Here is a 72,089-nt window from a genome sequence, read left to right on the forward strand (position 1 = left end):
GCACTCCACCCTTTTCCGGGCGAGAACCATGGACTCGGACTTGGAGGTGCTGATTCTCATCCCAGTCGCTTCACACTCGGCTGCGAACCGATCCAGCGAGAGCTGAAGATCCTGGCCAGATGAAGCCATCAGGACCACATCATCTGCAAAAAGCAGAGACCTAATCCTGCAGCCACCAAACCAGATCCCCTCAACGCCTTGACTGCGCCTAGAAATTCTGTCCATAAAAGTTATGAACAGAATTGGTGACAAAGGGCAGCCTTGGCGGAGTCCAACCCTCACTGGAAACGTGTCCGACTTACTACCGGCCATGCGGACCAAGCTCTGGCACTGAGCATACAGGGAGCGGACTGCCACAATCAGACAGTCCGATACCCCATACTCCCTGAGCACTCCCCACAGGACTTCCCGAGGGACACGTTCGAATGCCTTCTCCAAGTCCACAAAACACATGTAGACTGGTTGGGCAAACTCCCATGCACCCTCAAGGACCCTGCCGAGAGTATAGAGCTGGTCCACAGTTCCACGACCAGGACGAAAACCACACTGTTCCTCCTGAATCCGAGGTTCGACTATCCGGCGTAGCCTCCTCTCCAGTACACCTGAATAGACCTTACCGGGAAGGCTGAGGAGTGTGATCCCACGATAGTTAGAACACACCCTCCGGTTCCCCTTCTTAAAGAGAGGAACCACCACCCCGGTCTGCCAATCCAGTGGTACCGCCCCCGATGTCCACGCGATACTGCAGAGTCTTGTCAACCAAGACAGCCCCACAGCATCCAGAGCCTTAAGGAACTCCGGGCGGATCTCATCCACCCCCGGGGCCTTGCCACCGAGGAGCTTTTTAACTACCTCAGCAACCTCAGCCCCAGAAATAGGAGAGCCCACCACAGACTCCCCAGGCACTGCTTCCTCATAGGAAGACGTGTTGGTGGGATTGAGGAGGTCTTCGAAGTATTCCCTCCACCGATCCACAACTTCCGCAGTCGAGGTCAGCAGAACACCATCCTCGCCATACACGGTGTTGATAGTGCACTGCTTCCCCTTCCTGAGGCGGCGGATGGTGGTCCAGAACTGCTTCGAAGCCGTCCGGAAGTCGTTTTCCATGGCCTCACCGAACTCCTCCCATGTCCGAGTTTTTGCCTCTGCGACCGCTGAAGCCGCACACCGCTTGGCCTGTCGGTTCCTGTCCACTGCTTCAGGAGTCCTATGAGCCAAAAGAACCCGATAGGACTCCTTCTTCAGCTTGACGGCATCCCTCACCGCCGGTGTCCACCAACGGGTTCTAGGATTACCGCCACGACAAGCACCAACTACCTTGCGGCCACAGCTCCAATCAGCCGCCTCGACAATAGAGGCGCGGAACATGGTTCATTCGGCCTCAATGTCCAGCACCTCCCTCGTGACATGTTCAAAGTTCTTCCGGAGGTGGGAATTGAAACTCTCTCTGACAGGAGACTCTGCTAGACGTTCCCAGCAAACCCTCACAATGTGTTTGGGCCTGCCAGGTCTGTCCGGCATCCTCCCCCACCATCGCAGCCAACTCACCACCAGGTGGTGATCGGTAGAAAGCTCCGCCCCTCTCTTCACCCGAGTGTCCAAAACATGAGGCCGCAAATCCGATGACACAACTACAAAGTCGATCATGAAACTGCGGCCTAGGGTGTCCTGGTGCCAAGTGCACATATGGACACCCTTATGTTTGAACATGGTGTTCGTTATGGACAATCTGTGACGGGCACAAAAGTCCAATAACAAAACACCGCTCGGGTTCAGATCCGGGCAGCCATTCTTCCCAATCACGCCTCTCCAGGTTTCACTGTCGCTGCCAACATGAGCATTGAAGTCCCCCAGTAGAACGAGGGAATCACCCGGGGGAGCACTCTCAAGTACTCCCTCGAGTGAATCCAAAAAGGGTGGGTACTCTGAGCTGCGGTTTGGCGCGTAAGCGCAAACCATAGTCAGGACCCGTCCCCCACCCGAAGGCGGAGGGAAGCTACCCTCTCGTCCACCGGGTTGAACTCCAACGTACAGGCTCTGAGCCAGGGGGAAACAAGAATTGCCACCCCAGCCCGTCGCCTGTCACTGCCGGCAACGCCAGAGTGGAAGAGAGTCCAGCCTCTCTCGAGAGAACTGGTTCCAGAGCCCTTGCTGTGCGTCGAAGTGAGTCCGACTATATCTAGCCGGAACTTCTCCACCTCGCGCACTAGCTCAGGCTCCTTCCCCCCCAGCGAGGTGACGTTCCACGTCCCAAGAGCTAGCTTCTGTAGCCGAGGATCGGACCGCCAAGTGCCCTAGCCTTCGGCTACCGCCCAGCTCACATCGCACCCGACCTCTATGACCCCTGCTATGGGTGGTGAGCCCATTGGAGGGGGGACCCACGTTGCCTCTTCGGGCTGTGCCCGGCCGGGCCCCATGGGGACAGGCCCGGCCACCAGGCGCTCGCCATCGTGCCCCACCTCCGGGCCTGGCTCCAGAGGGGGGCCCCGGTGACCCGCGTCCGGGCGAGAGAAATCTGGGTTCCTTGTCAGTGTTATTCATAGAGATCTTCGAGCTGCTCTTTGTCTGATCCCTCACCTAGGACCAGTTTGCCTTGGGAGACCCTACCAGGGGGCATAGAAGCCCCCGGACAACATAGCTCCTAGTATCATTGGGATCATTGGGACACGCAAACTCCTCTACCACGTTAAGGTGGCAGCTCAGAGAGGAGTCCAATCACTCTATCACAAAAAAATAAAGAACTGTAGAAATAATTGGAAACTCAACACAGCCATGACATTATATTCTTTACAAGTGTATGTAAACTTTTGACCGCGACTGTAGAGGCGGCACGCGGTCCACTGAGAAACCCTGACTCAAATTGTCAGTTTTGAATATTATCTGTCCCGACCAGCACAGAGACGGTTGAGAACAAGGCACAGAACGTGACAAAGACCCCCGCACCCCGACATGCCATGCTGTAAACACACTTTGCAGTGAAATCAAAGGTCCCGCGTGCCTCCGAGACACACTGCAGCCCGCAAAACAAAGACGAGTAATGAGTTAACTGCAGCATGCAATCATTGCAATGAGCAGCCTTGCCGTGCCTCGGGCCTTGGGAGGTCACTTGTTCAGATATCATGATTGACTCCACGCTTTGTGTATCACACATTAAACCCCCTTTATTTTGTCAGCGTTGATGTATAATGAAAAAAGGAGGAGTTATAACCTTCTTATCCAAGGAGGCTTGAAATGAATTACTGTTGTTTCCACAAAAAATTATAGTATATCTGGGAAGTACCGTATTTTCCGCACCATTAGCCGCACCTAAAAACCACAAATTTACTCAAAAGCTGACAGTGCGGCTTTTAACCCGGTGCGCTTTATATATGGATTAATATTAAGATTCATTTTCATAAAGTTTCGATCTCGCAACTTAGGTAAACAGCCGCCATCTTTTTTCCCGGTAGAACAGGAAGCGCTTCTTCTTCTACGCAAGCAACCGCCAAGGTAAGCACCCGCCCCCATAGAACAGGAAGCGCTTCTTCTTCTACTGTAAGCAACCACCCGCCCCCGGAAGAAGAAGAAAAAACGCGCGGATATCACCGTACGTTTCATTTCCTGTTTACATCTGTAAAGACCACAAAATGGCTCCTACTAAGCGACAAGGATCCGGTTCATGAAAAGACGCAATCTCTCCATCCGCACACGGATTACTACCGTATTTCACAGCAACTGATATTCCTGTGAACCGCACTGTGGAACGGGAGCACGTACGGTGAATATTCGCACCACAGGGAATGAGAAGTCATCCTTCACTGTGGTTCTAGCTTGCCATGCTAACTTCCACCCATGGTGATATTCAAAAGGAAGACCTTGCCAAAAGAGACCTTTCCAGCCGGCGTCATCATAAAAGCTAACTCGAAGGGATGGATGAAGAAAAGATGAGCGAGTGGTTAAGGTAAGTTTAAGTTTACGCGAAGAGGCCGGGTGGCTTTTTTCACGCAGCTCTGTCCATGTTGATATACGTATGTTTGTGATTGCACATTTGCGTACATTTTGGGAGTGAACAGAGTTGTTAGAACGCTGGTTTTTAATATATTATTAAAGTTTGACTGACCTATCTGACTGTTTTTTTGACATTCCTTTAGCGCAGTTAGATGCGGCTTACAACACGGGGCGGCTTATTGGTGGACAAAGTTTTGAAATATGCCGTTCATTGAAGGCGCGGCTTTTAACCCAGGGCGCCTTATGGTGCGGAAAATACGGTACTCATCAAGACCTTTTTAAAGGGCTAATTTTATGCAAAATCAGCTTTTGTTACCTGTTAGTACATGCTTTTGTGTATTTGGGAGTGGAAGAAGTGTCAAAAGATGGAGCTAACTGTTTTAATGACATTTAGACTTTACTTCAATCAATAACGGAGCAGCATCTCCTCATCTGGAAACAACAACACCGGAAATGTGTCCCGTGAAAAACCGTCCGAACGGAACTCTCTAATAACTAAAGTTCCTTGGGTGAATAATGTAAACTCACTACACCGGTATGTTTTAGCGCTTTCATGGCGAGTTAACCGACTCACTACTTTATATTAGAAATGGCAACAGCGGAGGATGAATGTCCCATAACAGGAAGATTGAGAAAAAGAAGAAGCTTAACGACTACGGCGTCGGTATGGACTAAAAAAGCGGACGAGCGCATTTTTTCAGGATTTATACAGATCCCATATACAGATCAGCAGGTACCAGAAAGTAAGAAAAGTTGCTTTTGCATAATATTGCGAAACAAAACGCCGGATAATGTCTTACCTTATACACACACCATAATAATACTCGTATGTTTAATGGCGTGGAGGAGGACTTTGGCATGTTAATAAGACCGCCCACAAAACGGCGATAGGATGGTCCGTAAAACATAATCTATGCAACATTTTAACCAATAAGAACCATCATTACATATTATGTAGACCACAAGGAAGTGTTTTACATGTACCGTATTTTCCGGACCATAGGGTGCACCGGATTATAAGGCGCACTGCCGATGAATAGTCTATTTTCGATTTTTTTTCATATATAAGGCACATTAAAGGAGTCATATTATGATTATTTTTTTCTAAATGTAAAACTTTCTTGTGGTCTACATAACATGTAATGGTGGTTCTTTGGTCAAAATGTTGCATAGATTATGTTTTACAGATCATCTTCAAGCCGCTTTCTGACTGTCTCTTCAGGATGCGCCGTTTTGTGGGCGGTCTTATTTACGTGGCTCACCTTCGGCAGCTTCTTCTCCCCGTCATCTTTGTAGTAGCGGTGCAGCGTGCAAGGACAGGAGTGGAAGAAGTGTCAAAAGATGGAGCTAACTGTTTTAATGACATTCAGACTTTACTTCAATCAATAACGGAGCAGCATCTCCTCATCCGGAAACAACAACACCGGAAATGTGTCCCGTGAAAAACCGTCCGAACGGAACTCTCTAATAACTAAAGTTCCTTGGGTGAATAATACAACTCATTACACCGGTATGTTTTAGCGCTTCATGTCGAGTTTACCGACTCACTACTTTGTATTAGAAATGGCAACAGCGGAGGATGAATGTCACATAAGAAGATAGAGAAAAAGAAGAAGCTTAACGACTACAGTGTCGACACGGACTACAAAGGCGGTTGAGCGCAATTTTTCAGGATTTATGCAGATCCCAAATACAGATCAGCCGGTACCAGAAGGTAAGAAAAGTTGCTTTTGCATAATATTGCGAAACAAAACGCCAGATAATGTCTTACCTTATACGCACACCATAATAATACTCGTATGTTTAATGGCGTGGAGGAGGACTTTGGCATGTTAATAAGACCGCCCACAAAACGGCGATAGGATGGTCCGTAAAACATAATCTATGCAACATTTTAACCACTAAGAACCATCATTACATATTATGTAGACCACAAGGAAGTGTTTTACATGTACCGTATTTTCCGGACCATAGGAAGCACCGGGATTATAAGGCGCACTGCCGATGAATGGTCTATTTTCTATCTTTTTTCATATATAAGGCGCACCGGATTATAGGGCGCATTAAAGGAGTCATATTTTGATTATTTTTTTCTAAATGTAAAACACTTCCTTGTGGTCTACATAACATGTAATGGTGATTCTTTGGTCAAAATGTTGCATAGATGATGTTTTAGAGATCATCTTCAAGCCGCTTTCTGACAGTCGCTTCAGGATGTGCCGTTTTGTGGGCGGTCTTATTTACGTGGCTCACCTTCGGCAGCGTCTTTTCCCCGTCATCTTTGTTGTAGTGGTGTAGCGTGCAAGGACGGGAGTGGAAGAAGTGTCAAAAGATGGAGCTAACTGTTTTAATGACATTCAGACTTTACTTCAATCAATAACTGAGCAGCATCTCCTCATCCGGAAACAACAACACCGGAAATGTGTCCCGTGAAAAACCGTCCGAACGGAACTCTCTAATAACTAAAGTTCCTTGGGTGAATAATGTAAACTCACTACACCGGTATGTTTTAGCGCTTTCATGGCGAGTTTACCGACTCACTACTTTATATTAGAAATGGCAACAGTGGAGGATGAATGTCACATAAGAAGATAGAGAAAAAGAAGAAGCTTAACGATTACAGTATCGACACGGACTACAAAGGCGGTCGAGCGCAATTTTTCAGGATTTATGCAGATCCCAAATACAGATCAGCAGGTACCAGAAGGTAAGAAAAGTTGCTTTTGCATAATATTGCGAAACAAAATGCCAGATAATGTCTTACCTTATACGCACACCATAATAATACTCGTATGTTTAATGGCGTGGAGGAGGACTTTGGCATGTTAATAAGACCGCCCACAAAACGGCAATCCTGAAAGCGGCATTAAGATGGCCCGTAAAACATCATCTATGCAACATTTTAACCAATAAGAACCATCATTACATGTTATGTAGACCACAAGGAAGTGTTTTACATGTACCGTATTTTCCGGACCATAGGGTACACCGGGATTATAAGGCGCACTGCCGATGAATGGTCTATTTTCGATCTTTTTTCATATATAAGGCGCACCGGATTATAGGGCGCATTAAAGGAGTCATATTATGATTATTTTTTTCTAAATGTAAAACTTTCTTGTGGTCTACATAACATGTAATGGTGGTTCTTTGGTCAAAATGTTGCATAGATTATGTTTTACAGATCATCTTCAAGCCGCTTTCTGACAGTCGCTTTAGGATGCGCCGTTTTGTGGGCGGTCTTATTTACGTGGCTCACCTTCGGCAGCGTCTTTTCCCCGTCATCTTTGTTGTAGTGGTGTAGCGTGCAAGGACGGGGGTGGAAGAAGTGTCAAAAGATGGAGCTAACTGTTTTAATGACATTCAGACTTTACTTCAATCAATAACGAAGCAGCATCTCCTCATCCGGAAACAACAACACCGGAAATGTGTCCCGTGAAAAACCGTCCATACGGAACTCTCTAATAACTAAAGTTCCTTGGGTGAATAATGTAAACTCACTACACCAGTATGTTTTAGCGCTTTCATGGCGAGTTTACCGACTCATGACTTTATATTAGAAATGGCAACAGCGGAGGATGAATGTCACATAACAAGAAGATTGAGAAAAAGAAGAAGCTTAACGACTACGGCGTCGGTATGGACTAAAAAAGCGGACGAGCACAACTTTTCAGGATTTATACAGATCCCATATACAGATCAGCAGGTACCAGAAAGTAAGAAAAGTTGCTTTTGCATAATATTGCGAAACAAAACGCCAGATAATGTCTTACCTTATACACACACCGTAATAATACTTGTATGTTTAATGGCGTGGAGGAGGACTTTGGCATGTCAATAAGACCGACCACAAAACGGCGATAGGATGGTCCGTAAAACATAATCTATGCAACATTTTAACCAATTAGAACCATCATTACATGTTATGTAGACTACAAGGAAGTGTTTTACCGTATTTTCTGGACAATAAGGTGCACCGGATTATAAGGCGCACTGCCGATGAATAGTCTATTTTCGATCTTTTTTCATATATAAGGCGCATTAAAGGAGTCATATTATGATTATTTTTTTCTAAATGTAAAACTTTCTCGTGGTCTACATAACATGTAATGGTGGTTCTTTGGTCAAAATGTTGCATAGAATATGCCATTTTGTGGGCGGTCTTATTTACGTGGCTCACATTCGACAGCGTCTTCTCCCCGTCATCTTTGTTGTAGTGGTGTAGCGTGCAAGGACAGGGGTGGAAGAAGTGTCAAAAGATGGAGCTAACTGTTTTAATGACATTCAGACTTTACTTCAATCAATAACGGAGCAGCATCTCCTCATCCGGGAACAACAACACCGGAAATGTGTCCCGTGAAAAACCGTCCGAACGGAACTCTCTAATAACTAAAGTTCCTTGGGTGAATAATACAACTCATTACACCGGTATGTTTTAGCGCTTCATGTCGAGTTTGCCGACTCACTACTTTGTATTAGAAATGGCAACAGCGGAGGATGAATGTCACATAAGAAGATAAAGAAAAAGAAGAAGCTTATCGACTACGGTGTCTGTACGGACTACAATGGCGGATGCGCACACATTTTCAGGACTTATGCAGATCCCAAATACAGATCAGCAGGCACGAGAAGGTAAGAAAAGTTGCTTTTGCATAATATTGCGAAACAAAACGCCAGATAATGTCTTACCTTATACACACACCATAATAATACCTGTATGTTTAATGGCGTGGAGGAGGACTTTGGCATGTTAATAAGACCGCCCACAAAACGGCGATAAGATGGTCCGTAAAACATAATCTATGCAACATTTTAACCAATAAAAACCATCATTACATGTTATGTAGATCACAAGGAAGTGTTTTACATGTACCGTATTTTCCGGACCATAGGGTGCACCGGATTATAAGGCGCACTGCCGATGAATGGTCTATTTTCGATCTTTTTTCATATATAAGGCGCATTAAAGGAGTCATATTATGATTATTTTTTTGTAAATGTAAAACTTTCTTGTGGTCTACATAACATGTAATGGTGGTTCTTTGGTCAAAATGTTGCATAGAATATACCGTTTTGTGGGCGGTCTTATTTACGTGGCTCACCATCAGCAGCGTCTTCTCCCCGTCATCTTTGTTGTAGCGGTGTAGTGTGCAAGGACGGGAGTGGAAGAAGTGTCAAAAGATGGAGCTAACTGTTTTAATGACATTCAGACTTTATTTAAATCAATAACGGAGCAGCATCTCCTCATCCGGAAACAACAACAAATGTGTCCCGTGAAAAACCGTCCGACCGTAACTCTCTAATACTGGAGTGGGCAATTAATTTTTTTACCGGGGACCGCATTAGCAACCCGAGCACTGCTGGAGGGCCGCATCGACAATATTTCAATTAAATTTTGCTCAATATTATTTTTGATATACTGTAAGATAAATAATAATAATAATAATAATGATGATAATAATAATTAATAGTAATAATAATAATTTCATTTAACCTAACCTAACTTTATACAAAAGCAGATTGCTTCTGATGGTTTTATTTTTAACACTGTCTTACACTACACTTCCTGATGTATAACACAATGCAAAAATGTCAATTTCTGCACAGGGTTAATTTAAAGTTTATCCTGCATCCTCTTTAAAAGTCCAACATTTTTCCCCGTCAGATTTGGACAACCATCTGTTGTCACACCTGCCAGCTTGTCCCATTTCAGTCCTAACATGTCCAAACACACATTTACCTATGTGAACAAGTCATTTCCTGTGGTTGTCTCTTTAATTGACTGCTTGAAAGTCTGCAGTTATCCCACGTAAGAAGATGAGCAGCTGGACGGTGTCACGTACATCACAGCTCTTAACCAAAGCTAGCGAAAAAAAACAGTCAAAGTCGGCCGTTCTGTTCTTCAGCTGAAGCTCCAAGTTTCGGGGCATATCAGCGCAACAGAGTCCAATAAGCACTCCTTAATAAACTCTCCGTCCATTTTCTACCGCTTGTTACTCTCGGTGTGTACTAGCCACTCAGGCAAATCATATTGTCTAAGAACCCATCGATAACGTGACATAATCGCGCTCTGAATATATATATATATATATATATATATATATATATATATATATATATATATTGCCAAAAGTATTTGGCCAGTATTGTTGGAAGAGGAAGGGGCCCGCTCCAAACTGTTCCCACAAGGTTGGGAGCATGGAATTGTCCAAAATGTTTTGGTATCCTGGAGCATTCAAAGTTCATTTCACTGGAACTAGGGGGCCAAGCCCCACACCATAATTCCTCCTCCACCAAATTTCACACTTGGCACAATGCAGTGCGAAATGTACCGTTCTCCTGGCAACCTCCAAACCCAGACTCGTCCATCAGATTGCCAGATGGAAAAGTGTGATTCATCACTCCAGAGAACGCAGGCGACGTGCTTTACACCACTGCATCCAACGCTTTGTATTGGACTTGGTGATGTATGGTTTTGATACAGCTGCTCGGCCATGGAAACCCATTCCATGAAGCTTTCCGCATACTGTATGTGGGCTAATTGGAAGGTCACATGAAGTTTGGAGCTCTGTAGCAACTGACTGTGCAGAATGTCTTTGCACTATGCGCTTCAGCATCCGCTGACACCTCTCTGTCAGTTTACATGGCCTACCACTTGGTGGCTGAGTTGCTGTTGTTCCCGAACTCTTCTATTTTCTTGTAACAAGTCGACTTTGGATTATTTAGGAGCGAGGAAATTTCACGAGTGGATTTGTTGCACAGGTGGCATCCTATGACAGTTCCACGCTGGAAATCACTGAGAGCGGCCCATTCTTTCACAAATGTTTGTACATACAGTCTCCATGCCTAAGTGCTTGATTTTGTACACCTGTGGCCGGGCCAAGTGATTAGGACACCTGATCCACATCATTTGGATGGGTGGCAAAATACTTTTGGCAATATAGTGTATATATATATATATATATATATATATATATATATATATATATATATATATATATATATATATATATATATATATACAGACCGGCCCCCGAGTCAAAAAGTTTGGGGACCCTTGGTCTAATGATTATAAAATGGTATTACGTGCACAGTATGTGTAACGGATGCCAGCTAGTTGGACTGTGCGACAGTACGTCGTGTTGACCACACGTTCCAACACCTTAAGAGTTGTGCTGGACAATGCGTTTTACCGCGTGACTTTGAGCCCACTGGCTAGCACCGCTGTTGTAGGCTCGTGTTCGAAGCCCTGGCAGAATGTTACGTATTTCAGCATCGGTCTGTATCCTTAAGTTCTCCAGACGGATGTGACCGTAACGAGGATAGCTTCAGTGCATTTGAGTTGTGTTGTGCAACAGAAGGCTGCAGCATTATGATGCAGACCGGCGCTGCATAAAAGCATCATGGATCATCAGTTCCTAACGTCTTGTGCTGTTTCTCTTAGCGCCACTCAGGGCATTCACTAACTTTATGAAAGGGGCCATGGATTAATTCCTCCGAGTCGGCCAGCCACACCGCCACCATCCCCCCAGGTGCCCGCTGCTCTATGAAAATGCTCAAGACTGAATTGTATCAAGCGCTTTTCTTCTCAAGATACTCGACGCTGCCAGCTCTTCTTGCTTCATGTGCCTCAGCTCGCAGAAAGCCTGCAGAGAAGCTCACAAAGTGTGACACAGTGACACACAGAGAGCATCCAACATGAGCTCGTGCACGCACATGATCACTTACTGCATCGTTGTCAAAGATCCTCTATACGACAGGACTGCTCTGCCGCTTGTAATGCTGTGAAAAACGCTAGTCAAAGATCCCTGATAAGACAGGACCACTCTGCTATTTATAGACTTAGACTTCCTTTTATTGTCATTCAAATTTGAACTTTACAGTACAGATAAGAATGAAATTTTGTTGCATTAGCTCGTTGTAGTGCAGGATAAAAGAGCAATAAGGTGCATATATAAATAAATAAATAGATTACTGTACAGATAAATATATTGCACTTTGGCATATGCATCCACGTTTATGGATTAGATTAGATTAGATTAGATTTATTGGTCCCCTTGGGGAAATTCATTGTCACTGCCGTACATTTAAACACTAGACATTACACATCACACAAAAAAAAAATAATAATAATAATAATAAAAAATAAATAAATAAATAAATAAAAAAATAACAAAAAGACATCATACATGACTAACACACATTTACAGGCTTGTCAGACAGGTCGGCCGGGCCTGCTGTTAAGGGCGGCTATAGCTGCAGGGATCAGGCTTTTCCTGAGGCGGGCCCTCCGGAATTTGATTGTTCTGTACCTGCGCCCTGATGGTAGTGGGATGATGTATTGGTGTAGTGGGTGAGTGATATCCTGAACTATTGTTTTTGCCAGTCGGGTGATGGACCTGTGGTTTATGTCTGAAATGTGAGTGTGAATGTTGTCTGTCTATCTGTGTTGGCCCTGCGATGAGGTGGCGACTTGTCCAGGGTGTACCCCGCCTTCCGCCCGATTGTAGCTGAGATAGGCTCCAGCGCCCCCCGCGACCCCAAAGGGAATAAGCGGTAGAAAATGGATGGATGGATGTTGGGTGTGGGTAGGCCGATGATTTTAGCTGCTATGTTTGTAATGCGTGTGAGTTTGGTCCGGTTGGTTACAGAAAGCATGGTGAAAAAACATGTGGAACAGTACAGAAGGATGGGTTGAACAATGCTTTGGTAAAGTAATAACAGGAGATGAGGTGCAACGTATAGTCCTTTAAGTTTCCGGATGGCTGACAGTCTTTGTTGACTTCTTTTTTGAATGTCCGTGGTGTGTTGATCAAAGGTGAGTTTATTGTCCAAGGTTATGCCCAGGTATTTAAAAGTGTCAACTGGATGTATGTTATATTGTCTTTATATTCCAGCCAGTTAATCCGTTTTTGGGGGGGAATTGAGGGGATTATTATGATGCGTTCAGGAGTCTTATGGCCTAAGGGAAGAAGCTGTTACAGAACCTAGAGGTTCTGCTACGGAGGCTGTGGAACTTATTTCCAGAGTCCAGCAGTGAAAACAGTCCTTGGTGGGGGTGGGTGGAGTCTCTGCAAATTTTCTGAGCCCTGGTCAGGCAGCGGCTTTTTGCGATTTCCCAAATAGGAGGAAGAGGAGTCCTGATGATCTTTTCCGCCGTCCTCACCACTCTCTGCAGAGACTTCCAGTCTGAGGCACTGCAGGCTCCAGTCCAGACAGAGATGCTGTTGGTCAGCAGGCTCTCTGTAGTGCCTCTGTAGAATGTGCTGAGAATGGAGGGAAGGAGCTGTGCTCTTTTCATCCGAAAAGTGAATGCGCTGCTGAGCGGTGTGTAGGGACCGGGTCATATTGTCAGTTATGTGCACCCCCAGGAACTTGGTGCATGTTATATTGTCTTTATATTCCAGCCAGTTAATTCGTTTTTTGGGGGGAATTGAGGGCATTATTATGATGCGTTCAAGAGTCTTATGGCCTAGGGGAAGAAGCTGTTACAGAACCTAGAGGTTCTGCTACGGAGGCTGTGGAACCTCTTTCCAGAGTCCAGCAGTGAAAACAGTCCTTGGTGGGGGTGGGAGGAGTCTCTGCAAATTTTCTGAGCCCTGGTCAGGCAGCGGCTTTTTGCGATTTCCCAGATAGGAGGAAAAGGAGTCCTGATGATCTTTTCCGCCGTTCTCACCACTCTCTGCAGAGACTTTCAGTCTGAGGCACTGCAGGCTCCAGTCCAGACAGAGATGCTGTTGGTCAGCAGGCTCTCTATAGTGCCTCTGTAGAATGTGCTGAGAATAGGGGGACGCAAAAAGTGCATGCGCTGCTGAGCTCTTTTTTACAAGAGCTGCGGTGTGTAGGGACCGGGTCATATTGTCAGTTATCTGCACCCCCAGGAACTTGGTGCTGCTTACCATCTCCACTGCTATGCCGTTGACGAAGAGTGGAGTGGGGCTGGACTGGTACCTCCTAAAGTCGACGATGATCTCCTTGGTCTTGTCGACGTTCAGGACTAGGTTGTTGGTTCTGCACCAGTCAACCTGGTATAGGCACCTACTACTGAAACCTTAGTCAAAGATCCCTTAATTGACGGGAACACACTGCTATTTTTAAGGATCTTATTCCAAAAGAAGCTATTCAAAAATCATCTCTTTGACAGGAGCACTCAGCAGTTTTTTCAACGAACTACTGCAACCCCCCGCTATCCATATTTATGTATGTATATATGTATATAAATATATATATACAAGTGCATGTATATACCTGTGTGTGTATACATATTAGGGTTATCAAGTATTTTTTATTTTTTTTTAATCTGATTAATCACACTCCATACAAATATACATATATGTATATACATACATATATATACTTTGCTGTTTTTAAGTACCTTCTGCAAAAATGCTCGTCAAAGTTAAATGACAGAACCACTTTGATATGTTTAGTACACTGAAAAAAGTGACTTTTTGGTGCTGTAAACTCTATTAGAGTAACTGTCATAATTTATACCTAATATTTTTAACATTCAGTAAGAACTAGAGTTTTTTAAGTAAAATTAAACATTTTATTAACGTAATACATGAATTATGGGGGAAGAGTAAGTTTTACTTATGTTTCCTCATACTATTTAAATGTTTAATAGTTGTACGTACATAAACCTAAAAATATTACATAAACTTTACTCTGAAAATCTAGTGTTTTGAAACGCATGCACGACGACGCATGCGCACAGCACAACACCGGCCGTTAGGATCTCTTCACAGAGCACTGCAAGGTGTAGCGCCAGAAAGTCATTCCACAGGTAAGTTATTACGTTCTGTTTTAAATTTGTGATAATATACGTCTGCATGTAGTTTGACACAAGATATGTAACTGCTCATAAGTTAATTAAGTTAAGTTAAGTAAGTAAGTAAGTTCAGTAAAAAAATTAGCATAACGCTACATTGGTCCGTGCTGGCCTGTAGTGGGAGGGCTGCAGTTTTTCCTGATAAAAACTAAAGTTAACTAAATAAAGTTAGGATATTAAAAAACCACCAACCTAACGGTATAACTTTTATCAACTGACGTCAACATAGTAGAACATGGTATTGTTCTCTGTAAAACTTTTGGCGGCGCGACACTGAAGTATAACGTTAACGTTAGTGAATTAATGTTAATTAATGTGCTTTGGGAATGAGGGGGCGATACTGCTGAATGTTTGGGAGAAATGCCCAAGAATAGGTTTTTAAAACACACATTTACTGACAGAAGCGCCAGAGGTCTTTGAGAGCATCAGCTTGCGATTACAAAGAGACTTCGCTGGCAGTTTTCTTTCCTTTCTTTTTTTTTGACAAGAAGCTAGCTATCGGTGTGAAGCCCACAGCAACATGTTTTTGTAATTCAATGAAAGAATGGATTGTTCATTACAACTTCTACTCGCAAATAAATCTGTCATGTGTTAATTGTTTTATTTAGCTAGACAAAACAAAATGTTCATTAATGTTTATGATGTAGTTTATTTCTTATTGAAATATTTTTCCATCAACAGGAAGCAAATCAGAACAGAACATTATTCTCATAATTCAGGCAAGTAGAAAATAATGTATGCATTATATTGCTTTGTTATTTTCCCTTATTCATCCATCATAATGTAATATTAAAATTGTGGCTGAATATTTTAGACCATTGTTTTAATACCACAAATTGTGTCTCTTCATTTTCAGGGTGCCCTTTGGAGGAGCCAGTGGACTTTGTGCAAGGGAGGTGCCGTGGGGATCAAGATGAGGCCGCTCCTGGACAGACTGAGTCAGGTGTGCTTGTTTTGCTTGTTCATACAGTATGTTTTACAGGGAGCTGGACCTACTTTTTTTCTCACTCACAGACACATACAGTATACACATACAGGACAAGCCTCACACTTGGTAGATTCCATGCCCTTGCACGCTCTGGGTCCATGCACTTAAAACACGAGCAAATATATGCACTTGTGTTTTCACTTGACAGTTGATTGTGTATGTATAATGGTTATGTTCATGTTCTTAATCTGTTCACAGAAACAGAGCATTGAGATGAGGCGTGAAACCATTATCCGCAGCCTTATACTGTACCTTGGCGAGAAGGAAGAGGAACTTTTTGAAGACTGCTTGGTATAGCATTATTTTAATCATTTAAAAATATTGTTTAATGACACAGGTTAATTTAATGTTAAAGTTAAGAGGAAAGCAGACAAAGGAACATATATTCTTGTGTTCATTCTTCCCTGATAATGAAGTCACTTTGAATGATTCATGCTGTTCTATTATTTGTTTCTCAATAACATTCTTCTTTTTTGTTGTAAATTGTATGCAGGAGGACAGCCGGAGTGATGTCAGTAACCACATCCTCAAAATACTCGTCGTCCACGGTGCTGATGAGGATACAGTTGATGTCTCCATCCTTGTGGAAGGCCATGAGATTTTGCCAGGGTGCAACAGTACTGCGAAAGCTTGCTCACTGCTCATGAGACTGATTTATGCCCTGAACTTGGCATACCCTCCCACTTTGCGCTACACTTTTGAAGTCTTCCAAAAACTCATGCTGGAGCTGGATGGATACAAACTGTCCCCAAAAGTAAACACCTTGAAGTTGAAGTTGCTTTCCTAAATGCATGTCATGACTTTGTCATCCTAGAGGAGGAAATTGACATCATTTATGGACCCTTGTTGAGGACGTAGCATCATGCATGGACTCTTGTGAAGAAATGCCAAGAATTAGCACTGAGTTCCAGTTCATCTTGGTTTACTAGTGGGTTGCCTGTCATAAATGTTTTTCATTTTTTGTCAAATAAGGTATCTGTTAATGACAGTAAAGATTGTATTCTTCAACAAGAATGGTTAGACACCTTAAGCTGTTTATTTTTAGTTGATTTTATTTCATTAATGTTTTAATTGCATACTTAAAAGTGCACTAGTCAGAGGACTGGTTTAAATGTTGAAATTGCACTTTTTCAGTGTAGTTTGTAAGATTTTAATTGCATATTTGAGAAGTGACTGTTACCAGATCTATGTTGGATTTGGTGTATAATGTGTAATACTGTGTATTTGTTGTTTACCAGTCATACCAACCTTTGGATATTTTCTTTAAAAAATATACTATTACTACTATTTACTTTGAATACCTTTTGCTGGAGATACATCTTTAATTTACTGTTCGTACAAATTCTAATGCAGTACAATATAATGCACTTTTACTATTAACGCAGTACTTGCACAGTACATTCTGTTTTTCCCCCCATTTAAATAGGGGTATACATAATCCATACACCACTGCTCAAAGTTTAAGAGGTGGTTTCTGTCCTGACCCTCTCCCAGAAGTTGTTGAGTATTATATTTCTGCAATGAATGTAGAAACTCTGTTTCAGAGGGTTGTAAGATTGAACTAAAAAGAAACTGTTTAATTGCATTGTAATTTAGTTGTGTGATATGTGATACATATATATTAAATGCATAGAGTATTGGTTAAATTTATTTGGTAACATTTATCAAAAGAAAACTGGCAATGATTACCTAATTTTAGTGAGTAATGTAAAGTAATGCAACCAAGTAAATTAAAATGTCAAGCACAAGAAAATAATTAAAATCTACTGAATTACTTCATAACAGCAAATACTACAGATATATAAAATTTACTTAAAATTTTGAGTAAAATGATGTTCCTGCCGATGAAAAACAAGTAGACTTTACTTAATTTGTTTAAATAAATATAACTTAAAACTTGGATGTAATTAAGTAACTGTTACTTAATATCTTCACAACTGTTATGTTATATGGTAAGTAGAATTTACTTGATACTGGCAAGTGAGTGTTACTTGATATTGCAGGATTACATTTTACTTAAATCATTTGCGTGCAAATACTTACAATAATTTTTTTAAGTAAATCTTATGAGTTATTTTTTTCAGTGTACCTACTGCAATCTTTATTTATTTTTTAGGAAATTCTACACAAAACTTGCTTTTGTATTCAATGATCATTTGTATGACATGTGCTAACCATAACAGTTTTTAAGAACTTACTGCAAAAAAGCAAATAAAAAAAACACTCTCTATTTTTGCTCAAAATTAATAATTTTCAAGCACAAAAATGCCAAAATGCACTATGAAAATATCTATATTACAGTAGGATTGACCTCTAGATGAGACCAAACCAATCAGAGTGCGCTATTCAGTATCGTGCCCCCTGATTGGTTCAGCCTCAGGCAGTGTTAGTATATTGGATTAAACGGAGTGTAAAGGTGACTATGTGGGTGTTATTTCATATATAGAGGGCTTTCATAATGTTAAAAGCCGTATTTACAAGGTCGGACATTTGTTTTTTTATGCTTTGACTATAAAAATACTAGATTTATTATCAATAATTCCTAGTTTTCAGCATTTAATTCAGCACGGCCAGGTCTGGAACTAAATAAAAGCGATAAGCGAGGGTTTACTGTAGTCAAATAACCTCTACATTAAAACAAATACCGTATTTTTCGGAGTATAAGTCGCACCGGAGTATAAGTCGCACCTGCCCAAAATGCATAATAAAAAAGGAAAAAAAACATATATAAGTCGCACTGGAGCCCGGCCAAACTATGAAAAAAACTGCAACTTATAGTCCGGAAAATACAGTATATAAAATGATCTGAGGATGGGAGCACAAGTCAGAGGACATTTCAAAGAACAGTGTGAGTCCGAACCACAACATGGTCTGACCGCCAGTTCACAGATGGGTAATGTTAGCGCCTGAGGCTGGTCTCGACCCGCTACTTGCTTATTATAATTCTGCAGTGTGAGACCTTTATGGTGTGACACAATATTAACACTACTTAATGTTAGCTTGAAAGGAAAGCAATGTGATACTGGGCACAATAAAGTCAATAAGAGGGACGTAAGATCAATCGTCTGATGTTGTAGTTGCTAAAGTACTACAGGAAAAACATGCTAAAGGAATCAAGCAGAATGGATTAAAACTATTTTTTCAATAGACACACTATTAAAAGTCTTGCTTCATTCACTTACTTAAATGGAGGCAGACTTTCATCTCATCACAATTAAATGGCTTCTCGCAGCCATTTGAAATTGTGTTTTTAGCTAATAAACAGCAACAAGCTTTGAGGTGTCCGTAATTTAAAACCTGTAGGCCGGGGATCAGCAACCCGCGGCTCTAGAGCCTCATGCGGCTCTTTAGCGCCGCCCTAGTGGCTCCCTGGACCTCTTTCAGAGATGTGTGAAAATGGAAAAAGATTAATTAAAAATATATATTTGTTGTTTTAATATATTTTCTGTAGGAGGACAAACATGACACAAACCTTCCTAATTGTTAGAAATCCCACTGTTTATATTAGGGATGTCCGATAATGGCTTTTTGCCGATATTCCGATATTGTCCAACTCTTTAATTACCGATACCGATATCAACCGATACCGATATCAACCGATATATACAGTCGTGGAATTAATACATTATTATGCCTAATTTGGACAACCAGGTATGGTGAAGATAAGGTACTTTAAAAAAAAATTATAATAGTAAAATAAGATGAATAAATTAAAAACATTTTCTTGAATAAAAAAGAAAGTAAAACAATATAAAAACAGCTACATAGAAACTAGTAATTAATGAAAATTAGTCAAATTAACTGTTAAAGGTTAGTACTATTAGTGGACCAGCAGCACGCACAATCATGTGTGCTTACGGACTGTATCCCTTGCAGACTGTATTGATATATATTGATATATAATGTAGGAACCAGAATATTAATAACAGAAAGAAACAACCCTTTTGCGTGAATGAGTGTGAATGGGGGAGGGAGGTTTTTTGGGTTGGTGCACTAATTGTAAGTGTATCTTGTGTTTTTTATGTTGATTTAATTAAAAAACCAAAAAAAACCAACAAAAAAAACCATACCGATATTAAAAAAAACGATACTGATAATTTCCGATATTACATTTTAACGCATTTATCGACATCTCTAGTTTATATTAAACATGCTTCACTGATGAGAGTATTTGGCGAGCGCCGTTTTGTCCTACGAATTTCAGTGATCCTCGAACTCATCGTAGTTTGTATACATGTACAACTTTCTCCGATACTGCCACAGAAAGACGTGTTTCATGCCACTCCTTTGTCTAATTTTGTCCACCAAACGCTTTATACAGTGCGTGAATGCACAAAAGGTGAGCTTTTTTGATTTTATTGATTTGCTGGAGTCATACTTGCCAACCTTGAGACCTCCGAATTCGAGAGAGGTGGGCGAGGTTGAGGTGGGCGGGGTTTGGTGTTAGCGGGGGTGTATATTGTAGCGTCCCGGAAGAGTTAGTGCTGCAAGGGGTTCTGGGTATTTGTTCTGTTGTGTGTATGTTGTGTTACAGTGCGGATGTTCTCCCAAAATGTGTTTGTCATTCTTGTTTGGTGTGGGTTCACAGTGTGGCGCATATTTGCAACAGGGTTAAAGTTGTTTATACGGCCACCCTCAGTGTGACCTGTATGACTGTTGATCAAGTATGGATTGCATTCCCTTGTGTGTGTAAAAGTCGCATATATTATGTGACTGGGCCGGCACGCTGTTTGTATGGAGGAAAAGCGGACGTGACGACAGGTTGTAGAGGACGCTAAAGGCAGTGCCTTTAAGGCACGCCCCAAATATTGTCGGGAGAATAGTTGCCCCGGGAGATTTTCAGGAGGGGCACTGAAATTCGGTTGTCTCCCGGGAAAATCGGGAGGGTTGGCAAGTATGACTGCAGTGCGTATCAGGCATATTTGGTAAGCTAATCGATGCTAACATGCTATTTAGGCTGACTGTATGTACATATTGCATCATTATGCCTTGTTTGTAGGTATTTTTGAGCTCATTTAATTTCCTTTACTTATGTCCTCTATTTAATTTATATTTGCATGTCTCATGACATATCTGTATGTAATATTGGCTACATTTCTGATAGCTATTTGTGTGCCATGTTGTTCCAGACCACAGCAAACGTTACCCAGCTTGCAAAGATTGTAATAAATCCAGTAGAAGAAGAAAGCCGGCCGTTTCCTTAAACTTGGACACACACATCTATTCTTTTGGCCATTCTGAGCCAGTAATTTCCGGAAGTTATCTCATCCTGTGAGAAGCCTCCATTTTACTAATGATTTCCACTGTTGCAAAAAATGTGTAGAATAGAAATTTAAATACAACATTTCTGTCAATGAAGATTTGTATCAGCCTTTGATAGTAGGCTAATATAACTAATAATAAAAATAGACACTTGCATCTTCATTATAACACTTATATAAGACTTTTAAAGTAATTTTGATAGTAGGCTATTATAGCTAATATAGACACTTACATCATGTGTTGTCTTCATTATAACACTTATATAAGACTTTCAATTTTTTGCGGCTCCAGACAGATTTTTTTATGTATTTTTGGTCCAATATGGCTCTTTCAACATTTTGGGTTGCCGACCCCTTGCTGTAGGCTAATGTTGCATTTTGTGGGCTGCTTTATTATTAGTGGATGGTCATTACAGGTGTCATTTAAATGTTCTATTTTACTTTTCATGAAACAATAACCCCCATATGACCCTTTGCAGAAGTAATTTGTCACAAAATAGATGCACCTGAACAAAAATGCTGCTGTAATATAGCTCATCGTATAAGACTTCCTCTTTTTCCTCCGCAGACTTTCCCTATTACATAATATTTGTATACATTTTTAATTAATTCAAATGTAATTTTTTGCCGCTGGTGTTTATTCAAATTAAAAATAGACATATTAAGAATTATTAAAATAGTCTAACCCACAAAAGTACTTGGGTCAGGGTAAAACTGTGAGGATAATGAGGAACAAAACACAGCACAACCATAAAATGACAATTTTAAGTCTAAAAAGAAGTCAGCCACTGAATGATGAAATCAAAATAAAGTATAATAATTAGTTTTTTTTAATTCTTAATATTGTTAACTTAAACAATAAACAATGATCATTTTTGCAGTGAAAAGCTTGCAGGGGGACATTAAGTTAAAGTACCACTGATAGTCACACACACACCAGGTGTGGTGAAATTACCCTCTGCATTTGATCCATCACCCTTGTTCCACCCCCTGGGAGGTGAGGGGAGCAGTGAGCAGCAGCAGCGGTGGCCGCGCTCGGGAATCATTTTGGTGATTTAACCCCCAATTCCAACCCTTGATGCTGAGTACCAAGCAGGGAGGTAATGGGTCCCATTTTTATAGTCTTTGGTATGACTCGGCCTGTGGGTTATTGTGTGGGCCTGGGAGGCGAGGCTTTTCTCATCAGCGCAGATCACTTTAACATTCCATTCTTGTGGTATTTTAGGCTTCAAATTGTGCCACACATTTTCAATGGGTCTGGACTACAGGCAGGCCAGACTCGTACCCGCACTCATTTACTATGAAGTCACACTGCTTTAACACATGGCTTGGCATTGTCTTGCTGAAATAAGCAGGGGCGTCCATGATAGCGTTGCTTGGATGGCAACATATGTTGTTCCAAAACCTGTATGTACCTTTCAGCATTAATGGTGCCTTTGCATCAGTCCATCTTACATGAGCTCGGGCCCAGCGAAGTCGGTGGCGTTTCTGGGTGTTGTTGATAAATGGCTTTCGCTTTGCATGGTAGAGTTTTAACTTCCACTTACAGATGTAGCGACCAACTGTAGTTACTGACAGTGGTTTTCTGAAGTGTTCCTGAGCCCATGTGGTGATATCCTTGACACACTGATGTCGCTTTTTGATGCAGTACCGCCTGAGGGATTGTAGGTCCATAATATATTTGTTTACGTGCAGTGATTTCTCCAGATTCTCTGATACCTTTTGATTATTTTTCGGACCATAGATGGTGAAATCCCTAAATTCCTTGCAATAGCTCGTTGAGAAATGTTGTTCTTAAACTGTTGGACAATTTGCTCACGCATTTGTTCACAAAGTGGTGACCCTCACCCCATCCTTGTTTGTGAATGACTGAGCATTTCATGGAAGCTGCTTTTATACCCAATCATGGCACCCACCTGTTCCCATCCATCCATCCATCCATTGTCTACCGCTTAATCCCTTCGGGGTCGCTGGAGCCTATCTCAGCTACAATCGGGCGGAAGGCGGGGTACACCCTGGACAAGTCGCCACCTCATCACAGGGCCAACACAGATTGACAGAGAACATTCACACTCACATTCACACACTAGGGCCAATTTAGTGTTGCCAATCAACTTATCCCCAGTTGCATGTCTTTGGAGGTGGGAGGAAGCCGGAGTACCCGGAGGGAACCCACGCAGTCACGGGGAGAACATGCACACTCCACACAGAAATATCCCGAGCGCTGAATCCATACTTGCCAACCTTGAGACCTCCAATTTCGGGAGGTGGGGGGTGTGGTCGGGGGCGTGGTTAAGAGTGGAGGAGTATATTTACAGCTAGAATTCACCAAGTCAAGTATTTCATATATATATATATATATATATATATATATATATATATATATATATATATATATATATATATATATATATATATACTGTATATGAAATACTTGACTTTTCAGTGAATTCTAGCTATATATATATATATATATATATATATATATATATATATATATATATATATATATATATATATATATATATATATATATATATTAGTATAGCAGTTGTGCACTGCACTCTCTAAACGCCCGAGATGTTATTGTCACATATGCATGTACAGTAGATAGCAGTATTGTCCTGTTTAAAAGTGTCACAACATTGCTGTTTACGGCAGACGAACTGCTTTACGGTACACGAAAACGTGACTGCTGTTGTTGTGTGTTGTTACCGCGCTGGGAGGACGTTAATGAAACTGCCTAACAATAAACCCACATAAGAAACCAAGAACTTGCCCTCCATCATTCTACAGTTATAATGTGATTGGGCAGGCACGCTGTTTATATTGTGGGAAAGCGGACGTGAGAACAGGCTGGCCGTTGTCGACACGTCACTCAGGTCTGCATGGAGCTGGAGGGGGCGTGGCCTCCAGCTCCGCCTGAATTTCGGGAGATTTTCGGGAGAAAATTTGTCCCGGGAGGTTTTCGGGAGAGGCGCTGAATTTCGGGAGTCTCCCGGAAAATCCAGGAGGGTTGGCAAGTATAGCTGGATCGAACCCAGGACTTTCGTATTGTGAGGCAGACGCACGAACCCCTCTTCCACCGTGCTGCCATCTGAACTAAAACTCATTTCATTAAAAAAATAAAATAAATAAGCGAATTAAAAAAAGAGTTTCAGTCTGAAAAAGTCTCCTGCACCCCAATTCGGACCCCCAAATCCCCCCTCCCCCCTGCACTATACACCGCGACGTGCATGTGTCTCGGGACCATGTGACCTATCCCGAGTGACACGTGACTGCGTTGACTTGAGGCAGGGTTTGATATTGAAAAGTCCATCTCTCTCTCCTCGCTGTGCACAAAACAAGCCGTCGTGCATTATGACAATGTCGTGATTATTTGCCTAATTATGTTGCTAAATGTGACCCCTGGCATTATTCTGCCTTTGTATGTGCATAATTGGGCTTTCCCCCCCCCCCCCCCTCCCCCCCTTCCTCTCTGCGTTGTGTTGTGCACAAACATGCTGTAGGCTGGAGGCTGTCAAGGGTGATTTGAAGTTACACAAATGCCATGCAAATGCATGTGGACTCGTGTATGGTTTCTCCATCTCGAGTAGACAAACCGGGCGCTTTATGTAATATCAAATATATTGTTTCCGGTCTCCTGTACCGTTTGTCTGTGCATGGCGAATAAGGCTGCACCTATTGGCTTAGGCCATGTGTCCCCTGCTTAGCGTGCGGCATTGGGACCCTCGGTTGTCATGGAACGTCTTGCAATGTTTTTGTAGCCCACGGCTTACTCCCCACTCCCTCCCCCACACCTCCTTTCTGTCTGTCTGCATCACTCCGCTGACTTCTTTGCCTCCTTTCTCCCTTTCCCCCCCCCGCCCTCCTTACTCCTGGGATAAATAGGAAGTATTTGAAGGCGCCATGCCTTCCTGCCCACTAAAAACTACATCTGTCAGTGCCACGGAGCTTGTTTGCTTTGGCTAATGTGCAATTGTCTTGCCTGGCCGCCTGGAGATACGCCTGACCCGATTTAAAAAAAAAAAAAAAAAAAAAAAAAATTTAAATTAAAAAAAGGGGGGGGAAATACGAAGCGAGATGGGAATTTTCGTGCCGTGTGCTGTGCGAATGAAGGAGTGTGTTTTTGCAGCATGTGACAAAATGCGCCGGCCTCTGATTCATTGTGCCATTAGCAGATGCAACGCTTCCACGCTATTTGGATCATGCTTGCTTTACATCTTGTTTAGTCTTCAAGTCTTTATTGGGCGATGTCTGGATGATAATGCAATACACATATCCTTTATAGGAGCTCGTGTTGTAACGACGCCAATATTTTGGTACCGATGCTAAAATTATTTTGGTACTTTTCGGTTCTTTTCTAAATAAAGGGGACCACAAAAAAATTGCATTATTGCAGTGGTTCTTAACTCGGGTTCGATCGAACCCTAGGGGTTCGGTGAGTCGGCCTCAGGGGTCCGGCGTAGCCTCCGCCGCGAAGGTCAAGACACATCCGACTCATCGTGTAAATAAAACATACTTGCCAACCCTCCCGGATTTTCCGGGAGACTCCCGAAATTCAGCGCCTCTCCAGAAAACCTCCCGGGACAAATTTTCTCCCGAAATTCAGGCGGAGCTGGAGGCCACGCCCCCTCCAGCTCCATGCGGACCTGAGTGACGTGTCGAAAACGGCCAGCCTGTTCTCACGTCCGCTTTCCCACAATATAAACAGCGTGCCTGCCCAATCACGTTATAACTGTAGAATGATGGAGGGCGAGTTCTTGGTTTCTTATGTGGGTTTATTGTTAGGCAGTTTCATTAAAGTCCTCCCAGCGCGGCAACAACACACAACAACAGCAGTCACGTTTTCGTCTACCGTAAAGCAGTTCGTCTGCCGTGACACTCTTAAACAGGACAATACAGCCATCTACTGTACATGCATATGTGACAATAACATCTAGGGCCTTTAGAGAGTGCAGTGCACGACTGCTATACTAATATATATATATATATATATATATATATATATATATATATATATATATATAGCTAGAATTCACTGAAAAGTCAAGTATTTCATATACAGTATATATATATATATATATATATGAAATACTTGACTTGGTGAATTCTAGCTGTAAATATACTCTTCCCCTCTTAACCACGCCCCCGACCACGCCCCCCACTCCCACCCACACCCCCCACCTCCCGAAATCGGAGTTCTCAAGGTTGGCAAGTATGAAATAAAAACTTCTCCCTACCGGCGTATTATGGATGCCCCCAAACAATGTTCCCTCAAATGTTCCATATGGCTGAGCAAACGCAAAAATTCTTGAGCATTCAGTGGAGCACATGTGAGTGACGTCAGGCGTGCACATGCACTGTGGCCGCACCCACAGCCAACGTTCCCTCTAAGGTGCGCGCCTGCGCAATTGCGCACTGCTCACGCGTCCTTTGCGCACAGCAAATTAATGCCGCTCAGAAAATCAAAAATCCCATCTGAACTTTAAACAAAATAAACACATTACAGTTTATTCTGTATGATTTTGCAATGCAACTCTGTGAGTGACAGGTGACAACAAGAGTGGCCCCAATGAATAAAACTATTATCGTCTGTCGAGACACTTTACGGACAGGAATTCCATCAATCACTTTCTTGAGCAAAACTGTTTGTAACCACACCAAAAACATGTATTAAAAAAACTTGTATCTATAAAAACTGGTAATTTTCTGCCATACAAACCAGGCTTAAACCAACGTTATCATCCATCATATCAACAGAAGCCGCTCGCTCTGTCTCACCTGCACCAACACAAGCACTCATGGCACTTAGCCAGTGCTGCGTTTATGGCCACACAAAAAGTCGGACAACCCCAACGCCACAAAATGTGTAAATGCTAGGTTGTAACACTCTGACTCCTCAATCAGATGCATACTTGCCAACCTTGAGACCTCCGATTTCGGGAGGTGGGGGCGGGGGGTGTTGTGGTCGGGGGGCGTGGTTGGGGGCGTGGCTAAGAGGGGAGGAGTATATTTACAGCTAGAATTCACCAAGTCAAGTATTTCATATATATATATATATATATATATATATATATATATATATATATATATATATATATATATATATATATATATATGTATATATATAAGAAATACTTGACTTTCAGTGAATTCTAGCTATATATATATGTGTGTATATATACATATATATATATATATATATATGTGTATATATATATATATATGTATATATATATGTATATATATAAATATATATATATGTATATATATATATATATATATATATATATATACATATATATATATATATATATATATATATATATATATATATATATATATATATATATATATATATATATATATATATATATATATATATATATATAATAAATAAATAAGAGAAATACTTGAATTTCAGTGTTCATTTATTTACACATATACACACACATAACACTCATCTACTCATTGTTGAGTTAAGGGTTGAATTGTCCATCCTTGTTCTATTCTCTGTCACTATTTTTCTAACCATGCTGAACACCCTCTCTGATGATGCATTCTGCTTCATCTCCTTGTTGTGTGCGCAGTTGTGCACTGCACTCTCTAAAAGCCCTAGATGTTAATGTCACATATGCATGTACAGTAGATAGCAGTATTGTCCTGTTTAAGAGTGTCACAACATTGCTGTTTACGGCAGACGAACTGCTTTAGGGTAGACGAAAACGTGACTGCTGCTGTTGTGTGTTGTTGCCGCGCTGGGAGGACGTTAATGAAACTGCCTAACAATAAACCCACATAAGAAACTAAGAACTCGCCCTCGATCATTCTCCAGTTATAACGTCATTGGTCAGGCGCGCTGTTTATATTGTGGGAAAGCGGAAGTGAAAACAGGCTGTCGACACGTCACTCAGGTCTGCCTGAATTTCGGGAGATTTTCGGGAGCAAATTTGTCCCGTGAGGTTTTCGGGAGAAGCGCTGAATTTCGGGAGTCTCCCGGAAAATCCGGGATGGTTGGCAAGTATGATCAGATGTGTGCTTATTTTACTGCCATTTATTAAGAATGTTAATCTAAGGATATTATTCATGAAATATTGTCACTAAATTTCATAAATGCTAATAAAAAAGATGTATTTTACAGACAGAAAGTTACAGGCACTAAATGTAATCTCTGAAAGGGGTAACATTTCTTTTAAAGGCAGGACCCGCAGCCAGACATACAATACTAGCACATCGGTCATGAAAAACATGTTTTTGCAGTGTGCACGTCTGTTGCTCACATGTGCTCCACTGAATGCTCAGGGAGTTTGTGCGTTTGCTCACAAACATTAAAATTAGAGGGAACATTGCCCACAGCACACCTGTCCCAAACCTGACTAAATAACAAGTTACATGTTTTTATTATTATAATCAAATGACAGCAGTCATTTGCTTGAGATTATTTTCTAATGTATGTGTTTTGGCCCACTTACAATGACAATAACAACAAATGTTGTTTTTTATGAGCCGTGTACCAGTATTGTATGTCTGGGTGGAAAACGAAGAAAAGGAACAGACTTTACTGTGAAAATGACATGAGAGTGGCACTTTCCAAGGTGAAGCCACGCATTTCTGAACTGGCCTCTCAAAGGCAACAGCAGAAGTCACACTGATTTGCAGGTGTGTCATTTGTTGTGAGTTTGCACTGTGTGGGTTTCATTCTTTGAACAAGGTGATTTTCATGCACGGTTCATTTTGTGCACCAGTAAACAAAAAAACATATACCTTTGTCTTGAATTTGAAAAAAAACAAAACATTGTATTTTTCACAAAAGAAGGGTTCGGTGAATGCGCATATGAAACTGTTGGGGTTCGGTACCTGCAATAAGGTTAAGAACCACTGCATTATTGGCTTTATTTTATCAAAAAAATCTGAGAGTACATTAAATATATGTTTATTATTGCAGTTAAGTCCTTAAATAAAATAGTGAACATACTAGACAACTTGTCTTTTAGTAGTAAGTAAGCAAACAAAGGCTCCTAATTAGTCTGCTGACATATGCAGTAACATATTGTGTCATTTTCCATTCTATTATTTTGTCAACATTATTAAGGACAAGTGGTAGAAAATGAATTATTAATCTACTTGTTCATTTACTGTTAAAATCTGCTTACTTAAATGTAATAATCACTTATTCTTCTGTTGTTTGATACTTCACATTAGTTTTGGATGACACCACAAATTTAGGTATCAATCCGATACCAAGTCGTTACAGGATCATACATTGGTCATATTCAAAATCCTGGGACATATTTCCTGAGTTTATAAACATAATATAATAGAAGATGTTGTGATGCCAAAAAATATTGACGTAATCATAGTAGTATCGACTAGATACGTGCCTGTACATGATATCATTACAGTGGATGTTAGGTGTAGATCAACCAATGGCGTTTGTTTACATTTTGATGCCAGTGAGCTACGGTGTGTAGTGAAGCATGTTTAGCTATTCCTCGTCCTGCAGGGATGATACTTGTAAGAAACTTACTTTATTTGTCGCCATGGAGGCGAGGATTAGTGATTTAGAAGTAGCTAAAACACTGCCGACGACGGATGGATGTTAGCCGCAAGCTAGCTAGCCATGTCTTAAAGCACCTCTTCCTGAGGGCGTTTCAGTGTTATAACTTCACCTTTATTGTTAGTTTTTACACCAAAATGCGTCCGTTCTCCCTTTTCTGTCTACACACTGTGTCTGCTTGTAAGTACTCCATGATTGTGTGCTGCTGAACATGCTCGTCTGCTCGTAAACCAGCAATGTCACGAAGCGGAGGTGCGGGACCGGTACTTTTCAGAGACGGTATCGTACCGAAAATTATTAATTAGTATCGCAGTACTATACTAATTAATTCTCTCATTCTCTTTCTATGCCACATCTATATGGAATGCACTCCCAACAGGTGTAAAAGAAAGTGCATCTCTATCCTCCTTCAAAACCGCACTAAAAGAACACCTCCAGTCAACTACAACCCTAGCCTAACCCCCTCCCCCCACCACATCCCACCTCCCTGGATTGTAAATAATCAAATATAAATAATCAAATGTATATACTTGTTCTTTTGCTTTCTGAACTCACTATGTTCACTGCTCGCTGTACATACCAGTGACCAGTGCAGTGATTTCTCCAGATTCTCTGAACCTTTTTGATGGTATTACGGACCGTAGATGGTGAAATCCCTAAATTCCTTGCAATAGCTTGTTGAGAAATGTTGTTCTTAAACTGTTCGACAACTTGCTCACGCATTTGTTCACAAAGTGGTGACCCTCGCCCCATCCTTGTTTGTGAATGACTGAGCATTTCATGGAACCTGCTTTTATACCCAATCATGGCACCCACCTGTTCCAAATTAGCCTGTTCACCTGTGGGATGTTCCAAATAAGTGTTTGATGAGCATTCCTCAACTTTCTCAGTCTTTTTTGCCATTTTGTGCCAGCTTTTTTGAAACATGTTGCAGGCATCAAATTCCAAATGAGCTAATATTTGCAAAAAATAACAAAGTGTTCCAGTTCCAACATTAAGTATCTTGTCTTTTCAGTCTATTCAATTGAATATAGGTTGAAAAGGATTTGCAAATCATTGTATTTTGTTTTTATTTACGATTTACACAACGTGCCAACTTCACTGGTTTTGGGATTTGTACAAACGGACTGAGTACAAACATTAAAGGGAAACATTATCACAATTTCAGAAGGGTTAAAACCATTAAAAATCAGTTCCCAGTGGCTTATTTTATTTTTCGAAGTTTTTTTCAAAATTTTACCCATCACGCAATATCCCTAAAAAAAGCCTGATTTTAACTATCGTTATATACACCCGTCCATTTTCCTGTGACGTCACATAGTGATGCCAATACAAACAAACATGGCGGATAGAACAGCAAGCTATAGCGACATTAGCTCGAATTCAGACGCGGATTTCAGCGGCTTAAGCGATTGAACAGATTACGCATGTATTGAAACGGATGGTTGTAGTGTGGAGGCAGGTAGCGAAAATTGAAAAAGAAACTGAAGCTATTGAGCCATATCGGTTTGAACCGTATGCAAGCGAAACCGACGAAAACGACACGACCGCCAGCGACACGGGAGAAAGCGAGGACGAATTCGGCGATCGCCTTCTAACCAACGATTGGTATGTGTTTGTTTGGCATTAAAGGAAACTAACAACTATGAACTAGGTTTACAGCATATGAAATACATTTGGCAACAACATGCACTTTGAGAGTGCAGACAGCCCATTTCAGGCGCGCTAAGAACATATATTTTTCCACGATTTCAGCACTCAGGTTAACCATACCTAAATAGACACAAAATACTGCATTACACAAGACTACCCGAATGTACTCGAATGATTGAAAAAAAAAAAGTTTTTAAGCTAAATTATTGGTAAACACAGGTTATGTATAATAATTTACGTAAAACCGCGAGTAATGAATAAAGTTTTCATCAATTAATATATTCTGTAGACATACCCTCATCCGCTCTCTTTTTCTGAAAGCTGATCTGTCCAGTTTTGGAGTTGATGCCAGCATCTGCTTTGAGTGTCGCAGGATATCCACACATTCTTGCCATCTCTGTCGTAGCATAGCTTTCGTAGGTAAAGTGTGCGGAACAAACGACTGACCATTTCGTCGGCTTTCCCCACAGCCTCGTATTTTGAACAAATTTCGTCCAATTTCTTGCCACTTTCGCATCTTTGGGCCATTGATGCAACTTGAATCCGTCCCTGTTCGTGTTGTTACACCCTCCGACAACACACCGACGAAAGTGAGAAAATGGCGGATTGCTTCCCGATGTGACGTCACAACGAGAATAATAGAAAGGCGTTTAATTCGCCAAAATTCTCCCATTTAGAGTTCGGAAATCGGTTAAAAAAATATATGGTCTTTTTTCTGCAACATCAAGGTATATATTGACGCTTACATAGGTCTGGTGATAATGTTCCCCTTTAACAATACCAGCACTGGGGAGAAGACCAAGCTCTACAAAGTCCATCGCGTTCTCTCTCGATTGTCCCTCTGCTCACGCGTCTTTATCCTCATTGCTGCCCATCACCTGGTGGAGTTATTTGGGCATTGTCTAATGAAACCGAAAGTTAACCTAATCGTGTGTCTTGGGGGGGACACACATTCGTCCACTCTCGCCTCAGCTCTTTCATGGCACCTCTTCTCACCATCGAAACCAAGTGAGATACTAAGAGTGTGTATTTGGAAGGTTAAAAACAGTGCTCGTCCTTAAAGGGGAACATTATCACCAGACCTATGTAAGCGTCAATATATACCTTGATGTTGCAGAAAAAAGACCATATATTTTTTTAACCGATTTTCCGAACTCTAAATGGGTGAATTTTGGCGAATAAAACGCCTTTCTAATATTCGCTCTACAACGTGACGTCACATCAGGAAGCAATCCGCCATTTTCTCAAACACCGAGTCAAATCAGCTCTGTTATTTTCCGTTTTTTCGACTGTTTTCCGTACCTTGGAGACATCATGCCTCGTCGGTGTGTTGTCGGAGGGTGTAACAACACGAACAGGGACGGATTCAAGTTGCACCAGTGGCCCAAAGATGCGAAAGTGGCAAGAAATTGGACGTTTGTTCCGCACACTTTACCGACGAAAGCTATGCTACGACAGAGATGGCAAGAATGTGTGGATATCCTGCGACACTCAAAGCAGATGCATTTCCAACGATAAAGTCAAAGAAATCTGCCGCCAGACCCCCATTGAATCTGCCGGAGTGTGTGAGCAATTCAGGGACAAAGGACCTTGGTAGCACGGCAAGCAATGGCGGCAGTTTGTTCCCGCAGACGAGCGAGCTAAACCCCTGGATGTCTTGGCTCACACCGTCCCGAAGATGATCAAGAGAAGAATATCGACCCTAGCTTCCCTGGCCTGCTGACATGAGGGTATGTCTACAGAATATATTAATTGATGAAAATTGGGCTGTCTGCACTCTCAAAGTGCATGTTGTTGCCAAATGTATTTCATATGCTGTAAACCTAGTTCATAGTTGTTAGTTTCCTTTAATGCCAAACAAACACATACCAATCGTTGGTTAGAAGGCGATCGCCGAATTCGTCCTCGCTTTCTCCCGTGTCGCTGGCTGTCGTGTCGTTTTTGTCGGTTTCACTTGCATACGGTTCAAACCGATATGGCTCAATAGCTTCAGTTTATTCTTCAATTTCGTTTTCGCTACCTGCCTCCACACTACAACCATCCGTTTCAATACATGCGTAATCTGTTGAATCGCTTAAGCCGCTGAAATCCGAGTCTGAATCCGAGCTAATGTCGCTATAGCTTGCTGTTCTTTCCGCCATGTTTGTTTGTGTTGGCTTCACTATGTGACGTCACAGGAAAATAGACGGGTGGTTAAAATCAGGCACGTTGAAGCTTTTTTTAGGGATATTGCGTGATGGGTAAAATTTTGAAAAAAACTTCGAAAAATATAATAAGCCACTGGGAACTGATTTTTAATGGTTTTAACAATTCTGAAATTGTGATAATGTTCCCCTTTAAATAGAACAAATTGAATATAGAGTGAGACTCCACTCTACATTAAGGTAGAAAATATACAGTACAGTGGGTTTCATGAAGGTTTAGTTATTCTAAAACTTTGCACAAAAGTTCACTCAGGGATGACACTACCGGTTTATGAAGTAAATATCATTAAGGATGGGTTTCAGTTTTAACTGCAGGAAGTGTGTGACAGAAGCAAGCCGATACGGTTGGAAGCGAAATGACAGAGACAGATTACAGATTAAAGTGTGCCACATCTACTCTCTAACTCTTTTCTCATGGTAAATGGTACCCCCCCTTTCCCCTTATTTTGGGTCGGGAGATAAAGTACTGGGAAACAGTGATCCAGGCTGGAGTGTGCAGAGCTGGAGCAGACTGTTAATGGCGCCCTGTGAATTAGGAGTCGGTTCTGCTGGTTTACCATCTGAATGATGGAGAGGCTTGGGAAGGTCGGCGAGCTGCGGGGGCACAAAGAGACGCTTCACTCTGGTGGGCATCTACGTGTCTAAATATTTGCCCGCAGGCACAAAAACGTGTGCAATTAACACTGTACAACACCCCAAATGGAAGATAAATGATTTTGGGTGGGTTGCGGTTAAATGGTGACTGTGTTGCAAAGTAGGTTCATCAAGTAAAGGTGGTGGCACACAAAGTCTCAGTGTGGCAACAATTTTACTTAATTGTGCCAAAGATTTTACCACTACAGTAAAACTATTTCCATTTGTACATACCGTATTTTCCGGACCATAGCACGCACCGGATTATAAGGCGCACTGTCGATAAATGGTCTATTTGTGAGGAACTCGCATGGCTGCCGTTTGTGTGACCCCAAGATGCAAGAACCAGGAGGAGGATGAGCAGGTACGATGATTTTAATAATAAAACAACAGAGAAATGTAGCAGTCTTGCATACAACAGTTCCTAACATAGTCTATCGTCGAGCACTTAGGAGTGCTCGAGAGAAAACATAAATAGACATATGCTGATTGGCAGCAGGTGTGGACCGGCTGCCAATCAACGGCAGGTGAGGAGAAAACAGTGCTCAGCGGAACAAACAGGAAGTATAACAAAATAAGAGCACTGACAAGAAGTAAATACAAAAACATGGAAACAAACCGAAATGAAGTGACAGATCGTCACAGGACCCCCCCCCCCCCCCCCACATGGCGCCAGGCCAAGTGTCCCCGCAGCCAGCGAGGGAAAGTCAGGTGGCGGCGACGCGTTGAACGCCGCTGGAACTGGCGAGGCGGGCGACCACGGAACGGCCACATTAGTGGCCGACAAGGAGGCAGAAGCGCGTGGTACCTGAGCACCAACAGCTGCGAAGGTCCACACGCAGGTTCTGCAGATCGCTGCCGACAGCGCGGATGAAGTCCATAACACCGCCGCCTCTTTGGCGGATGAGGATGACGACAGCGCCATGGGAGGAGTTGACCATGATGACGGCTATGAAGATGGCGGCGCCTTGCGAAAGCCCGCCAGAGACGATGTGGTTGTGGGTGGATCCGCTGCCGACCAGGAAGATGGCGGTGTCATGCGGAGTCCCACCGGTGACGCGGAAGATGTCCGCGCAGTGCGAAGGTGCGCCAGAGAAAATGAAGGTGGCGGCGCCGAAGAAAGAGACGATGATGTCTCCGTGGGAGGAGACGATGGCGGGGATGACAGCGGCGTGTGCTTGGCTGCACTGCTGCTGGTAGTAGCCCCCCCTCCACTAGGCGGATGCCAGACGCCGTCCACCACTGGGAGAAGGAGTTCTAGGTTTTTTATGTCCCCCGGTGCGAAAACCAGGGACAGGCGGAAGGGGGCCAGGAGGAGGGAAAACGACACGTCCCTCGCCGAGTCCCAGCAGGAGGCCAGGAAGGACATCACGGTGGGTTCCACTGGAGCCTTCGCCGGACTGGCAGGATGAGCGGGTGCTGGAAGGGATAGCAGCCGTGGTGCAGCTGCTGGAAGCTGCCTTGGAGCAGGAACGGGTGCTGGGCACTCAGCCGGTGTTGGTCGTCGTGGCGCCGCGACCGGCGTAAGACGCGGGGCTGCGACTGGCGTGCGACAAGGTGTGGGAACCGGTGGTCGACGCGCTGGCACAGGCGATTGCCGTGGAGCCGGGACAGGATGCACAGCAGGCGACGGGGAAGATGGCGGCAGTGGCCGCGCCGGTCGGAGATCCGTAGCCGGCGGCCGAGCCGGGAAGAGCGAAGGCGGCGGTGGCCTCGCCGGTCGGAGAGCCGGAACCGGCGGTCGAGGCGGAGAGGGAAGGTCCGAGCCTGCTGTGGGCTGGGACCGCACAAACCTGGCTTTTAAGTCCTCCAAAAATTGTGCGGTCCAGAAGGTCGGCTGTGCATCGCCGACAGGGGTTCTCGCGAGGACACAATCTTCTGGCTCGACGATACTGTGAGGAACTCGCATGGCTGCCGTTTGTGTGACCCCAAGATGCAAGAACCAGGAGGAGGATGAGCAGGTAAAATGATTTTAATAATAAAACAACAGAGAAATGTAGCAGTCTTGCATACAACAGTTCCTAACATAGTCTATCGTCGAGCACCGAGGAGTGCTCGAGAGAAAACATAAATAGACATATGCTGATTGGCAGCAGGTGTGGACCGGCTGCCAATCAACGGCAGGTGAGGAGAAAACAGTGCTCAGCGGAACAAACAGGAAGTATAACAAAATAAGAGCACTGACAGGAAGTAAATACAAAAACATGGAAACAAACCGAAATGAAGTGACAGATCGTCACACTATTTTTTTTTAAATGTTTTTACTATATGAGGTGCATCCGATTATAGGGCGCATTAAAGGAGTCATATTATTTTAAAAATGTTCTAAATGTAAAACACTTCTTTGTGGTCTACATCAGTGGTCCCCAACCTTTTTGTAACTGCAGACCGGTCAACGCTTGAAAATTTGTCCCACGGACCGGGGGAGGAGGCTAATGGTATTTTTTTTTTTTTTTTGTCATAAAAAAGTACAATCATGTGTGCTTACGGACTGTATTCCTGCAGACTGTATTGAGGTGGCGTCTTGTCCAGGGTGTACACCGCCTTCCGCCCGATTGTAGCTGAGATAGGCTCCAGCGCCCCCCGCGACCCCAAAGGGAATAAGCGGTAGAAAATGGATGGATGGATGTATTGATATATATTGATATATAATGTAGGAACCAGAATATTAATAACAGAAAGAAACAACCCTTTTGTGTGAATGAGTGTAAATGGGGGAGGGAGGTTTTTTGGGTTGGTGCACTAATTGTAAGTGTATCTTGTGTTTTTTCTGTTGATTTAATAATTTTTTGTATCTTTTTTCAATTTGTTGTGCGGCCTGGCACCAATCGATCCACGCAGGGCCGGCCCGTGGCATAGGCCGTATAGGCAAATGCTAAGGGCGCCGTCCATCAGGGGGCGCCACGCCAGTGCCACAAATGTTGGAGAAAAAAAATAAAAATTGGTACTATTATTTCTAAATACAAAAAATAATCCCACGTTAATTAAAATGCAAAGTAAAGCCTATATAATAGAAATATTATTTGTTACAACATTACGCCCCCCCCCCCCCTCCCCCCGCACGGTGCGCCCCCTCCCTTCCCGTATATGACTCTTTTTGGACGTCACCACATCAAAAAATCAACACAAGATGTCAAAACGGCCAAAACTGTCAGGTGCCCAGGGAAGAAAAAAGAGAAAAGAAGAGGAGGAGAAACGAGAAAAAGACAAGAGGTAGCAGGTAGGTAACGTTAGCCTACATGAAATTATTTGTCTGTTGCAGAATGTGATAGTAACCTGGCTTTTTAGCATTAAGCTAATGTTACATGATTCGGCAATTGCTAATCAATAAATAGCTAGTTCTGTTTTAACGTCGGGTTAATATTGTGGAGGGGGCTACATTGTTATGGAAAATAATAATGTAACGTTAGGTAATTACAGTACTCCCACCTTACATTCCTCAGGGACATTTGTATTAGATCTTTTAAGCAGGTGTTTTTTGTTTACATTGTTATTGCCTTCTGGTTAGCTAATGTTTGCCCTGCAGGTAATAGTCACTTTTCCACCCCTTTATATATTAGGTATAGTTGTAAGCCTAGTTGTTCAAGTGCACATCATTAATGTAAATTAAGCAATATGTATGTAAAAAATATTGTATTTCATATATTCATTTTTTATTTTTTGCATTCATTTATTTATTCATATTTTTTTTTTATCTTGTTAACTATTCTGATTGTTAATTTGCTTTATTTAAGTAAAAAAAAGGTCAAAGACAAAGCTATTCGGTTTCTTGTGAGTATATACATTTCACTGCCGATGTGGGGGGGCGCCACCTAAAATCTTGCCTAGGGCGCCAGATTGGTTAGGGCCGGGCCTGGATCCACGGACCGGTACCGGGCCGCGGCCCAATGGTTGGGGACCACTGGTCTACATAACATGTAATGGTGATTCTTTCGTCAAAATGTTGCATAGATTATGTTGTACAGATCATCTGTTGTCCCCGCGACCCGATTCCGGATAAGCGGTTGAAGATGGATGGATGGATGGATGGAGATCATCTTCAAGCCGCTTTCTGACAGTCGCTTCAGGATGCGCCGTTTTGTGGGCGGTCTTATTTACGTGGCTCACCTTCGGCAGCGTCTTCTCCCCGTCATCTTTTTTGTAGCGGTGTAGTGTGCAAGGACGGGGGTGGAAGAAATGTCAAAAGATGGAGTTAACTGTTTTAATGACATTCAGACTTTACTTCAATCAATAACGGAGCAGCATCTCCTCATCCGGAAACAACAACGCCGGAAATGTGTCCCGTGAAAAACCGTCCGACCGGAACGCTCTAATAACTAAAGTTCCTTGGGTGAATAATGTAAACTCACTACACCGGTATGTTTTAGCGCTTTCATGGCGAGTTTACTGACAGATATAAGTAAGAACTTTACACTACTTTATAGTAGAAATGGCAACAGCGGAGGATGAATGTCACATAAGAAGATAGATAGTTTGGGGCGGCATGGCGTAGTGGGTAGAGCAACCATGCCAGAAACCTGAGGGTTGCAGGTTCGCTCCCCGCCTCTTACCATCCAAAAATCGCTGCCGTTGTGTCCTTGAGCGGGACACTTCACCCTTTGCCCCCGGTGCCACTCACGCCGGTGAATTGAATGATGAATGATAGGTGGTGGTCGGAGGGGCCGTTGGCGCAAATTGCAGCCACGCTTTCGTCAGTCTACCCCAGGGCAGCTGTGGCTATGAAAGTAGCTTACCACCACCAGGTGTGAATGATTGATGGGTTCTACATGTAAAGCGACTTTGGGTACTTAGAAAAGCGCTATATAAATTCCAGTTATTATTATAGAGAAAAAGAATAAGCTTATCAACTACGGCGTCGACACGGACTACAAAGGCGGATGCGCAACATTTTTCAGGATTTATGCAGATCCCAAATACAGATCAGCAGGTATCAGAAGGTAAGAAAAGTTGCTTTTGCATAATTTTGCGAAACAAAATGCCAGATAATGTCTTACCTTATACAAACACCATAATAATACTCGTATATTTAAAGCGCATCAAGCGGTGCAGCTTCATAGCTTACCAAAGTCGTACCAAAACATTTTGATAGATTTTTAAGCGCCGTGTGTAATGTTCTTTATTTTCAATGGAACATTTAAAATGTTGGTGTTTACTTGAGACCCATCATAGTGCAGCCTACACGTATCTCTTATTTTTGACTGCCATCTACTGGTCACACTTCTCATTACACCACGTACCAAATAAAATAGCTTCGAGGTGGGTAAGCTCAACCGAACCAGGTAATAAGGCGCACTGTCGAGTTTTGAGAAAAAAATGATATTTTAACTGCGCCTTATAGTCCGGAAATATGGTAATCTAGAATCCTCTTAAAGTACCAATACAGTGGAAAAACAAGTTTTATGCATATTTGTGTTTCATGTTAGTGCGTCTGCCTCACAATACAAAGTTGCTGATTAGTCTGGGGTTCAATCCCAGGCTCGGGATCTTTCTGTGTGGAGTTTGCATGTTCTCCCCGTGACTGCGTGGGTTCCCTCCGGGTCCTCCGGCTTCCTCCCACCTCCAAAGACATGCACCTGGGGATAGGTTGATTGGCAACACTAAATTGGCCCTAGTGTGTGAATGTGAGTGTGAATGTTGTCTGTCTATCTGTGTTGGCCCTGCGATGAGGTGGCGTCTTGTCCAGGGTGTACCCCGCCTTCCGCCCGATTGTAGCTGAGATAGGCTCCAGCGCCCCCCGCGACCCCAAAAGGGACAAGCGGTAGAAAATGGATGGATGGATGGATGGATGTATCCATTAAATCATATCCAATCGCAGGGGCGTAACTAGCTTTTAAGGCCAGGGGGGGCTTAGCCCCCAGGAGATGCACAGGATGCGAGCGAACGTAGCGCACAAGCACAAAACTTCACAAACAGCTAACAAAGACTTAGAAATTATTCATTGTTATTATTATTTTTTTTTTTTTAAATGCACGGAACAAAATGAAATGCTCCCTGGGACGATGGCTTTTAATCATTTTTTTTCTTTTTCTTTGTATGTATTTTATATTAAATGTATTGGTGTCTTGGTTTTTCCTCCCTCTGAAAATCCTATGAAATGTTTAACAAGCCATCCTATAATAATACAACAGCTATTACTGTAACAATACAATAAAAAAATATATTTGATCAGAATCAGAATCGTTTTATTGCCATTGTTTGAGAACGGGTTCACAAACTAGGAATTTTTCTTGGTGCAATCGTGCAACATAAAACACATATAACACAGATTTGGTAATAACAAGAGCTGTAACTGAGCTATCAGATCTTGTTATAGACTTAGAAGGAATCCTAGGGAGCTACTGTTAGGAGTTATTGTTCATGTGCCTGATGGCCGAGGGGAAAAAACTGTTTAGGTGGCGGGAGGTGTGGGTCTGGATGGACTGTAGTGATGATGTTTTTTTCATTATAGCTCGGTTGGTAGAGCGGCCGTGCCAGCAACTTGAGGGTTGCAGGTTCGATCCCCGCTTCCGCCATCCTAGTCACTGCCGTTGTGTCCTTGGGCAAGACACTTTACCCACCTGCTCCCAGTGCCACCCACACTGGTTTAAATGTAACTTAGATATTGGGTTTCACAATGTAAAGCGCTTTGAGTCACTTGAGAAAAAGCGCTATATAAATGTAATTCACTTCACTTCATCATATTAACAATAGGCTAATGTATATTACTTTATATAGATTCTACAAGAAACACAAAACTTAAAAACTAAATTATTTACAATTGCAGACATAAGGTTTCGTGCAGCTTCACTCATTGTAAAGGAAGACCGAAGTCCACGCAGGAGAAAAATGACTACAAAGATGGTATCTGAGTTTTTCTTATATATATATATATATATATATATATATATATATATATATATATATATATATATATATATATATATATATATATATATATATATATTAAGAAACATATATATATAACACCAAATTATTTAGGGGGGCTTAAGAATGTTTTAGGGTGGCTAGAGCCCCCCTAAAATAGGCCTAACAACGCCAATGTCCAATCGTATTTACAATCCGCAAAGTATGTGAAAATACTGTCTAAACATCACAAAATGCCACAAATTCAGTAAGCCATTGTGAATATTCCGCTCGGAATATCTTTGGGGGATTCCCGTAGATTCTACGTCACGATAGTAACGCTTCTGCACTCTGACCATATTATCAGATAAGTCATTCTGGAAATTAAAACAATTAAAGAGAGATGTGCTGTTTATCATTCTCAATCCTTATGTCAGACAATAATTACAAATCTTTGACTATTTTATGAGTTTGAAATACTAAATAAGTAGTTGACAATTGAGTCAACGGATCGAGGGTCCTCTATTGCGCTCATTATACTCTCTAAAAACATCCACAAACCACCAACAATACTCTATTTACATGTCGTAACCTGAAAATTTACCAAATTTGAGTAATATTGTTATTATAAGCGCCAACGCAGACGACCTATTTTAGAGGCGGATTAATAGTAATAAATAAATGATAAATGGGTTATACTTGTATAGCGCTTTTCTACCTTCAAGGTACTCAAAGCGCTTTGACAGTATTTCCACATTCACCCATTCACACACACATTCACACACTGATGGCGGGAGCAAGTAGTGAAACTCAAGACAGCCATGACATTATGTTCTTTAAAAGTGTACGTAAACTTTTGACCACGACTGTGTGTCTACTAATAGGTCCTTATACACACACCATAATAATACTCGTATGTTTAATGGGTCGACAATCCATTAGCTTACCGAAGTCGTACTAAAAACAGATTTTTGAGCGCCGTCTGTAATGTTCTATATTCTCAATGGAACATTTAAAGTTTTGGTGTTGTTTACTGCATACATAATGCAGTCTACACGTACATCTTATGTGTGACTGCCATCTACTGGTCACACTGATCATTACACCATGTACCAAATAAAATTGCTTCGAGATCGGTAAGCACAACCAGAATTATTCTGTACATTAGACGCACCGGGTTAAAAGGCGCACTGTCGATTTTTGTGAAAATGAAAGGATTTGAAGTGCGCCTTATAGTCCGAAAAATACGGTATATATATATATATATATATATATATATATATTGAGAATTGTTTTTATTAGAGAATTAGCTCACAGCAGTTTGTAGTTTTTTGATCAATTCAAACAATCATTAAAGCTCAAAAGCGTAAAGATTTTATGTTTTGGCATTTATTTCCCTTACTGCACCGCGGTAATTCAATACTGAGGTACGTACCGAACTGTGCGAAGACCGTACCGCTGCAGTCCCTATGGATAATATTGTAACACCTCAGCTGGATCCAAATTGAGTTAAGGGTCCTGATTGAAACAAGCAAAAGTCCTTGCAGATGCATCAGAGTCATTAGTCAGCCATGATCACAGTTTACTTGAGGATACCGTATGGTTATTTTCGGAGCAGACTTTGCCAGTGAACCTGCTAAAGCCGTTTAGAGGTACGATACGCCTAAAAGATTCTGGCGCTGGGAAACCTTCAGGTCTGTGATGTAATCAGTTTATTTGAACGAAAGCGTCCTCAAGGCTTTTTTTGTCCCTCTGAATCTGACGCCAGCACTGATGCGGAGGACTGTTGCCCGTAAAAATGGCCAGGAGCCATAGGAGGTAAAGCTGCTGCTCGCAGCACTCGGGGTCCTCATCATGGCTCAGACCTCAATTGTTCTGGTCACCTCTTGCCTGATTGGATTGACTGCGACAACCTCAATTGCTTCAAAGATTCCTTTCAGTGTTATTTACTTGATACCAATGAAACACCAACTCAATACTATTTTTACAATCTGACTTCATATGATTTTTTTTTGGTCCTATTAGCCACTCAGGCAAATTATATTGTTGATGAAGATATATATATATATATATGTATATATATATATATATATATATATATATATATATATATATATATATATATATATATATATATATATATATGTATATATATATATATATATATATATATATATATATATATATATATATATATGTATATATATATGTATATAGGTAAATATGTATGTATATGTATATATATATGTATATATGTAAATATATATATGTATATATGTAAATATATATATATGTATATATATATATATATATATATATATATGTATATATATATGTATATATATATATATATATATATATATATATGTATATATATATATATATATATATATATACATATATATACATATATATATATATATATATATATATATATATATATATATATATATATATATATATATCAGCTGCAATCGGGCGGAAGGCGGGGTACACCCTGGACAAGTCGCCACCTCATCGCAGGGCCAACACAGATATATATATATATACACATATACATATATATATATATATATATATATATATATATATATATATATATATACACATATACATATATATATAGATACACATATATACATATATGTGTGTATATATATATGTATATGTATATATATATATATATATATATATGTATATGTACATATATGTATATATATATATGTACATATATGTATATATATACACATATATATATATATATATATATATATATATATGTATATGTACATATATGTATATATATATATGTACATATATGTATATATATATACACATATATATATATATATATATATATATATATATATATATATATATATATATATATATATATATATATATACATATATATACATATATGTGTATATATATATATATATATGTACATATATGTATGTATATACTGTATATATATGTACATATATATATATATATATATATATAAATGTATGTGTGGGCTTCACGGTGGAAGAGGGGTTAGTGCATCTGCCTCACAATACGAAGGTCCTGAGTAGTCTTGGGTTCAATCCCGGGCTCGGGATCTTTCTGTGTGGAGTTTGCATGTCCTCCCCGTGACTGCGTGGGTTCCCTCCGGGTACTCCGGCTTCCTCCCACTTCCAAAGACATGCACCTGGGGATAAGTTGATTGGCAACACTAAATTGGCCCTAGTGTGTGGATGTGAGTGTGAATGTTGTCTGTCTATCTGTGTTGGCCCTGCGATGAGGTGGCGACTTGTCCAGGGTGTACCCCGCCTTCCGCCCGATTGTAGCTGAGATAGGCTCCAGCGCCCCCCGCGACCCCAAAGGGAATAAGCGGTAGAAAATAGATGGATGGATGGAAATGTATATGCACATATATGTGTATATATATATATGTACATATATATATATATATATGTATATATATATATATATATATATATATATATATATATATATATATATATATATATATATATATATATATATATATATATATATATATATATATATAATCGTGTAGACTATAACGGAAAATCACTTTAAATGAGGCAATTGTTGACCAATGTACCGCTGTACTAAAACTATATTTTAAATAAATGATAAATGGGTTGTACTTGTATAGCGCTTTTCTACCTTCAAGGTACTCAAAGCGCTTTGACACTACTTCCACATTTACCCATTCACACACACATTCACACACTGATGGAGGGAGCTGCCATGCAAGGCGCTAACCAGCACCCATCAGGAGCAAGGGTGAAGTGTCTTGCTCAGGACACAACGGACATGACGAGGTTGGTACTAGGTGGGGATTGAACCAGGGACCCTCGGGTCGCGCACGGCCACTCTTCCACTGCGCCACGCCGTCCCTAATTTTTGTTACATTTCGATGTTGGTGTTGGCCCCAGGATGCAGAGACAGCAGGCGAAGTGCAGGTAAAAATTTATTTATTAAACTAAACTAATGCAGCTGGGGAGTGCACACAAAAAACTAGTCAAACAGCAAAATGCACCAAAAAGGAAAAACATGAGGCAAGGGAAGCACAGGGAACACAATGCCGCATACAAGTGAAAAATGAAAGTCAAGCATAAAGCATTCTGATTGGCAGTGAGGAGCAGTTGTGTCCTGATTGCCAATCACGAACAGCTGAGGAAGCCAGCGCCCAGACAGAAGAAATAGTGGCAAAAGGAGGCAAACAGGAAATGGAAACACAATTAAGAGCGCTGGACAGGAAATGCAATAAAGTACAAGAAACTAATAATAATTGTCATGAGAAATCATGACATATTTTACCACATTTAAAACTTTACATTAGAAATAGTATCACCTATATATGTTTATTCCTTTTTAATTCAATATGATTATAATATTTGGATTTATTTGTAGATTTACATCAGAAAAATGCCTACAAATATTAGTAGTGGTAGTAATAAAAACAGTGATCAAACCAATATACACTATATTGCCAAACGTATTTGGCCACCCATCCAAATTATGAGAATCAGGTGTCCTAATCACTTGACCCGGCCACAGGTGTATAAAATCAAGCATTTAGTCATGGAGACTGCTTCTACAAACGTTTGTGAAAGAATGGGCCGCTCTCAGTGATTTCCAGCGTGGAACTGTCAACAAATCCAGTCGTGAAATTTCCTCGCTCCTAAATATTCCAAAGTCAACTGTCGGCTTTATTATAAGAAAATGGAAGAGTTTGGGAAGAACAGCAACTCAGTCACCAAGTGGTGGGAGTGTGAAATTTGGTGGAGGAGGAATTATAGTGTGTGTCAAGACGTGGACTATGGAGTGGCTGTTTTCCCGAGATGCAAGTAAAGCTGGATTGGACATGGCTTGGAGGTGAGTACATATTTATTTATATACTAACAAACTACAAAAAAGGCAACAAACAAAAGGCGCGCACAATGGCGGAGAATAAAGTTGACTAATGAAAACAAAAGACTAGCACAAAGGCAATTAACTATAAACACGAAACAAAAACACTTACTGTGGCATGGCATGAAGCATGAACTATGGTAAACAGGAATATCATGGGTAGCAGAGGTAGTATGGGTGGATAGATAATGTCACCAGGATGAACAACAGAAACAGACCGGCTTAAATAGCAGTGACATGATCAGTGAAAACTGGTGCGTGACTCAAAATGTGAAACAGGTGCGTGACATGACAGGTGAAAACTAATGGGTTGCTATGGTGACAAAACAAACAAAAGTGCACAAAGAGTCCAAAAACAAAACCGAATATGACTAAAACAAAACATGATCACACAGACATGACAGTGTTGGGTTGTTTTTCAAGAGTTGGGCTTGGCCCCTTCCAGTGAAAGGAACTTTGAATGCTCCAGGATACCAAAACATTTTGGACAATTCCATGCTCCCAACCTTGTGGGAACAGTTTGGAGTGGGCCCCTTCCTCTTCCAACATGACTGTGCATCTGTTCACAAAGCAAGGTCCATAAAGACATGGATGACAGAGTCTGGTGTGGATTAACTTGACTGGCCTGCACAGAGTCCTGACTTGAACCTGATAGAACACCTTTGGGATGAATTAGAACGCAGACTGAGAGCCAGGCCTTCTCGACCAACATCAGTGTGTGACCTCACCAATGCGCTTTTGGAAGAATGGACGAAAATTCCTATAAACCCACTCCGCAACCTTGTGGACAGCCTTCCTAGAAGAGTTGAAGCTGTAATAGCTGCAAAAGGTGGACCATATTGAACCCTATGTGTTAGGAATGGGATGGCACTTCAGGTTCATATGTGAGTCAAGGCAGGTGGCCAAATACTTTGGCAATATAGTGTATCTTGTTGTGTGTGCTTGGCAGAGGTAATAATCCTAATTCCTCCTCATGGTAAAAATTTATAAATGTCAGTGGGGTTTTTTTAAGATATGGGGTCAGTGACCAGCCTCGCTTGTAGAAAACCCACAGGACAAGGGTCCATTACACTTCCAGAAAGGTCAACAGTCCTCCAGCCTTGAACAGAACCTCCACTGTCTGCACACACACTTTTGTCTATGTATCTTTCATAATGCAGTAGTACAACAAATGCAATTATTTTCCTGTCATGTGTCTGCGTGTGAGCTGTGTTCTTTGAACAAGGTCTGCTGCCGGAGCAGATTATGACTCCAGCGGAGCAGAGGATCCTTGACAAGCCTGACTGGCTCTGACTCATTCAGAGAGTGGAGAACATCACCTGCAGTCGCACTCGTAACCTGGATGTTTAACACAAACCTAACAAAATCCATCCCCTAGGAAGGGAGGAATTTTGGGCCGTTTCAGGGGTTGGTCACAGCCATTTTTGCTGAGTGTTCAATTTTCCGTACATTTTTAAGTTTTGGACGTGTCACAGAATTATTTGAGAGAGTTTTCAAGGTGCTTCCATGGCCTCCTTAGGGGCCAGGAAACCTTCTCCACCCACATTGAGACCACTGCTGGACCCATAAATGGCCTTTAATACGAACCCAAGTTTTTGGTAGTCAGTAACAGTTTCATTTTTAGGTCAAGCAGAATTAAATATACATTTCAAAAATTGGAATCACTTAATTTTGAGGAAAGAGTTGTAGAATCAGGAAAAAAAACAAAAAACACTTCTCTCCCAAAAACTCTTTCTTGTACTTTCTGGCACCACCTCTGGCTTTTATAACAGCTGGCAGTCTATGAGGCATGGACTTAACGAGTGACAAACAGAATTCTTCATCAGTTTTGCTCCAACTTTCTTTGATCGCTGTTGACTGATCAGCTTTGCAGGTTGGAGCCATCCATTTTCTACTGCTTGTCCCTTTTGGAGTTGCAGGCGGGCAATCCCAGCTGCACTTGGACGGAAGGCAGTGTACACCCTGGACGAGTGGACACCTCATCGCAGGGCCAACACAGACAGACAACATTCAGTCAATTGGGACGGCGTGGCGCAGTGGAAGAATGGCCGTGCGCGACCCGAGGGTCCCTGGTTCAATCCCCACCTAGTATCAACCTCGTCATGTCCTGAGCAAGACACTTCACCCTTGCTCCTGATGGGTGCTGGTTAGCGCCTTGCATGGCAGCTCCCTCCATCAGTGTGTGAATGGGTAAATGTGGAAGTAGTGTCAAAGTGCTTTGAGTACCTTGAAGGTAGAAAAGCGCTATACAAGTACAACCCATTTATATTTATAATCAATCAAAGTTTTATTCATATAGCCCTTAAAGGGGAACATTATCACCAGACCTATGTAAGCGTCAATATATACCTTGATGTTGCAGAAAAAAGACCATATATTTTTTTAACCGATTTCCGAAATCTAAATGGGTGAATTTTGGCGAATTAAACGCCTTTCTAATATTCGCTCTCAGAGCGATGACGTCACAACGTGGCGTCACATCGGGAAGCAATCCGCCATTTTCTCAAACACCGAGTCAAATCAGGTCTGTTATTTTCCGTTTTTTCGACTGTTTTCCGTACCTTGGAGACATCATGCCTCGTCGGTGTGTTGTCGGCGGGTGTAACAACACGAACAGGGACGGATTCAAGTTGCACCAGTGGCCCAAAGATGCGAAAGTGCCAAGAAATAGGACGTTTGTTCCGTACACTTTACCGACGAAAGCTATGCTACGACAGAGATGGCAAGAATGTGTGGATATCCTGCGACACTCAAAGCAGATGTATTTCTAACGATAAAGTCAAAGAAATCTGCCGCCAGACCCCCATTGAATCTGCCGGAGTGTGTGAGCAATTCAGGGACAAAGGGCCTCGGTAGCACGGCAAGCAATGGCGGCAGTTTGTTCCCGCAGACGAGCGAGCTAAACCCCCTATCAACCCTAGCTTCCCTGGCCTGCTGACATCAACTCCAAAACTGGACAGATCAGCTTTCAGGAAACGAGCGCGGATGAGGGTATGTCTACAGAATATATTAGTTGATGAAAATTGGGCTGTCTGCACTCTCAAAGTGCATGTTGTTACCAAATGTATTTCATATGCTGTAAACCTAGTTCATAGTTGTTAGTTTCCTTTAATGCCAAACAAACACATACCAATCGTTGGTTAGAAGGCGATCGCCGAATTCGTCCTCGCTTTCTCCCGTATCGCTGGCTGTCGTGTCGTTTTCGTCGGTTTCGCTTGCATACGGTTCAAACCGATATGGCTCAATAGCTTCAGTTTATTCTTCAATTTCGTTTCCGCTACCTGCCTCCACACAACAACCATCCGTTTCAATACATGCATAATCTGTTGAATCCTTTAAGCCGCTGAAATCCGAGTCTGAATCCGAGCTAATGTCGCTATAGCTTGCTGTTCTTTCCGCCATGTTTGTTTGTGTTGGCATCACTGTGTGACGTCACAGGAAAATGGACGGGTGTTTATAACGATCGTTAAAATCAGGCACTTTGAAGCTTTTTTTAGGGATATTGCGTGATGGGTAAAAAATCTTCAAAACATATAATAAGCCACTGGGAACTGATTTTTAATGGTTTTAACCATTCTGAAATTGTGATAATGTTCCCCTTTAATCACAAGTGTCTCAAAGGGCTGCACAAGTCACAACGACATCTTCGGCTCAGATACCACATCAGGGCAAGAAAAAACTCAACCGAATGGTATACAATGAGAAACCTTGAAAGGGACCGCAGATGTGGGCACCCCCCTGGGCGAACGGTGCAATGGACGTTGAGTGGATCTAGTTAATAGTATTAGAGTCCAGTTCTTAGTGGATCTAACATAATAGTATGAGAGTCCAGTCCATAGTGGGGCCAGCAGGGGATCATCTTCAGTGGAGACAAGTCAGCAGCGCAGAGACGTCCCCAGCTGATGCACAGATGAGTGGTCCACCCCGTCACAGATTTTGAACAGCTAGCGTCTCATCTGTGGTCACCGAATAACCTCTCCACGCAGAAGAGGGGGGCAGAGCAGAAAAGAAACGGCAGATCAACTGGTCTAAAAGGGGGGTCTATTTAAAGGCCTCCTCTCTGAGCTGCCACCTTACCGTGGTAGAGGAGTTTGCGTGTCCCAATGATTCTAGGAGCTATGTTGTCCGGGGGCTTCCATGCCCCCTGGTAGGGTCTCCCAAGACAAACAGGTCCTAGGTGAGGGATCGGACAAAGAGCAGCTCGAAGACTTCTATGGAAATGCAAGAACCGAGACTCAGATTTCCCTCGCCCGGACGCGGGTCACCGGGGCCCCCCTCCGGAGCCAGACCCGGAGTTGGGGCACGATGGCGAGCGCCTGGTGGCCGGGCCTGTCCCCCTGGGGCCCGGCCGGGCACAGCCCGAAGAGGCAACGTGGGTCCCCCCTCCAATGGGCTCACCACCCATAGCAGGGGCCATAGAGGTCGGGTGCAATGTGAGCTGGGCGGCAGCCGAAGGCAGGGCACTTGGCGGTCCGATCCTCGGCTACAGAAGCTAGCTCTTGGGACGTGGAACGTCACCTCGCTGGGGGGGAAGGAGCCTGAGCTAGTGCGAGAGGTAGAGAAGTTCCGGTTGGATATAGTCGGACTCACCTCAACGCACAGCAAGGGCTCTGGAACCAGTTCTCTCGAGAGGGGCTGGACTCTCTTCCACTCTGGCGTTGCCAGCAGTGAGAGGCGACGGGCTGGGGTGGCAATTCTTGTTCCCCCCCCGGCTCAGAGCCTGCACGTTGGAGTTCAACCCGGTGGACGAGATGGTAGCTACCCTCCGCCTTCGGGTGGGGGGACGGGTCCTGACTGTTGTTTGCGCTTACGCGCCAAACAGCAGCTCAGAGTACCCACCCTTTTTGGATTCACTCGAGGGAGTACTTGAGGGTGCTCCCCCGGGTGATTCCCTCGTTCTACTGGGGGACTTCAACGCTCATATTGGCAACGACAGTGAAACCTGGAGAGGCGTGATTGGGAAGAATGGCCGCCCGGATCTGAACCCGAGTGGTGTTTTGTTATTGGACTTTTGTGCCCGTCACGGATTGTCCATAACGAACACCATGTTCAAGCATAAGGGTGTCCATATGTGCACTTGGCACCAGGACACCTAGGCCACAGTTCTATGATCGACTTTGTAGTTGTGTCATCGGATTTGCGGCCTCATGTTTTGGACACTCGGGTGAAGAGAGGGGCGGAGCTTTCTACCGAGCACCACTTGGTGGTGAGTTGGCTGCGATGGTGGGGGAGGATGCCGGACAGACCTGGCAGGCCCAAACGCATTGTGAGGGTTTGCTGGAAACGTCTGGCAGAGTCTGCTGTCAGAGAGAGTTTCAATTCCCACCTCCGGAAGAACTTTGAACATGTCACGAGGGAGGCGCTGGACATTGAGTCCGAGTGGACCATGTTCCGCACCTCTATTGTTGAGGCGGCTGATTGGAGCTGTGGCCGCAAGGTAGTTGGTGCCTGTCGTGGCGGTAATCCTAGAACCCGTTGGTGGACACCGGCGGTGAGGGATGCCGTCAAGCTGAAGAAGGAGTCCTATCGGGTTCTTTTGGCTCATGGGACTCCTGAGGCAGCGGACAGGTACCGACAGGCCAAGCGGTACCTTTCTAGGCGCAGTCAAGGCGTTGAGGGGATTCGGTTTTGGTGGCTGCAGGATTAGGTCTCTGCTTTTTGCAGATGATGTGGTCCTGATGGCTTCATCTAGCCAGGATCTTCAGCTCTCACTGGATCGGTTCGCAGCTGAGTGTGAAGCGACTAGGATGAGAATCAGCACCTCCAAGTCCGAGTCCATGGTTCTCGCCCGGAAAAGGGTGGAGTGCCATCTCCGGGTTGGGGAGGAGATCTTGCCCCAAGTGGAGGAGTTCAAGTACCTCGGAGTCTTGTTCACGAGTGAGGGAAGAGTGGATAGTGAGATCGACAGGCGGATCGGTGCGGCGTCTTCAGTAATGCGGACGCTGTATCGATCCGTTGTGGTGAAGAAGGAGCTGAGCCGGAAGGCAAGGCTCTCAATTTACCGGTCGATCTACGTTCCCATCCTCACCTATGGTCATGAGCTTTGGGTTATGACCGAAAGGACAAGATCACGGGTACAAGCGGCCGAAATGAGTTTCCTCCGCCGGGTGGCGGGGCTCTCCCTTAGAGATAGGGTGAGAAGCTCTGTCATCCAGGGAGAGCTCAAAGTAAAGCCGCTGCTCCTCCACATCGAGAGGAGCCAGATGAGGTGGTTCGGGCATCTAGTCAGGATGCCACCTGAGCGCCTCCCTAGGGAGTTGTTTAGGGCACGTCCGACCGGTAGGAGGCCACGAGGAAGACCCAGGACACGTTGGGAAGACTATGTCTCCCGGCTGGCCTGGGAACGCCTCGGGATCCCCCGGGAGGAGCTGGACGAAGTGGCTGGGGAGAGGGAAGTCTGGGCTTCCCTGCTTAGGCTGCTGCCCCCGCGACCTGACCTCGGATAAGCGGAAGAAGATGGATGGATGGATGGATTTAAAGGCTAGAGCATTGGCGTTGTTATGCCTATTTTAGGGGGGGCTCAAGCCCAAAATATTCTTAAACCCCCCTAAATAATTTGGTGTTATTTATTTTTATTTATTTTTTATTTTTTTTATTTTTTTATTTTACAAATACATGCCGACATATTCATTATAAAGTGGCCCGAATATGAGTTTAAATAAATAATCATATAACCTGTCATTATTCACTCAGTTTCCCCTCACTTCATAGCGTAAGGTAGAGAGCCCCTTTAGTGCGTCGGTATCCAATCCATTCCACTTGTTCATATAGAACAGTGGTTCTCAAATGGGGGTACGCGTACCCCATGGGGGTACTTGAAGGTATGCCAAGGGGTACGTGAGATTTTTTTTAAATGTCTGTCAAAAAGAACTGTGAAAAGAAATGCAACAATGCAATATTCAGTGTTGACAGCTAGATTTTTTGTGGACATGTTCCATAAATATTGATGTTAAAGATTTCTTCTTTTGTGAAGAAATGTTCAGATGGATCTCTATTACAATCTCCAAAGAGGGCACTTTAAGTTGATGATTACTTCTATGTGTAGAAATATTTATTTATAATTGAATCACTTGTTTATTTTTCAACAAGTTTTTAGTTATTTTTATATATTTTTTTCCAAATAGTTCAAGAAAGACCACAACAAATGAGCAATATTTTGCACTGTTATACAATTTAATAAATCAGAAACTGATGACATAGTGCTGTATTTTACTTGGTTATCTCTTTTTTTCAACCAAAAATGCTTTGCTCTGATTAGGGGGTACTTGAATTAAAAAAATGTCCACACTGAAAAAAGGTTGAGAACCACTGATATAGAAAATGCCCACATCACTCAAAATCCAGTCCGCATTTTCTCTGCGACCTTGCTTGCGGTCCTGCAGGTGTACGAAGCACATTAGCACACAGTACTGCAGACTGCAGAACAAGAACGTGAATGGATGCAAAATGGACATAAGAAACGTTGTCAAGAAAGTAAGTATTCATCACTGCTTGTAGTAAAATGTATTAGCTCCACTTTACACCTGGTCTGTGTTTGACAAAAAGTTACATTCCCGCTCTAAATACACCATCTTTGTAGTAATTTTTCTCCTGCGTGGACTTCCGTCTTCCTTTACAATGAGTGAAGCTGCTCAAAACCTTGTGTCTGCAATTGTAAATAATTTAGTTTTGTGTTTCTTGTAGAATCTATATAAAGTAATATACATTAGCCTATTGTTAAAATAATGGAAAAAGCATCATTAAATATATTTGTTTTATTGTATTGTTATATTAATAGCTGTTGTATTATTATAGGATGGCTTGTTAAACATTTCATAGGATTTTCAGAGGGAGGAAAAACCAAGACATTTAATATAAAATGTAAAATGAATAAATACATAAAAAGAAAAAGAAAAAAAATGGTTAAAAGCCATTGTCCCGGGGAGCATTTCAGTTCGTCCCGTGCATTTTTTTCACCGTCCCCGGGACGACGCGACTACGTTAATCTCAAGCCCTGGAAGTTACATTTTATTGTTTGCATTATTTGTTTCAGCATTGCACTTTGAAGATGGTCCCTCAGCTCTTTGACAGCTTTGGCTCTTTTTCAGATCAGCAGACGGACTCTAAGTCTTTCTTATTTACAGTACATATAAACCTTTCTCATTTCTATTGAGACTTCCATATATATTTATATCTATCTATATATATATATATATATATATATATATATATATATATATATATATATATATATATATATATATATATATATATATATATACAAGCCAAATTATCCTGATCCAGATATTACTTTAATTCAGGGGTCACCAACCTTTTTGAAACCAAGAGCTACTTCTTGGGAAATGATTAATGCAAAGCGCTACCAGTTTGATACACACTTAAATAAATTGCCAGAAATAGCCAATTTGCTCAATTTACCTTTAACTCTATGTTATTATTAATAATTAATGATATTTATCTTTGTGGAAACACTGATCATTTACATGATTTCTCACAATAAATATACATATATATATATATCAGTGACGTGCGGTGAGGTTGATGGCTGGTGAGGCACTGACTTCATCACAGTCAGATTTACAAACATATGAACCCTAAAGAGTATCTTATTCACCATTTGATTGGCAGCAGTTAACGGGTTATGTTTAAAAGCTCATACCAGCATTCTTCCCTGCTTGGCACTCAGCATCAAGGGTTGGAATTGGGGGTTAAATCACCTACAATTATTCCCGGGCGCGGCGCCGCTGCTGCCCACTGCTCCCCTCACATCCCAGGGGGTGATCAAGGGATGGGTCAAATGCAGAGGACAAATTTCACCACACCTAGTGTGTGTGTGACAATCATTGGTACTTTAACTTAACTTTAACTTTACACATACAAACTGTAGCTCACAAAAAAGCACATTTAATTAAAAAAAAAAACTTTATTATGGTCTTACCCAGGGGTGCTCACACTTTTTCTGCAGGCGAGCTACTTTTCAATTGATCAAGTCGTGGGGATCTACCTCATTCATATACATAATTTATATTTACTTATTTATGAAATATATGTTTTTGTTAACAAGTTAAAGGTGTTTAATGATAATGCAAGCATGTTTAACACATATAGTTAATATTGTTAAAAAATGAAAGGTGTTTAATGATAATACAAGTATGTTTAATACATATAGTTAATATTGTTAACAAGTAAAAGGTGTTTAAAGATAATGAAAGCATGTTTAACACATATAGTTAATATTGTTAAAAAATGAAAGGTGTTTAATGATAATACAAGCATGTTTAATACATATAGTTAATATTGTCCATCCATCCATCCATCCATTTTCTACCGCTTATTCCCTTTGGCTCGCGGGGGGCGCTGGAGCCTATCTCAGCTACAATCGGGCGGAAGGCGGGGTACACCCTAGACAAGTCTCTACCTCATCGCAGGGCCAACACAGATAGACAGACAACATTCACACTCACATCCACACACTAGGGCCAATTTAGTGTTGCCAATCAACTTATCCCCAGGTGCATGTCTTTGGAGGTGGGAGGAAGCCGGAGTACCCGGAGGGAACCCACGCAGTCACGGGGAGGACATGCAAACTCCACACAGAGAGATCCCGAGCCCGGGATTGAACCCAAGACTACTCGGGACCTTCGTATTGTGAGGCAGATGCACTAACCCCTCTGCCACCGTGAAGCAGTTAATATTGTTAACAAGTTAAAGGTGTTTAAAGATAATACAAGCATGTTTAACACATAGTTAATATTGTTAAAAAATTAAAGGTGTTTAATGATAATACAAGAATGTTTAATACATATAGTTAATATTGTTAACAAGTTAAAGGTGTTTAATGATAATACAAGCATGTTTAACACATCGTTAATATTGTTAAAAAATTAAAGGTGTTTAATGATAATACAAGAATGTTTAATACATATAGTTAATATTGTTAACAACTTAAAGGTGTTTAAAGATAATACAAGCATGTTTAACACATATAGTTAATATTGTTAACAAGTTAAAGGTGTTTAAAGATAATACAAGCATGTTTAACACATATAGTTAATATTGTTAATAAGTTAAAGGTGTTTAAAGATAATACAAGCATGTTTAACACATATAGTTAATATTGTTAATAAGTTAAAGGTGTTTAAAGATAATACAAGCATGTTTAACACATACAGATTCCTTTCTTTCATGAAGACAAGAATATAAGTTCGTGTATTACCTGATTCTGATGACTTGCATTGGTTGGAATCAGACAGTAGTGCTGATAATGTCCGCATTTTCGAATGGAGGAGAAAAAAAGTCCTCCTTTCTGTCCAATACCACATGAAAGTGGTTGGTTTTTGGCATCTTATTTGTCCAGCTTCCGTACTCCTTTGTATACACTTTACAAGAAATACATTGTCGGCAAACTCCGTAGCTTGCTAGCTTGTGCACGCCAGCTTTCTGAGACTCTTATTTTGTTAGTGCAACTGTGCAGTCGGTCTTTGGAGTTTTGACGACAGGTATGGCGCCAGAGTCTGTTGACATAAAGTGTTTCTCGCCTTCCAGTCGGTAATTTTAATGAGCTGGCAGCAGCCAGCGTCATCTCAGAAGACCCTCGGGTGCCGTGAATGTCAATCAAGTGACGAAAGTGACGTCATAGTGAAGATTTATGATCGCTCATTTTTAGGACTATTTTTTTAATGCCTGGCTGGTGATCGACTGACACACCCTCCGAGATCGACCGGTAGCTCGCGGTCGACGTAATGAGCACCCCTGGTCTTACCTTTACTTATAAGTGCGGGAACAGTGGTGTACGTGTTGGAGGAGTTGTGAATGAATGAAATATGAAATCCGTGCTGCAGTCTGCAAATGTACCTAATGTTGTGTCCCTGCAGTCGTTCACGGCTCCTCCGGCGCGAGCAATGTTGTTTTTGCACTTTTTGGCTTCTTGTTAAGTGACTTTTTTTGGGTGAATTCGGTCTTGCACGTGGAGGGTTTGGGTGTGGGCTTTGGTTGGTGTGGCGCTCCCGTCGGGGGTGCAGTCTGCGGCGAAGGTGCAATAACCGGCACCAGGAGGCGGGGTTACGCGAGCCTCACACAGTGCGTCTTCGCAGCAGTTTTATGATTGCTCAGCACAAGAAATACGTTACACACATACAGTTGTTGACAAAATACACTGTACATTATATACCTCAGCTAACTAAACTATGGAAATGTATAATATAGTTCATATAGCAATACAGTCTCACTGCACAGCAGGACAGCAGTTAGCCGAGCCCGGAATCCATGTTGATGCACTGAGTGACGTGCCTCAACTGGCTGCTGATCACCGCACCGTCTCTTCTCAGTATTTGAACGGCAAATGTGAAAATTCAGCGATTTTGAATAAAAATAATCTAAAACTGGTGAAGTTAAATGGAAAATAACTTTATAGTATAGTCACTGCATACATATAACAATTTTTTTTTTTTTTTTTATTTTTACATTTTTTTCCTTTCCATGATGGCAGGTGAGGCCCCGCCTCACCTGCCTCTAGTGACTGCACGTCACTGATAGAAACAGATAAATATCAATATGCAACACTTTATTTATACATTTCCTCCAAGTGCACATTTTTCAAATTGAACATTTTTAAATGATCACTTCTAAGACTGTTTTGTGAAATCACAATACCCCATTTTAACTAGCTAGCCACTAACATCATGAATTACTTTGCACCATGTTTGTACAAATAATAACTCATGTAAAATACAAAAGTCAACTCTCAAATTTTTAAATAAATTATGTCACACTTTGAACTGGACACCAAATCTGTTATCTGTTTCATCGTCAGTTAGTGGGAAGCCTGGCATTGCATGCTGTTAACTAGTGTGTTGTACTCTGGTGTGTAACTTGACACTGCAACTCTGAGTGAGTCTTGCAGATGTGCATCAGTGAGGTGTGTTCTGTGTTTTGTAGAGAAGAAATGATGAAAAAAACACTTAATTGAACGGTTTAAAAGAGGAGAAAACATGAAAAAAATGAAAATTAAATTTTGAAACATAGTTTAACTTCAATTTCGACTCTTTAAAATTCAAAATTCAACCGAAAAAAAGAAGAGAGAAACTAGCTAATTCGAATCTTTTTGAAAAAATTTTAAAAATAATTTATGGAACATCATTAGTAATTTTTCCTGATTAAGGAAATAATTTTTATGACTGTTTTAAATAGGTTAAAATCCAATCTGCACTTTGTTAGAATATATAACAAATTGGACCAAGCTATATTTCTAACAAAGACAAATCATTATTTCTTCTAGATTTTCCAGAACAAAAATTTTAAAAGAAATTCAAAAGACTTTGAAATAAGATTTAAATTTGATTCTACAGATTTTCTAGATTTGCCAGAATAATTTCTTTGAATTTTAATCATAATAAGTTTGAAGAAATATTTCACAAATATTCTTCGTCGAAAAAACAGAAGCTAAAATGAAGAATTGAATTAAAATGTATTTATTATTCTTTACGATAAAAAAAATAAATTTACTTGAACATTGATTTAAATTGTCAGGAAAGAAGAAGAAGGAATTTAAAAGGTGAAAAGGTATATGTGTTTAAAAATCCTAAAATCATTTTTAAGGTTGAAGTTTTTCTCTAAAATTGTCTTTCTGAAAGTTATAAGAAGCAAAGTAAAAAAAGTAAATTAATTTATTTAAACACGTGAAGACCAAGTCTTTAAAATATTTTCTTGGATTTTCAAATTCTATTTAAGTTTTGTCTCTCTTAGAAATAAAAATGTCGAGCAAAGCAAGACCAGCTTGCTAGTAAATAAAGAAAATTAAAAAAAATAGAGGCAGCTCACTGGTAAGTGCTGATATTTGAGCTATTTTTAGAACAGGCCAGCAGGCGACTCATCTGGTCCTTACGGGCGACCTGGTGCCCGCGGGCACCGCGTTGGTGACCCCTGCTTTAATTCAAGTAATTAAGTAATATTTCCAGGGCTTGAATTTACAACTATTTTAGTCACATATGTGCCCAAAATGTAATCTGTGCAACTTCAAAATATTTGGGAACAAACAATTATTGTATTGTGAGCGAAAGTTGTGGCATTAGCCTCTATGTTGTGAAGTAATAACATAGAGGCTAATGCCATGACTTTCATTGTGTTTCAGTGAAGGATCATGCAAGTAATTGTTTCTTGTTGATGCTGTAAACAAAATATCACTGTGCAAAGCCATGTTTGTTGTTGTACTGAACACAGATTGAAAATAAACCCACTGAAATAATAATAATAACAATGAATTATTTATAAGTCTTTGTTAGCCGTTTGTGACGTGTTGTGCTCGTGCGCTACGTTCGCTCGCATCCTGTGCATCTCCTGGGGGCTAAGCCCCCCCTGACCTAAGCACTTGATGTACTCCTACTTCCAAGTGACTTTGTCAAGTACTAGTAAAGGAAGAGATGATGAAGTACTTTAAGTGTGTTTTGGACAAGTACACTTTCGGAGTGTTTACTTTTGTCCTGAGATGAAGATAAACATCTGCCATTCTTCATGAAGACATGTTCTGAATGTGAACATGACCAAAGTAGGCGTGTCCACAAAGAAAGAAGGAAGGGGGGGCGGAGCCTCTTTCATTTTGTAACAGAACGGTTGTAAAGTGGATCCGCAGAGGAATATTACAACTGGCAAAATTCTATATGTTGTATGAAAAAATATAAGTTTTATGAAGTACTGTAATAATGTACAGTATGTACTTCAACTCTGCTTCTCCGTCAAACACACCATCCGCAGCTTCATCAGAGTTTCATGGATAAATGTTAAAACGTTCTCATATTATATAAACATGGACATCAGCTAACATGAAGGATGTCCAAATCAGCATGTTTGGCCTCAAATCCAAGTTCAGGTCCAGACTTGGTACTTTGTGACAAGATAGCTTCATCCATCTGCTGCCATGAAAAATGGATGCAGCTGGTATCGACTATATGACTTTACAATGTACAAATAGGCCATTTGATATATTTTACTGTCAAAATAAAAGTTATATTGTTATGCACTGTTTGACATGTTTGATTCTTTCTTCTGATTTGTACTTTCATTGTGTACTTTTCTTATATTCTGCGTACATTAAACACACCTGTATGTGTTCTATTGCCAGCTTGTTGATTCATTGTGTCATCAATCCACAGCTATATGTCTGTATCAGTACGTCTATACATGTATATATGTACATAAGTACATGTATACATATTTATGTCTATCAGAACATCTATATATGTATATATGTCTGTATCAGTACATTTGTATCTATATATGTACAGTATATCAGAACATTTATATATGTATATCAGTACATCTATATATCTATATATGTATATCAGTACATCTATATACCTTAATATGTATATCAGTACATCTATATATCTATATATGTATATCAGTACATCTACATACCTTAATATGTATATCAGTACATCTATATATATCAGTACATCTATATTCATATATCTATATCAGTACATCTATATATTTATATATCTATATCAGTACATCTATATATTTATATATCTATATCAGTACATCTATATACATATATATATATATATATATATATATATATGTATATGTATATGTATATCAGTACATCTATATGTCTATATATGGATATCAGTACATCTATATATCTATATATGTATATCAGTACATCTGTATATCTATATCAGTACATCTATATATGTATAAATGGATATCAGTAAATCTATATATCTATATATTTACATCATTACATCTGTATTTCTAAATATGTATATCAGTACATCTATATATATACAGTATGTATATATATGTATATGAGTACATCTATATATACACACAGTATGTATATATATTTATGTATATGAGTAGATCTATATATATACAGTATGTATATATGTATATGAGTACATCTATATATATACACACTATGTATATATGTATATGAGTACATCTATATATATATACACACTATGTATATATGTATATGAGTACATCTATATATATACAGTATATATATATATATATATATATATATATATATATATATATATATATATATATATATATATATATATATATATATATATATATATATATATATATGTATATGAGTACATCTATATATATACAGTATGTATATATGTATGAGTACTCGGGATGTCCGATAATGGCTTTTTGCCAATATCCGATATTCCGTTATTGTCCAACGCTTTAATTACCGATACCGATATCAACCGATACCGATATCAACCGATATATACAGTTGTGGAATTAACACATTATTATGCCTAATTTGGACAACCAGGTATGGTGAAGATAAGGTACTTTTAATAAAATAAAATAAAATAAAATAAGATAAATAAATTAAAAACATTTTCTTGAATAAAAAAGAAAGTAAAACAATATAAAAACAGTTACATTGAAAATAGTGATTAATGAAAATGAGTAAAATCAACTGTTAAAGGTTAGTACTATTAGTGGACCAGCAGCACGCACAATCATGTGTGCTTACGGACTGTATCCCTTGCAGACTGTATTGATATATATTGATATATAATGTAGGAACCACAATATTAATAACAGAAAGAAACAACCCTTTTGTGTGAATGAGTGTAAATGGGGGAGGAAGGTTTTTTGGGTTGGTGCACTAATTGTAAGTGTATCTTGTGTTTTTTATATTGATTTAATTTATTTTTTTAAAGTATATCGGACATCCCTAATATATATATATATACAGTATGTATATATATGTATATGAGTATATATATATATGTATATATATATGTACGTATATGTAGACACGTTTCAGAAGTGCTACGGACAGTTTGGTTATGTTTGGGTTTTCCTGTGTTTGAAATCACTTCCTGTCCTGGTGCTCTTGTTTTGTCACTGTTTCCTGTTTGGTCGCTGTCATTTACGGCATCTTTACTTCCTGCTCCATGTCCCGTCAGCACACCTGTTCCCGGTTTAATTAGTTCTATTTAGTTCCACCTGTGTCCCTCCTTCAGTGCTTCATCATTCCTTTGGACACTGAGGCAAACTGGACCGTTTGTCTTCACAGTGAGTAATACTTTTGTCTTTTTCCCTTGCATTCTGCTGCTTTCAATTGTATTTTGCTGCTTTCAATTGTGTGCTTTTGCTGTTTTCTATTGTGTATGTGTTGCTTTGCTGTGACAGTGTGGCCCCGCACTGCACATGTGTTAGGAACACAACACGAACAAACAACACACATTCACACTTGAGTCAGGGACAAAACATGCAGTTAACAAACAAACGACAAGCTGTCACTCACCGTGGCTCTCTACTGCTGGTTAAGAGAGTCAAGGTGGGGCTGAGTGTTCGATGCAGGTGAACACACCTGATTAGGCCCAAGTTGGGCCGAACTATGGTTGTCAAAAGCTGGGTGTTGGAAGTATTATGTGAATACTTCTAGACTTGTGATGGTGTATTTACTATAAGATCTCTGTCTTGACCAGGAGCTCAGGTCTCCATGCATCACCAAACATCTGCGGAGATGTTGGTGCTTGGTTTGTTGTTGTTGTTGTTGTTGACACTTTGGGGTTTAAACAAATGCAAAGTGTTTGCCATCCTTGGTTTGGAAGTCAGGTTTACAATGGCTACATTACCTTCGCCTGAGGCGGGGTGTGTTGCTGCTTTTATAGATTTCAATATTTCTGTCTTTGTCCTCTACAAAGTCAGTATTTGGTTGTTGTCATTTTGGGGACGGCGTGGTGTCGTTAAGTGAGGATTCCTGGTTCGATCCCCACCTACCAACCGCGTTGTGTCCTTGAGCAAGACACTTCACCCCCTTGCTCTTGCTCCCTGATGGGTCGCGGTTAAGGCCTTGCATGGCAGCTCCCGCCATCAGTGTGACTGTGGAAATGGTGTCAAAGCGCTTTGAGTTCCTTGGAGGTAGAAAAGCACTGGCTTTCCCCGTTCCTCACCGGATCCACTTTAAAATCCTCCTCCTCACCCATAAAGCCCTCCCACAACCAGATCCCCTGCTTCCCCGCCATACCCCTTCACGCAGCCTACGCTCCTTTTGATGCCAACCTCCTCTCCCCACCACTCAGAACCAAGCTGCTCCCACCCTCTGGAACATTCTTCCCAGACCTTCCCACCTTCAAAACACCTTTTCAGATCTGCTTTTAACCAATGATTAGTGTTCTGTGTCTTGTAATTGTCCTGTATTATGTATTTTACAATGTACGGCTTTTATATTTCCTGTATTTTATATTACTTTAAACTGTTTTCATATTTTAATTTTTTCTCCTGTAAAGCGTCATTTTATTATTACCGTATTTTTCGGACTATAATTCGCAGTTTTTTTTCTATAGTTTGGCCGGGGGTGCGACTTATACTCAGGAGCGATTTTTGTGTGAAATTATCCACACATTACCGTAAAATATCTAATATTTAGCTCATTCACGTAAGAGACTAGGCGTTTAAGATTTCATGGGATTTAGTGATTAGGAGTGACCGATTGTTTGGTAAACGTATAGCATGTTATAGTTATTTGAATAACTCTTACCGTAATGTTACATTAACATACCAGGCACATTCTCAGTTGGTTATTTATGCCTCATATAACGTACACTTATTCAGCCTGTTAACTATTCTTTATTTATTTTAAATTGCCTTTCAAATGTCTATTCTTGGTGTTGGGTTTTATCAAATAAATTTCCACAAAAAATGCGACTTATACTCCAGTGTGACTTATACTCCGGAAAATACGGTATTATTATTATTAAAGTATAACCCATTTATTTACAAGGTCAATGTTGTGTGGCTTTGGTCAAAGTCAATATGTGTTTGGGGTCTGGTCATTTACAAAGTCAATATGCAGTGATTCCCCCAGAAAGTTTGTTAGCTAAGGTGTTGTCACTATAGGGGGAGGGGGCGTCACCCGGGACAGGCGGCAGGACAGGGAGGTGAGTGAGTGGGTGGATGGGTGGGTGTAAGGAACAGTGTAACTTGGCCTGTATTCACCTCATCGCTTGATGTTAGTGAGTCTAAATTGTCAGATGATGGCTTCTCTGATGTCTCTTCTTTATCTGAACGTAGTCTTCTACTGCATTCAGCAACTTTGTCTCGATTGGAAGTAGGGCTGCAATTAACTATTAATTTGATAATCGATTAATAATCGGATAAAAGACAAACCACATTTCTGTCCTTTCCAGTATTTTGTTGGGGAAAAAAAATGCCTACTGGCACATTTTGATTGTTTCTCAACTGTTTGTACATATTGCAGTTTATAAAGTTTTATAAAAAAAAATAAATTGCACATAGCATAGATCCAACGAATCGATGACTAAATTAATCGCCAACTATTTTTATAATCGATTAGTTGTTGCAGCCCTAATTGGGAGTTAGTCTGTCCTGCTTCTGGCTGAGTTTTGCCATAGTGGAAAAAAAAAAATCATTTATAAGGATTTTTACAAACAAACATTCAATAATCATGAATACATTATTTGGGATAAACCCACTTTAGCACAGGTGTAAGATAGTGACATGTTATTTACAACATCGTCTGGGAAACCATGTGTGTCAAAGCACTTAATCGAGGTATTTTAATTTTGACAGAAAATATTGAATGCAACTGCAGTTTTACTTAACTCTTATTTATTACAAGAAACTACTCAAAGCATTTTTAATACAACCCTATTTTTAAATTTGAATGAGTGTGAATGTTGTCTCTGTGTTGGCCCTGTGATGAGGTGGCGACTTGTCCAGGGTGTACCCCGCCTTCCGCCCAAATGCAGCTGAAATAGGCTCCAGTGACCCCAAAAGGGGGATGGGTTTTATTTGGTGTCTGGTCAGGTCCATTACAAGGTCAACATGTATTTAATTTGTCCTCATGGTTTTGGTCAACTACAAGGTCAACATTATGTATTTTGTGTCCTCATGGTTTTGGTCAACATGTATTTAATTTGTGTCCTCATGGATTTACTTGGGGTCAGGTCAACTTCAAGGTCAATATGTATTTAATTTGTGTCCTCATGGTTTTACTTGGGGTCAGGTCAACTACAAGGTCAACATGTATTTAATTTGTGTCCTCATGGTTTTACTTGGTCAGGTCAACTACAAGGTCAACATGTATTTAATTTGTGTCCTCATGGTTTTACTTGGGGTCAGGTCAACTACAAGGTCAACATGTATTTCATTTGTGTCCTCATGGTTTTACTTGGGGTCAGGTCAACTACAAGGTCAATATGTATTTAATTTGTGTCCTCATGGTTTTACTTGGGGTCAGGTCAACTTCAAGGTTAACATGTATTTAATTTGTCCTCATGGTTTTGGTCAGTATTAGAATGTCCGCCCTGAGATCGATAGGTTGTGAGTTCAAATCCCGGCAGAGTCACACCAAAGACTATAAAAATGGGACCCATTACCTCCCTGCTTGGCACTCAGCATCAAGGGTTGGAATTGGGGGTTAAATCACCAGAAATGATTTCCGGACGCGGCCACAGCTGCTGCACATTGCTCCCCTCACCTCCCAGGGGGTGATCAAGGGTGATGGGTCAAATGCAGAGAATAATTTTGCCACACTGTGTGTGTGTGTGTGTGTGTGTGTGAGAGAGAGACAATCATTGGTACTTTAACTATTTTGTGTCATGGTTTTGGTCAACAATTATGTATTTTGTGTCCTCATGGTTTTGGTCAACGACAAGGTCAATATGTATTTAATTTGTGTCCTCATGGTTTTATTTGGGGTCAGGTCAACTACAAGGTCAGTATGTATTTTGTGTCCTCATGGTTTTTGTCAAGTACAATGTCAGTATTTTGTGTCCTCATGATTTTGGTCAACTACAAGGTCCGTATGTATTTTGTGTCATGGTTTTGGTCAACTAAAAGGTCAGTATGTATTTTGTGTCATGGTTTTGGTCAACATTATGTATTTTGTGTCCTCATGGTTTTGGTCAACTACAAGGTCAGTATGTATGTATTTTGTGTCATGGTTTTGTTCAACATGTATGTATTGTCCTCATGGTTTTGGTCAACTACAAGGTCAGTATGTATTTTGTGTCCTCATGGTTTTGGTCAATATGTATTTAATTTGTGTCCTCATGGTTTTAGTCAACTACTTGGTCAACATGTATGTATTTTGTCCTCATGGTTTTGGTCAACTACAAGGTCAGTATGTATTTTGTCATGATTTTGGTCAACTACAAGGTCAGTATGTATTTTGTGTCCTCATGGTTTTTGTCAAGTACAATGTCAGTATTTTGTGTCCTCATGGTTTTGGTCAACATGTATGTATTTTGTGTCCTCGTGGTTTTGGTCAACTACAAGGTCAGTATGTATTTTGTCCATGGTTTTGGTCAACTACAAGGTCAGTATGTATGTATTTTGTCCTCATGGTTTTGGTCAACTACAAGGTCAGTATTTTGTGTCCTCATGGTTTTGGTCAACATGTATGTATTTTGTGTCCTCGTGGTTTTGGTCAACTACAAGGTCAGTATTTTGTGTCCTCATGGTTTTGGTCAACATGTATGTATTTTGTGTCCTCGTGGTTTTGGTCAACTACAAGCTCCTCTTTCCCATAACTAACTCAATTGTAGGTTCTCTTTTGGTCTCATCCCAGAAAACCCGATGGTCCTCCATCAGCTGGATGAGCTTGTGCATCTTCCTCAGACATCTCATCTTCTACCTTGGCCTCCAAACCTTCAACAAGTTGCCTGATTTATAGTTTTGGTTGCTGGGTTGTGTGTTTTGACTCTTCGTGTGTGTCCAGTATGTCCTTCACAAAGCTATGGCTGATTTCAGTAGGTGGTTTTTCATCCTCAAGAATAGGTATTTAGTGTGTATCCTCAAAACAAGTCTTCAGAAGATTAGGACCATTAGGGTCTTGGGGATTTTCTAACTCCACTGACAGTTGGTCCTCCTGGTCTCCTATGGGCGTTCCCTCTCCGCTGCGGGCGTGCCTCCGCAAGAGATCTGCAATCAACACACCTGCCCGTGATGAGGGACCAGCCTTCATAAGCCAGCGTGTCTTAAGATCCGGTGCTAGAACGTAGCTTCTTGTACCCAGAACAGTAAGCCAACACGTCTTCAGCCTTCTCTCTCCCTGTGTTCCCTTCCCGTTGTGTTCACCGTCTCTTGTGTCGTCCTCCAGCTTCCCGTCGTCCTTCCTCGTTCTCGAGCTGTGTCTCGTTTACCTGGACCCCCTTTGGATTCCCTCTTTTCTTCCTGGACTTCGACCTCACGCCTGCCCACTGACCACGACGCCTCGCTCCTGCCCTCTGATGTCCGAGCCTTTGTTTTCCCCTTTTGGACTTCCGCCTCGATCTTAACACCCACACAACACCCTCTGGTGACCACGCTCAGATAATACTTACACATAGTCACACTACATCTCTTTAAGCTAATCACACACTGCACTCACATACTGAGCTGTCAATAAACACGCTAACAGCTAACGACGTCATCGCCTCTCTCCAGTCTTCTTCTCCCGCTGTCCCGTCATACAATGTTGTATATTCTTTCGTTCGTTCATTCATTCATTCATTCATGTGTTATTTGTAGAGATGTCCGATATCGGCCTGCCGATAAATGCGTTAAAATGTAATATCGGAAATTATTGGCATCGTTTTGTTTTTTATCAGTATCGTTTTTTTTTTGTTTGTTTGTTTGTTTTTTTATTAAATCAACAAACACAAGATACACTTACAATTAGTGCATCAACCCAAAAAACCTCCCTCCCCCATTTACACTCATTCACACAAAAGGGTTGTTTCTTTCTGTTAATATTCTGGTTCCTACATTATATATCAATATAGTCTGCAAGGGATACAGTCCATAAGCACATATGATTGTGCGTGCTGCTGGTCCACTAATAGTACTAACCTTAAACAGTTAATTTGACTAATTTTCATTAATTACTAGTTTCTATAACCGTTTTTATATTGTTTTACTTTCTTTTTTATTCAAGAAAATGTTTTTAATTTATTTTATTTTTTATAAGTACCTTATCTTCACCATGCCTGGTTGTCCAAATTCGGCATAATAAAGTGTTTATTCCACGACTGCATATATCAGTATCGGTTGATATTGGTATCGGTAAATAGAGTTGGACAATATCGAAATATCTGATATCGGCAAAAAGCCAGTATCGGACATCCCTAGTTATTTGTCATCATTCTTACACCATGCACCGCAACACGCACCAACTTTCACACAATGTTCTCCATTAATTCATTACTTTATTCATTATCAATCAATCAGTTTACTTATATAGCCCTAAATCACGAGTGTCTCAAAGGGCTGCACAAGCCACAACGACATCCTCTGCTCAGATCCCATATCAGGGCAAGAAAAAACTCAACCCAATGGGATACAATAAGAAACCTTGGAGGGGATCGCAGATGTGTCTAGCAGCTGCATTTTGGACCAACTGTAATCTTTTAATGCTAGACATAGGGAGGCCCGAAAATATGTTACAGTAATCGAGACTTAACGAAGGCATGAATAATGATCTCAGCGTCTCTAGTGGATAAAATGTAATTAATTTTAGCGATATTACGGAGATGAAAGAAGGCAGTTTTAATAACACAATGTGTGACTCAAGAGTTGGGTCAAAGATAATACCCAAAATCTTTACAGAGTCGCCTTGTGTAATTAATTGTCAAATGTTAAGGTGGTATTATTAAATAGGTGTCTAGCAGGACCAATAATCAGCATTTCAGTTTTCTTAGCGTTGAGATGCAAATAGTTAGCAGGCATCCATTGTTTTATTTCATTAAGACACGCCTCCAGCTGACTACAATCCGGCGTGTTGATCAGCTTCAGGGGCATGTAGAGTTGGGTGTCATCAGCATAACAGTGAAAGCGAACACCGTATTTGCATATGTTGTCACCTAGCGGCAGCATGTAGATACAGAAGAGTACAGGGCCAAGAACCGAACCCTGGGGAACTCCACACGTTACCTTAACATAGTCCGAGGTCACATTGTTATGGGAGACGCACTGCATCATGTCAGTAAGATAAGAGTTAAACCAAGACAAGCCTAAGTCTGACATACCAATTCGTGTTTGATACACTCTAGTAAAATATGATCGGCGGTATCGACAGCAGCGGTAAGATCAAGAAGCAGCAACATAGATGATGCATCAGCATCCATCATTAGCAATAGATCATTAGTCATTTTTGCGAGGGCTGTCTCCGTAGAGTGATTTGCCCTGAAACCAAATTGAAAGGGTTTACAGAGATTGTTAGACACTTAAGTGTTCATTTAGCTGCTGTGCAACAATTTTTTTTAGAGGATTTTCGAAATAAATGGAAGGTGGGACACTGGCCGGTAGTTTACCATGAGGTAAGCCATTGGCGTTGTTAGGCCTATTTTAGGGGGCTCAAGCCCCCCTAAAAGTTGAAAACCCAGCATCTGTGATGGTATGGGGGTTTTTAGTGCCCAAGGCATTGGTAATTTACACATCTGTGAAGGCACCATTAATGCTGAAAGGTACTGTGGAGAGGGGCGTGGTTCACGCGTTCCCTGCGGGCGGGGTGTGTGCAGGGGCCGGCCATGAAGCGGCAGACAGGTGAGTGGATATCTCAGCTGGAACGAGTTATCTAATCACCTGTTCCTTTTATTAGCAGCGTCGGAGACCATGAGGGGGTGGTGTGGGCTGGAGAGCACGAGAGCGACACCACGAGAGAGACGCTGAAAAGCGGAAAGAGACTTTGGGAGAAAGAAAATAAAATAATTGTAACCGCTGCATCGGATGATTGTGCCAGTTCCTGTGGTCCCAGACGAACCCGAACGTAAACATTGTTACAGTGGCGCCCAGCAGGAAAGCGGACCAGGAAGAGGATGTCGGCACCAACCCCTTTGGAGGCGCTGGGCCAAGTTCTGGCCAAGGTGTCAGCGGCGAGCAGACAGCAGACCCAAGTGCTGCGAGTGCTGATGAACAGAGCAGAGGCAGCGGGAGGGATGTCCTCCATGAAGCGCATGGTGGAGGGGGAGGACCCCCAGGCATTCCTGGACGTCTTCGAGGCCACGGCGACGTCGGAATGGGGCGCGAAGCTGCTGCCGCTCCTGGTGGGGGAGGCGCAACGGGCGGCGCTGAGTCTCCCGGCGACCGCCCGCATGCAGTACGCCGATCTACGCCACGCCATCCTGGACCGGGTCGGCAGCAGCCCCGAAGACCACCGCCGAAAGTTCCGGGCCATGAAGTTGGGGTCAGAGGACCGGCCCTTCGTGTTGGCATACCGGATGAGGGACGCGGCAACCCGGTGGCTCCAGCCCAATAGGCTGGACCCAAAGATGTTGGAGTCCATCATCCTAGAACAATTTATTGATGCCCTGCCGGCCAGGACCTCAGCATGGGTGCGATACCACAGCTCCCCAGATGTAAAAACAGCGGTGAAACTGGCAAAGGAGCACCTGGCGGTCCAGCGGGAGGCGACCCCAAAGACAGCCGAAAGGCCCACCCCAGCACCCCGCCGACGACTCGCCCCGCTATGGGTGGGGAGGCAGGAGACGCCCCAGGAGCAGCGACCACGCACGGCCGAGCCAACGAGCAGGTCCCCCACGCGGGCATCCAACAAAAACTCACACCCACATATACACAGCAAGGGGGGGACACGGGACTATAATATCTCCTCCGTTGGTGCATTTCAGGGTACCGGCGCTGCGGAGAGTGGGCTTCCCTCGCAGATGGCGCCTCAAACACCAGGGCCGGTGTGCTGGAGGTGCGGACAGTCCGGGCACGTGCGCCGGGAGTGCTCCATGATGGAGGTGGGGCAGGTGATGCGGGTTGTCGGGCCTCCAGCACCCGCCCCCGATCTGGGGGAGACGTACTGCGTCCCGGTAAGGGTACAAGGGAGTACATACCGGGCAATGGTGGATTCGGGCTGTAAACAGTCCATGATCTACCAAAATCTGGTTCGACCCGGGGTATTGAGGCATGCAACAAGGGTGAAAATTAGGTGTATTCATGGGGATGTGCACGAGTACCCTATTGTGCCAGTGGAAATTTTATATAAAGATCAAAAGCATAAAGTCAAGGTTGCCGTAAGCGCGCAACTTACGCACCCCGTAATTCTAGGGACAAATTGGCCGGGATTTAACCAGTTGGTGACGCAATGTGTGGGGGTGCGTTCACGGACAGTAGGCGAGGGGAGTATCCGCGCAGTTCTCAGCGGCGACGCGGCTGCATCCGGTACTGCCGAGCGGGAACCGAGAGGGACTTCGCGGGAGGCCCCCCGGTGGCAACCTACTGAGGATTTTCCCCTCGAGCAGTCAATCAATCAATCAATCAATCAATGTTTATTTATATAGCCCTAAATCACAAGTGTCTCAAAGGGCTGCACAAGCCACAACGACATCCTCGGTATAGCCCACATAAGGGCAAGGAAAAACTCACCCCAGTGGGACGTCGATGTGAATGACTATGAGAAACCTTGGAGAGGACCGCATATGTGGGTAACCCCCCCCCTCTAGGGAGACCGAATGCAATGGATGTCGAGTGGGTCTAACATAATATTGTGAGAGTCCAGTCCATAGTGGATCCAGCATAACAGTAAGAGTCCAGTCCACAGTGGGGTCAGCAGGAAACCATCCCGAGCGGAGACGGGTCAGCAGCGCAGAGATGTTCCCAACCGATATACAGGCGAGCGGTCCACCCCGCGTCCCGACCCCGGACAGCCAGCACCCCATCCATGGCCACCGGATCTGTGTGTCTCCCCTTCCACAAGGGATAGGGGGGAGCAGAGGAGAAAAGAAAAGAAACGGCAGATCAACTGGTCTAAAAAAAGGGGGGCTATTCAAAGGCTAGAGTATACAAATGAGTTTTGAGATGGGACTTAAATGTTTCTACTGAGGTAGCATCTCTAACTGTTACCGGGAGGGCATTCCATAGTGCTGGAGCCCGAATAGAAAACGCTCTACAGCCCGCAGACTTTTTTTGGGCTCTGGGAATCACTAATAAGCCGGAGTTCTTTGAACGCAGATTTCTTGCCGGGACATATGGTACAATACAATCGGCAAGATAGGCTGGAGCTAGACCGTGTAGTATTTTATACGTAAGTAGTAAAACCTTAAAGTCGCATCTTAAGTGCACAGGAAGCCAGTGCAGGTGAGCCAGTATAGGCGTAATATGATCAAACTTTCTTGTTCTTGTCAAAAGTCTAGCAGCCGCATTTTGTACCAACTGTAATCTTTTAATGCTAGACATAGGGAGACCCGAAAATAATACGTTACAGTAA

This window comes from Nerophis lumbriciformis, linkage group LG03 (genome assembly GCF_033978685.3).
Source record: "Nerophis lumbriciformis linkage group LG03, RoL_Nlum_v2.1, whole genome shotgun sequence".
NCBI lineage: Eukaryota > Metazoa > Chordata > Actinopteri > Syngnathiformes > Syngnathidae > Nerophis > Nerophis lumbriciformis.